This window comes from Benincasa hispida, chromosome 9, assembly GCF_027475165.1.
Source record: "Benincasa hispida cultivar pf3 chromosome 9, pf3_genome.v1.1, whole genome shotgun sequence".
Taxonomy (NCBI): domain Eukaryota; kingdom Viridiplantae; phylum Streptophyta; class Magnoliopsida; order Cucurbitales; family Cucurbitaceae; genus Benincasa; species Benincasa hispida.
Genome location: NC_143486.1, coordinates 14,144,992 through 14,217,080, shown reverse-complemented (window position 1 = coordinate 14,217,080; position 72,089 = coordinate 14,144,992). Strand labels below are relative to the sequence as shown.

At 32.2% G+C, this 72,089-nt stretch overlaps 3 protein-coding genes, 1 non-coding gene and 1 pseudogene across 5 annotated transcripts; 4 read left to right on the top strand and 1 right to left on the bottom strand.

Moving 5' to 3' along the window:
• The first annotated feature begins 21,684 nt into the window (after nucleotides 1-21,684).
• On the top strand, nucleotides 21,685-21,883 carry LOC120087400 (U2 spliceosomal RNA). Its single transcript, XR_005484538.1, has one exon. It is a non-coding gene; the product is annotated as a U2 spliceosomal RNA (small nuclear RNA).
• A 2,738-nt stretch (nucleotides 21,884-24,621) lies between these two features.
• LOC120084553 (uncharacterized) lies at nucleotides 24,622-25,302 on the top strand. Its single transcript, XM_039040352.1, has one exon. The coding sequence runs from the start codon at nucleotides 24,622-24,624 to the stop codon at nucleotides 25,300-25,302; it is 681 nt and encodes a 226-aa protein (XP_038896280.1).
• An 8,147-nt stretch (nucleotides 25,303-33,449) lies between these two features.
• LOC150033649 (disease resistance protein RGA2-like) lies at nucleotides 33,450-36,321 on the top strand (annotated as a pseudogene). Its single transcript, XR_016531983.1, has 2 exons — nucleotides 33,450-35,301; nucleotides 35,571-36,321. The product of XR_016531983.1 is annotated as a disease resistance protein RGA2-like (transcript).
• A 6,670-nt stretch (nucleotides 36,322-42,991) lies between these two features.
• Nucleotides 42,992-46,607, top strand: LOC120085585 (putative disease resistance protein RGA4). The gene has a single exon (XM_039041638.2). The coding sequence runs from the start codon at nucleotides 43,212-43,214 to the stop codon at nucleotides 46,320-46,322; it is 3,111 nt and encodes a 1,036-aa protein (XP_038897566.1). The 5' UTR covers nucleotides 42,992-43,211; the 3' UTR covers nucleotides 46,323-46,607.
• Nucleotides 46,608-48,212: 1,605 nt separating this feature from the next.
• Nucleotides 48,213-53,471, bottom strand: TTA2 (fibronectin type III domain protein (DUF1423)). The gene is made up of 2 exons (XM_039041636.2): nucleotides 49,756-53,471; nucleotides 48,213-49,031 (listed from the first exon to the last, which is right to left on the bottom strand). The coding sequence occupies exons 1-2, from the start codon at nucleotides 52,841-52,843 to the stop codon at nucleotides 48,472-48,474; spliced, it is 3,648 nt and encodes a 1,215-aa protein (XP_038897564.1). The 5' UTR covers nucleotides 52,844-53,471; the 3' UTR covers nucleotides 48,213-48,471.
• Between the last annotated feature and the right edge of the window lie 18,618 nt (nucleotides 53,472-72,089).

The following is a 72,089-nucleotide window of genomic DNA, read 5'->3' as shown; positions in this document are numbered from 1 at the left end:
GAATCTAGTTTCGAGGTTGTCTTACTGGAGGAAGATTGCCCAAGGAGAAGAATAAGAAGTGAAGAAAGGTTAGAGGAGGCAGAATCTTGGGTTAATCAGAGCTCAAGGTGAAGATTGAAAGTTCCAAGCCAAACTGTGAGGAACTTTTGGCTGAAATTTTAAGGTAAGAAATTTAACTCAATTCTAAACAAGTTTGTAGAAAGAAGTTTCTTGAAAATAGCTCTGAATTTTGAGTTATGAATTTTTTGAAGTTATAACAGAGAATCGGTGCATAAGCAGACAGCTGCTTGGGAAGAACAAACAAATAGTTCACCGTGAGAGTTATAGCGAGATATGAGGATGAGGATCTCGTTTATAAAGGAAATCTCACTGATCTTGCTCTAGAAGGGAATCTCGCTAGGAATTGAGCTAAGTATCGCTGGTAAGGTGAGTATCGTTAAGATGAAAGTTTGCCAGGAAAAGCTTGATCTCGCTCTAGAGGATCTCGCTGACCTCGCTCATGGGGATCTCGCCAGTAAAGCTGTCTTTGTTGATGAAAGTTCCTTTAATAAATGAATTAATTGAGGTATTTTACTAAGAATTCCAAGTAGTTTAACCGGGAATTATATCCTTTCAGGCTAAGAAGAGCTAGGAGGGGCGTATAAACCATTAAGAGCTTGATGAGCAGTGAGTGACTAAGTGAATTAATGTCTCCTGTACTTATGCATATAAGATTAAGTCAGTTACAGTGACATGAATGATGAATTTATACTCCTTCAAACAACAAATGGTTGGAGAATAACTTAACACATGTTTTCCGGCTTGTATATGTGTAGCATAGGCCAAGGTATGTAATGTAGTCATTACAAAAGTTAAGTTCTAATGTTGAAATATGCTTCCTAGAGGAAGGCTATAAGAAAATGAGTTCTTGTGTAGATAGTAGGCAATGAAACTTAACTTGATGTTATAAAATACCCCGGTACCGAAGGACATTTGATAAGTACCTGACCAATTTGATTCCGAAGAACATTTGAGAAGGTATCTTAGTAGCTCGATACTGAAGGACAGGTTTGAAAAGGTATCTAAGTGGAAGTACCTAAGGTATGACGATATTTAGTATGGCCACGTGCACGTAAGCAGTTCTAAATGAGTGGCCAAAGTATGGGTCTCTTGGTCGGTAATAAACGTTGGGAGCTAGAGCATTTAGGCTCATTCTCAACTAGGAAATAATGATGTTTGATGATATCTAAGAATGGTTTAAAGCTACATTTAGAGACAATTTCTTGTGATGCTCATTAGTATATTTACATCAAGACTTCATAAACTTTCATCACCTTGTTATTATCTGATATCGAATATTTACTTCTTTAGCTGTTCAAAAAAAAAAAAAAAGCGATCATGTTGAACGATTGTGGTGAAAGATTTTGTTAACTCTATTTTTTTAATATTATTTGACCCTCTCAATGATTTTCTTGCAACGATCAAGGTACACGATTGCAGAAGCGCTACATGAAGATGCAACTACTTTATTTCGTCACTGCAATCCAAAGGAAGTAGATCGCCGCAAAGCAGGATGCGTCAACAAATAATGCGGGCGACAACGCAAATTTGGGGGTTGTATTTTTCTTTCACTTTATTCCAAATTATGCACTATCGCATCGCATTTTAATTTTGAAATTTTATCACCGCATCCTCTTTGATTACCGTAATTATTTAACATTGATAAATTTAGTAAGTCACCGCATGCTTTCTCTTTGTCAATTATGATTTCAATGATGAAACGTATGCTTCTATTTTTTTCGTATATATTAGAGTCAACTTAATTTTAGGACAGTCACCTCATGAAATATTTCTAGAAGTTAGTGGTCTGCTAGCTTTCTTTCAAACTGACTCTTTACATTGCTTCCTAAGAACATCGCATGACTTCTTTCAATCTATTGGCAATGAGGACATTGGCGCATTTTAAATTTGGGGCTGAGGTATTTATTTTCGACCTTGCTATTTTTAGCTCTATAAAAATAAAATAAAAATAAAAAAGAGGGAAAATTTTGAGAATAACAACTCCACTATCAACGCAATGGGGAAACCCATGTTGATAAGAGTTAAGTTGTGAAGGGCACTTACCCATAGTTGAATGTCCGCATGACACACGTGGAGGTAAGCCAAAACGAAAGTAAGTCGCTAGGATCAACGTATAAATAAATGACCGCAAATCCACTGCCAAGTAGGTATGAGTTTAGTCTGAGAAAGAGCGTCTTGCTCGTTGTTGGATGTCCGCATGACACACGTGGGGGCAAGCCAAAACGAAGGCGAGGCACTTGGATCAGTGCAAGGTTAGAAAAAAAAATAACAATGTCAAAAATATGCAAGGATAAAAACAGTTAACTTTGGTATTTTTATGCAGAATATGCGTTAACGCAAGGCTAGAAAGTGCGATCACAAGAAATCAACGATCGAGCGCAGTGTTATCGCAAGGCTTTACGGTGATTTGTGCTCGCAAACATCTGCTCAAGAAGGATTGCCGCATAGAGCCGACGCAACTTGGTGGGTGCATTTGGGTGAAAAGCATAATTAATCACGATGGGACAGAAAGCTGACGACGGTCGAGTCCGAATTAAGTTGACAAGCCACTAACGATAACAAGTACACTCAGCTTTTCGATGACAAATTTTTGACGCATCAGTCAGAGAATTAAAGCCATCCCATCTGTGTAATCATAAGAGAGAAGCCGTCTTTCACCCCGAAGCTCTATAAATACCAAAGGCAACCTTCAGCAAAGGAGTTTGGATACTTAGATAATTTTCTCCATAGTTAGAATAGCCTTGTTCTTAGATTTTCTTTAATTTTAAGGCGAAAGCGAGAGAAGAAAGATTGTATCGATAGATCGTTCCGGTGAACTTGGGAGAGTGTCAGAAGTGTCGAGATCAGAGAGAGGGCCAGCTCCTGCGGAAGCAGGAATATCTTTTGAACAGAATAGAGTTGACAATGTAAAAGACTTGGTAAGCAAAGGATTGTTGCCAGGCTCTCTATCCTTATCTTCCATTGTCATTTTGTACTTAACTTCATCTATAGAAATGGAATTTACTTCTTTATATCTGTTCACTCTCTGTTTATTACGCATAAGTAGCTAAATCTGTCGAATGGGTTGAAAAGCACTTAGCTAGCATAATTGGGGATCTTCACTCTATGCGATTATCTTGTATTATGTATGCATCATTCGTCCACTAGAGATACTCGGAAGGGTAGTCTAAGGACAGGATCTAGGTTTGAAAAAGTCAGGTTAGAATCTAGGCTCGGGAGAGTCAGATTAGAACGCATAATCAAGAGATAGGAGCTTAGGAATAAGCAATGTTTGCTATTAACGCGTCGCATGCATCCTAGAGATAGGATATGATTGTGTGCGGTCACCTTTTCTTTGTGTGCATCTTGCATCATCGCATAGTAAAAGAGTAGAGACTTAGGAATAAGCTCTATGAAGATTATTTCATTCAACACATGTGTCCTAGGACTAGGAGCACTGCATTTGCATTGGAAAATGACTTTCTATCGCATGAGTATAGCATGATCGCATAGTTTAACACATTCCTGGGAAATGCTAGCTAAGGACCTTCTCAACCCATTCCTCCGCATACTCAGTGTATCTATCGCATAATCGATCTTTTCTCAAACTCGCCGCATACATTTATTTTTATATCGCAAACAACAACCCAAACAACTATTTGATTTATTTGGTCACCGCAAAGTCTTCTTAGAAATTATCATCGTATACTGTTTTCCCTAGTCCTTGAGTTTGACCATGGACTTACCAAGAAACTTGTTGCTCAACACATTTCCATCACCGCATCTCATTCCATTATTTCATCATATAAAATAACGCATCAGGATCATCTCTATTTGATCGAATGGGGGAGTTGTAAGCCTTTCCAGTCTCCTCCCCCACTTCCCCTCATGACGATCAAAATGTGCAAGGGTAGTCTTTCTGGGGTCATCCCTAGTTGATCAAATAAGGGAGTTGTAAGCCCTTCCAGGTTTCTCCCATGACGATCAAAAGATACAATTGGTAGACCTTTTCGGGGTCGTCCATAGATGATCGAATGGGAGAGTTGTAAACCTTTCTAGGGCCCTTCCCATGAGGATCAGGAAGCACGAGCACGAGCGACGATACTATGGGTAGAACTTTTTCGGGGTCGTCCCTAGGTGATCAAACAGGAGAGTTGTAAGCCTTTCCAGGGCCCCTCCCATGATGATCAAGAAGCACGAGCATGAGTAACAATACAATGGGTAGACCTTTCTGGGGTCATCCCTAGGTAATTGAATGGGAAAATTGTAAGCCTTTTCGGGACCCTTCCCATGACGATCAGGAAGCACGAGCACGATCGACGATACAATAGGTAGACCTTTTCGGGGTCGTCCTTAGGTGATCGAATGGGAGAGCTGTGATTTTCGGGGGCCCTCCCATGACGATTAGGAAGCAGGAGCAAGAGCGGCGATACAATAGGTAGACCTTTCCGGGGTCATCCCTAGATAACCGAATGGGAGAGTTACAAGGGTTGTTCCAGTAGTAAGATTACTTACCTCAAAATTGAGTCCAAAATTAACCGAAGTTTAACTCCTTTCTAACTTTCCAAAAAACCTTTGAATTAGAATCTACAACATGGATAAAAAATCAATCTTAACCTTTAAGCCCAATTTTAGACATTAAATCATCCCAAGATTACCATCACGAACTTGCCCAATAGTTATCAAACTTTAACAATTTTTTCTCGAATATTGGTTTCTTCCTTGGTGAGCACTGCCCCAAAGTTCCACATCTTGAACCCAAAATCTAGGATTCTAGCAAAATAACACTGACTAAGCAACAGAACTACAACAACAGCCTGATAGATCAAAGGTGAAACGGACGACGACAACCGTTTACCCTTCACGAAGAAGAAGATGAAATTCTTCTTTTTCTCTTTTTTTAGCACCCTTTTCGAGGGAAAGTTCTTCTATTAAATAATCATTTTCCTCTTTCTTTCTTTCTTTATATATATACATATATATATATATATATATTTGTCTTCTTTTTCTTTTCTTAAATTCTAAAACCCATATATATTCTTTCCTTTTCTTCTCTTAAATTCCAAAACCCATATATATTCAAACTTAAATCTTTCTTCTCTTCTCCAATTAATTAAATTAACCTTAAAATAAATTCACCAACTTTAAATCACTTCTTTCCAAAAATTCTAAATTCCAAAATTAAATTTAAAATTTTCAAATTAACTTGAATCCAAATTTTCAAATCTTTTTAGATACTTGATTTAAATAAATTCTAAATAAACTATTTATCTTTGTTGAGCGAGAAATTTTGGACCAATCATAAACGGTCATATCATTCACTAAATTAATGACGAAATTCCAAATCATTAAATTTGGGACAAACTAGAAGGTGACATGTGCCCCAAAGTGAAGTTGAAGATAAATTTCGATGATACCACGTGGTTTTATCATAATTGTTGAATTGGATAAAATTTAACTTGGTTCAATTTAAAATTATTATTATTCGAGTTAAAGTCTCTAAGCCCAAAAATAGACTGAATTGGATCCAAATGTCAAATAAGCCCAAATCTAACTAATTGGGCCTAAAAGCAAGGCCCATGAATCAATCAACCCAAAGTCTAACTAATTGGGCCCAAGGGTCAGGCCCATGGACCAACCAAGCCTAAGTCCACGAGGCATATTTTAGAACTCTAAATAGAGAAGTCCTCTTTATTTGTAGGGATTAGCAATTCTACATTTAGAGAACCTGTAGAGAATTCATCAGCAAACAAAGGACTCCTAAGACTCCTGAAGTCTACTTCAAGAACATTCGGTGCTTTTCTTTTTCAAGATAAGCATATCCTTTCAACAGAGGGAGAATCAGAGAATCAAGTACTAGAGATCGAACCACATCGCATCAAATCAATATGAACACCAACACCAACCCAAGTTCAACTCCACGAAATTCGTTTCTCAGGAAACCTCGTGTGATTTTCTTCTAATTCTTTAATTAAATTTTGGATCCAAACTCCAAAATTAAAGAGGGTAAAATTTTAAAACCACAGTTTCCCCTTTTCCCTCTTAAATTTCAATCCCTTAAAAAAAACTCCAAATTCCACAAAATCAAAATTTGTTAACCAAATAATTCAATTATCCCTTCAAATTAATTTAAATCTCTACTCAAAAGAATCCACCTTAACCAATGAAACTTCTTCAACTATAACACTCTTATTTCAAATTCCAAAGATTAGGGAAATTAAAACTCAATAATTTGCGATACTTAATTTAAAACTTCCTACAACTCAGAATGTTACAATTAAATTGTCCAATCATCATTTGTCACGCAACAAAATTTTCTTATTTGTTTTTAAAATATGTTAATTTTTTTTAGTGTGAGTGATAAAATGGAATGCATAAAGATGGGTGTATTCTTATACATACATACATATATACATACATACATACATACATACATACATACATACATACATACATACACACACACTTAATTGGAATAAGTTGAAAATATTATAATGAGATTTGAAACATATATATACTTCTTCTAATTTGAGTTGATTAATGAAGTCTTAGAACTTTTCTTCAACATAATAAGTTGCAACAATTTCGCTATTAAAAGATGCAAGAATTTTGCAAACAAATGAAAATAGAGGTTTTTGTGTGCATGACACTTTCCTAAGGGTATTTATGATTGATGATCCACCCCACAAATGTATGAATTCTAACCTTCTGCTTATGTCAGATCTTAGGTCATATCTATGGTAGCCCTAACATTTTGGTTATCCCTATCGTAATCTTTAGCTTTTTTATCCAAACACAATAAACTGGGAGAAAAATAAGGAAAACACAACAAACTTATTGTACACATTCTAATGTATCGCATTAAGGATGACCAAGAGTAGCCCTAACGTGATTTATCTCTATGATGATCTTATTTTTATCACCCAAAAACACAACAAACTTTGAGAAAAATGAGGAAAAAATGGAGATCGCGATAGAGATGATCACAGTGTTAGTGTTAGATAGATTTGGTCATCCCTAATGCAATTATAAAAAAAAATAGTAGTGGGATGTGACATAAGTAGAAGGTTAAAATTCATACATTTGTGAGGGGAGGGTCATTAATCATAAAAGCACTTTGAAAAGGGTCACTTGTACAACAACAAAAAAAAAAAAAAAAAAAGCCTTAATGGAAATATGATAACAATTAGGGGCATCTTCTATTTGAAATTCACATTGTGATTCTCTTTTCAATTCAAACACACTTTTTGTTTTTGTTTTTTATCTACTAGAAATTATACAACAAATCTTCTAAATAAAAATTGAAAATGAAGGGATCAAATTCGTGCAGAAGCGATTGATCGCCTATGCTTTTAATTATTGTTTTGAAAAATACAGAAAATAGAGAGAAGATTAAACATCAAACTAAGCATGTTTTTACTGTGAAGAACTTCAAGGAAAAAGAAAATTTTTTTGAAGACAACTTCTCAATCTTCTCCAATTCTTCACTATGTCCATTACCTTTTCAATCATGAACTTAGACACCACTGCTAAGTCTTTTCTGCTATTCTCCGGCAAGACTTGGTTTGTGGGAACCTTTTTTGGAATACAAAATGAAGAATTTTTCAGAGAAACTTTTTCTCTGTGATTTGAGAATGATGAGAGATTGAGAGAGAAGTGAGAAAGTGATTATGTGAATGAGAATTCTACCAACTCCCAGCAAAATGCAGAAGTTAATATGTGCAAAATGAGTGAGGGGAATTAACTCCTTTCAACCCACTCCCTCTAACTCCCTTGTAACTACAGGGAAGTTATTATTTAATTTATTAAATAAAATAAAATTTAATTAGATATTACATTCGAATCATATTCAAATGTATCTTTTCTTATAACCTATACTTTTAATGCGTATCCCATTTACATTAAATTTAACCTATAATTTTAATATGAATCTCAATCATATTATTTAATATTTCAATTTTATTCAAATACATTATTCTAAAAAATTATATAATTGAATTTTAAATTTCATTCAAAATTAACTTTATAATATAATGTATCTATATACACTATATTAACTGTATCACGTACGGTTTAAAAATATTCCCTTATAATTTGAACAATTCAAATTCTTCAAAAACTAAATTATCCTTGTGTTTATCCTTAGTGAGCTAGTAGGGGACCTAATGGACCTACAGATTAGAAGCTCTAATAATTCGAGATTAATTAATTAAATTCTTTAATTAAATTAATCAAAATTTATTAATTATGGATCACTCCATTAAAGACTCACAGTTACACTCTTCGCATTTTAGAATATTTATATGTCCATGGATATAACCATTGCCAATAAGTTGATCCTTCACGAGTCGTTCATAATTACAGTTGGGTCAAATTATCGTTTTATCCCTATTATTACTACTTACTCCTTAAGTCCCATTGATCCTCTAATGAACAACTTGTTTATGGTTCAACTATAAACAAAATCCCTTTTAGGCCAATAAAAGGGAGGAGCCCATTGTTCAAGACTCGAAATCAGCACATAAGGGAACAACTCATCTACTTACCCTAAAGTCAAGAAGGAGTGAATTGCATCTTATATAGCTATGTTCTTAGCTCCCCACTCGATCCTATCCCCAAAATGGTAGGCTTATTGAGTCGGCGATTCGGGCCACTCTTACCATACAAATCAAAGGACAAGCCCTCACAAACAGGAGTCCATAACTCACTCAGGATTTAGATCGAGTTACATAGAAATACTAATCTCTTTAGTAAATGGTGTTATAAAGAGAGATTAATTATTTTGCGGTCCAGTCTTATACAAACTCTTTGAACAAGATACCTCCACTCGTATGTCTATATATGTGAAAGAATTGGTTCAAATTGTTTCTAATACTTACAACATTTATAACATTTACAAAGTGGGTCCTATCCATAGTATTATCAGGATAAGACACCAAACTTTATCCATATATTATAGACCTTTTAAGTTACTATTTGAATAGAACTACCTATATGTCAACCATATACTATTTAAGCTACATTAAATAACCTTGGATCTTAATTTATCAAATTAAATTACACAAGTTTAATTGTCAAATAAAATAATTCCATATTTTTATTAAATAAATTAATTTTGTTTATACATTACAAATCACGAGAGTTAGGACATAAACCCCAATAGAAAAAGTAAGCAAAATTGGGGATTTCAAACAACTAAGAGAAAAGACACTTTTTTTTTTTTTTTTTTTTTTTTTTTTTTTTTTTTTTCATAGGGATATTTCAGTAATATCATTATATGGGACCATCCAAAAAAATTAAAAAAGTAAGAAAGCCATTAAAAAAACTATCTGTTGTGTTTTATGCCCTAAAACTCGTAGATAGTAAATATTATTAATTGACTGTCGTCAATAAAGAGTTATAGATGTTAATTTAATAAATGTTATTATTTGTGTTTATTTTGTCTTAATAACCCTAAATCTAATAAACTAACATCCAATGTTGCCTTATGAGTCTTGAACTGTATCTGGAGACATACAAGGATCAATGTTCAAGATACAGTCTAAAGAGTATATGGTATAGGGATAAGGCTGGATACCTTATTCTGGTAACACTATGGATACGACACACTTTGTTTTTTATACAAACGTCATGATCAAATGCGTTCGTGTAGTTGACATGCAAGTGGGGGTGCAATGAGTTTGCATAAGACTAACCACGAAATAGTAACCATTAGATATAACACCGTTAACTAGTAAGGTTCCCATTTCAATAGGATGACCTAGGAAACACTACAAGAATTTTGGGTTTTAATGTAGGTTGAAAAAAGTGAAATCAAATGTATAATGTCAGTTTTGTCTTTTTTTTTTTAAAAAAAAAAAAAGCGAATCTTTAATGTCGGTTTTAAACCGACATTGTGTGGGTACATTTAATGTCGGTTTTAAACCGACATTAAAGACCCACTTCACTTTTTCCTCTAACTTTCTATTTTCCCTCCATTTTTTTCATTTCCCTCTATTTTCTTTTTCCTCTCATTCTCACACTTCCCTCTCGAGACCTTATTCTTTCTCACTCCTCTCTCATTTCGTCGCCGTTCTTCGCCGGTCTCCACCAGATCTGTCGTTCTCCGCCGGTTTCCACCAGATCTGCCATTCTCCACCGGCCTCCACCAGATTTGTCGTTCTCCGCCGGTCTCCACCAGATCTGCACATTTCGTCGTTCGTTTCGTCATCGTGCAGGTCTCCACCAGATCTGTCGTTCTCCACCAGATCTGCACATTTCGTCGTTCGTTTCATCGTTGTGCAGGTCTCCGCCGGATCTGCTATTCATCGTTCATCGTTGTTCGTTCCGAAGTTAGGGACGTCGTCGTTCCGAAGTTAGGGACGTCGTCGTTCCGAAGTTAGGGACGTCGTCGTTCGTTCGTCATCCTATTACAGTCTTATTGAAATTGCTAGCCTTGAGAAACCAGTTTTAATTGACATCATTGTGATCAATTGTTGTTGTTATTATCAACTTCTTATATTTTTCAACCCTTTGTGGTCACTGGTTTTATTTGTTAGCATTAAAGCTTCATTGGAAAAGTGAATGAGTTGCTTTAATTGACTAGGAAGAACAAAAATCAATTCCCGAGTCATCAGATTCTCTTAATGGCTTACGAAGTGGTGAAAAGGACAGTAATCATCCACATTTTTCTACAGACTATCATAAGCAGGTAAACTTTTGATTATTTTGGTGTTGTGAACTTTTATATTGACCTCAATATATATAAATCTGATCTTGGATTAACTGAACAACCAAAGTATTGAAAACAATGTTTAGTTTCATTAAGCTTTTCTTCTCTTTAACATATCTTGGAATTTTCATTGTTCCTTTGGTTGTATTCATTGGACAAATAGATTTATTAGGCAATGAACTTATGAATCAATTTTCAGTGACTTAAAATTGCAATAGTATTTAGTCATGGCCAAACAATTTACATCTAAAAATTTCATTATTCTTTAGTTTGGCTCAATTAGAAAATAACTACATTTGAATTATTTGCTTTAAACATTCATGTAATTTTATTTCGTGAAATAGGTTGTACGGCCACTACGGACATCAAAATCTGAATCATCAGATTCTCTAGATACTTATTTGATGACAAGGATGCAACCAATGAAATCTCTTCAGTTGTTATACCAAAGGAGGTAACCTACATACTGATGCTTTTTATCTTTAATATGGAGCATATACAGTTTTCTTGAGTCAAAATTGTTGAAAATGTGATATATGTAATTCCTGCTCCCACGTGGAATTCAATGGATTAAATTTGACCAACATGATCACGGCTACATTGAATTTACCTTCTTCGCTCATAGTTTATCAATATAGAAGAATGCAAATATCTTGAAGTTTTTCAAGTATTTTCTTTTTATTGCTCAACTGGTTGTATCGCTTGCAGGAGGCTAATGATTATTATGAAATTTACGATACCAATAAAGCATCCTTATTAATGATGAACTTTACTGTTGGTGAAGTTAATTTTACGATCGATAAGCTTGGTTAGTACACTTCTGGAATAATCAACTTGGTTGAAGTTATCGCCAAATATTTATGCAGCCATAAGGATTTCTTATAATGCATTTTAGGTGGAGATGCTCCCATTAATGAATTGGGTGGATTTTATCATTGCTACATAGATCGCTGCAAATTTGTTGAGAGGGAGAATGCTTTGGTATTATAAGGATTTAAGAGAATTGTGCCTGTTTCAAGAAAACTCTTGCTTCCTGAGTTATACTCCTACGAGTTTAGCTTTAGTTCATATTGATTGAAGTTGCCTCACATTTGTGTTATCTCAATCTCTTCCTCTACCATATACTTTTAATGGTGTTGTGTGTTTTTTAGTTGTTTGGAAGAGAGGAGATGGATTTCTTGCAACAGCAAGGGATTCACGTAAAAATTGTTCTTGGTAAGTGCATTTTTGAATGCTTGCAGTTTTAAGCACAGTTTCTAAGTGTTTTCAAGTGGCTCTAATGATATGAAAATTCCTGTTTGAGAAGTTATAGTGTGCTTATTTCTCTTTGGACTATATTGGATTAGAATGTAACACCCGTTTATGACTCATGAGTACTATTATTTGTAGTTTAGATTTGATTCAAGGTGCTTGAGTTTTTGGGTTGCACTATGGTAGTTTGTGGGTTATTCATGCACTATGGTAGTTTTTGTGACAACTTTTGAGATTTGAAGTACATTGTAAGCTAAATTTGCTTATTGATGTATGTGTTCTTGAATATTCATTTTTTTTGGGAATTCTGATAGTTTTGTTGAGAACAAGTGGTTGTGAAATATTTTTGGGAGTGTGTTTCTTTGAACAGGTTCAAGGTAAATTTTTGGTTTTGTTGTGGTAGCATCGTTATGCTGCTGAAAATTTTTCTTCGTCTTCGTATCTTATATCTAAGTAACCAAGTTTCTCTTCTTCGTATCTCATATCTAGGAGTAAAGATTTGGTATCGCAACCTCTTTATGCTTTTTATTGAGGAACTTTAGATCCAACACATTCACTACAAGAATTTTCCTTGAATGTACCATTTATGCACATTCCCAATATACACGGTTAGTTCAATATGAATTTTGATCACATTTTTACTTTCAATCCTTTGTCTCACCTTTTTTATTTGTGATACTTTGAACAATAGTGGTCAGACAAAGATGTCTATAACCAGACACTGCTGAAGTTGGAGGGTCTGTTCAAGAAGAATTATAAAGGGATCCATACTTACCAAGTGGAGAGGGATAGTAAACTCATAATGTTTGTAAAATCATAATGTTTGTATTACTTGTAATTTGTGTTTTTAATGCCTAAATTATAATACGGCCTCTTAAATTATAATTTTATAGTAGAATTTGTGGATTAAATGTAATAGATTTACAATCCATACATGAATAATATGTCATAGCCACAACGTTCGATGATGATGTGTCATGTTATACTTTTTGACTAAAAAAATGGATTCGGCAACGAAATTTTTTTAAAAAAGGACAATAATTGATAAAACAGAAAGATTCTGGGCTTCAATGTCGGTTTAAAGGGCTTCATTTGATTCTTGGGCTTCAGTTGCAACCGACATTAAAGCCCTTTAATGAAATTTGCAACCGACATTAAAGCCCTTTAATATCGGTTGCAACTGAAGCCCAAGAATCAAATGAAACCCTTTAAACCGACATGAAAGCCCAGAACCTTTCCGTGGGAGTAGGAATTACATATATCACATTTTCAACAATTTCAACAATTTTGACTCAAGAAAACTTTATATGCTCCACATTAAAGATAAAAAGCATTAGTATGTAGGTTACCTCCTTTGGTATAACAGCTGAAGAGATTTCATTGGGCGCATCCTTGTCATCAAATAAGCTATCTAGAGAATCTGATGATTCAGATTTTGATGTCCGTAGTGGCCATACAACCTATTTCACGAAATAAAATTACACGAATGTTTAAAGCAAATACTTCAAATGTAGTTATTTTCTAATTGAGTCAAAACTAAAGAATAATGAAATTTTCAGATGTAAATTGTTTGGCCATGACTAAATACTACTGCAATTTTAAGTCATTGAAAATTGATTCATCTAACAAATCTATTTGTCCGATGAATACAAGCAAAGGAACAATGAAAAATCCAAGATATGTCAATGAGAAGAAAAGCTTAATGAAACTAAACATTGTTTTTAATACTTTGGTTGTCTAGTTAATCCAAGATCAGATTTATATATATTGAGGTCAATATAAAAGTTCACAACACCAAAATAATCAAAAGTTTACCTGCTTATGACAGACTGTAGAAAAATGTTGATGATTATTGCCCCTTTCACCACTTCGTAAGCCATCAAGAGAATCTGATGACTCGGGAATTGATTTTTGTTCTGCCTAGTCAATTAAAGCAACTCATTCACTTTTCCAATGAAGCTTTAATGCTAACAAATAAAACCAGTAACCACAAAGAGTTGAAAAATATAAGAAGTTGATAATAACAGCAACAATTGATCACAATGATGTCAACTAAAACTGGTTTCTCAAGGCTAGCAATTTCAATAAGACTGTAATAGGACGACGAACGAGCAACAACGTCCCTAACTTCGGAACGAAAAACGATGAACGATGAACAGAAGATCCGGCGGAGACCTGAACGACGACGAAACGAACGACGAAATTTGCACATCTGGTGGAGACCGGCGGAAAACGGCAAATTTGGTGGAGACCTGCACGACAACGAAACGAATGACGAAATGTGCAGATCTAGTGGAAACCGGTGGCGAACGGCGACGAAATGAGAGAGGAGTGAGAAAGAATAGGGTCTCAAGAGGGAAGTGTGAGAATGAGAGGAAAAAGAAAATAGAGGGAGAGTGAAGAGAGAAATGAAAAAAAAATGGGGGAAAAATATAAAGTTAGAAGAAAAAGTGAAGTGGGTCTTTAATGTCGGTTTAAAACCGACAATAAATGTACCCCTACAATGTTGGTTTAAAACCGACATTAAAGATCCACTTTTTTTAAAAATAAATAAAACCGACATTATACATCCGATTTCACTTTTTCCGACTGACATTAAAGCCCAAAATTCTTGTAATGCATTTTGGGGACAAGACCTAGTGGGGAGCTGGGAACATAATAATACAATATGGAATTCACTCCTTCGTGCCTTAAAGGTAAGTATATGAGTTTTCCCTTAAGTGGTGTCTCCGGGACTTGAACAAAGGGCCCTATCCCCTCATTAGCCCGAAAGGGATTTCTGCTTATTAGTTGGACCATAAACAAGTTGTTCATTAAAGGAGCACTGATACCTAAGGAATCAGAGGTAACCTAAGAGTAAAACGATAATTTGACCCAACTGGAGTTACGGACACTCGTGAAGGACTAACTTGCTATTATTGGTCTATATCTGTGAACACAGAAATATATCTGTAGTGAGAAGAGTGCAATTGTAGGTCTTTAGTGGAGTGTACCCATAGTTAACGAATATTGATTAACTTGGTTAATGAGTTTAGCCAGTTAATCTCATATCGTTAGAGCTTCTAATCTATAGGTCTACTAGGTCCACTCGTTAGCTCACTAGAGGGTATTTAAAATGGATGATTTGAATTGTTCAAAATAATTTGAGGAAACCATATATTAATGTGATTAATATATAATTAATTATGGATATGATCTATAATTTAAATTAAATTGGAAAGTAGTATTTGAATAAGATTCAATAAATTAGATTCACAAAGAATTAATTAATAGAGAAGTATTGCACATATACGAACAATATTTATGATAACTAAATATATATACATTAAATTAAATTTTATGTATAAATAGTTATTTAATTATGTGCAAATTAAATTAAATAAGTGTTATTTAATTAATTATAGAAAAGGAAAATAGGAAAAGGATTAAGAAAAGGGTCTGGCTCTTCTCTATATAAAGACCTCTCTATGGTCCCTTTGAGAGATACTAATACAGACACTGACAATATACAACACATGAGTATTATTGTGCAAAATTTTTCCTAAGCCACAAAGAGAATCCTCTTTATTCACCAAAACTCTTTTCTCTCTCCCTCTCCCAATAGTTAGATACCACCTATCTCTTTATTGGAATCTTAGAGAATAACAAGGTTACTCTCCTGGTAGTATTCGAGATTGTTCAAGATATCGTTCGTGATTAAGATCGTTGGAGGAGCCATTAGTTGGAACTTAAAGAGGATTGTTTGTGAAGCTTGAGAATCTACAAAGGTAAGAGTGGTTCTAGTCTTTTTCCCTAAAGCATGTTATATTACATATTTATATTCTGTTTTAATATATTTAATTTGTTTATGTAAAAATCAAATTGCGGGATGCAAGGCATTCACAACGCTACCACTACGAGATTCGATCCCTTCATTATCATTATCATTATTTAAATGTTAGTTTTGGAAGACATAACTTTTTAGATTTGATATTGCAATTTTCCAAACTTGTTCTTCCTTGAGAATGAGATTGTCTTTGAAGGACAGTGAAGTTCTGCAGTGGAAGGGGATCGTCCCAATTTTCATTTTTTTCACATAATCCCAAATTTATAGAACAATCAAATTATGCATTATAATAAAATTACAACATGGTTTTAATTTTAAAATTTCAAAATAACTTAAAATAAATTTAATTTAATTAATAATATATATATATATATATATATATATATGTATATATGTAATAACTAACTTGTTATATATATACACTCTATGTCATATCAAATATAACACGTAACCTATAGTTATTATATTGTATCAAATACAATATAACCTATAGTTTTATTTATCTCAATAATACATGACATTTAATATAAATCATATTTATACTAAATTTAATTATATGAATCTCATCCATATAATTAATATTTGAATCACATCCAAATATTTATTTCCTCCAAAATAAACTTTATATTATAATGTATCGAATACATTATATTAATTATATCACATATAATTAACTTAATTAATTGTATCATATATAGTTAATTCCATAAATTAATTTAAACAATTCAAATTAATCTAAATTTAATTCTCAATAATCTATGTTGAGCTACAGATAAGACCTTATGGACCTATAGATTGAAGCTCCAATGGTACTTCGATAATTAATTAAGTTCTTTAATTAAATTACCCAACATCCATTAGCTGTCGGCCGCTCCACTAAAGACCGACAATTACAGTCTTCACACTACAGATATATTTCTGTGTCCATTAGATATAACTAGTCAACAATGTGACTTTAGTGGTAGCCTCAAAAGTCATCCATCAGTGTTTTTCCCTTATTTGGTGAGTTTTGACACTTACGCATAGTATTTTAGCGTTGGATTTCAGTTACCCACTACCTAATGGTTCCAATTATGTAGGATTTATCTTATTTGAACACCAACCAACAAGGTTTCCAATCATTTGGTTAAATTTCAGTGGGTAAGAATGTCTTAATTTTCTTTTTGAACTGGTTTAAGTTGTGTTAGATTGGTCTTTAATTCTTGAAAGCCTTTATTTATAGGTTTGAGATAGTTTCGAAACCATTCTGGATATCTTACAACAAGGACTCAAGTCTTTCTTAGTGAATTGTGGTTGTTAGAACCCCGTCTAGAGTGTTTCAAATTGAATATATATATTGTACATTGCTTTTTGACTTATGGGTATACCTTAATTCTTGTTTAGACTTAGTTCGAGGTGTTCCATTGAGGCTTAAATTTGTTTTGGGAACCCTTAGATCCTTTTGTAAGCATTTTATAAGCATTTAGGTAAGTAGAATTATGTCTTTCTGATTGTTTGTTTGTGTACGAGCATGTTGTATGATTTATTTGTATTATATTTAATCATGACTTACATTATTATGAATCTATGAAGTGTTCTAACTTGATTGAATATGTGTGGATGCTCCTTATGTTGATTTTAATATGTGAAACACGCTAAAATGCCATTCTATGACTTGGGTGATATGAGCAAGTCGTGGAGTTATTGGAACATAGTGCGAGCATGTTGTATGATTTATTTGTATTATGTTTAATCGTGACTTATATTATTATGAATTTTTAAAGTGCTCTGACTTGATTGGATATGCAAGGATGCTCCTTTGTGTTGATTTTAATACATGAAACATGCTAAAATGCCATTATATGACTTGGGTGATATGAGCATAACATGGAGTTGTTTGAACATATGCATGGTTATTATTGAAGGGCATGTTGTCATCTATGTGGTTTTCTATAAAGCATGTCAGAGAAACATCGATGGCCTTAGTTTTAGAAAGTATGAGATGTTATCTTGTGAGCTTGTGTGAGTGTTACAAAGGAAGTTAGGTCGGTATCGGGTGCCTTAGGTGAAATGGTTGAGGGGCGATATTCCACTAAAGGATTAAGAGAAGTATTGAGGCCTTGAGTACAAATGGTCAAGGGTAAGTATGATGAGTTTTGGGATAAGCATTGAGGCCTTGGGTAAAAATGGTCAAGGGTCAATGCGTTGTCGAGTCATCGAGGCCTTTGGTACAAATAGTCAAGGGGCGATGCATAGTCCGGGGCCCTAGGTAAAAATGGTCAAGGACTGAATGTTGAGCACCATAGAGAATATTTAGGTCCTAGGTAGAAATGGTCAGAGTCAATGGTTCTCGAAGGGGTCAATCTCAGACACTTATGGAGAAAGATCGGTTATGTGAATAGGTGAACTAATGTCAACTGTGTTTAATGCATTAAAGCTTAGGATGTGAAATTGAGAAATTTGTTTAGAAAGGTTGGTGAGAGTAAAGATGGAAGATTAATGAATTTAAGGAGTTCGAATTAAGATTATTTATGCCTTCTCTTTGATGATTTAACTCATGAGCATAACATGTCGTGTTGACATTGAATGTTGTATGTCTTGCTATATGTATATGTATATTTTTAGTGGCCTTCAGGTGTGGGCTACTTACCAGTACAGGTGTGTACTGACCCTTCAGGTGTGGGCCACAAGAGTATGACTAGTTTTGTGTTCTACATGGGATACACTGCCTTCACGCGGATGTCAAAGAAGTAACCAATTCTTATGCTCTCAACATGTGAAACAGAATATGTGGTTGCTACCTATGTATTTGCCATGCAATTTTCCTGAGAAATCTATTATAGAAGTTGAGACTGTCACAAGAGAAGGCAACCAAAATTTTCGTAGACAACAAGTCAACAATTGCTTTGACCAAGAATCCAGTTTTCCACAACAGGATAAGCACATCGATAAGTAGTATCATTATATTAAAGAGTACATTGGAAGAAAGGATGTGCAACTAGAATATGTGAAGACTCATGATCAGGCAGCTAGCATTTTCACTAAGCCTCTTAAGCAAGAATACTTCACAAGATTGAGAGATTTACTGGGAGTAACAAAATCAAGTTTAAGAGAGGGTGTTGAAATATAAACTTGATTTTAGGCCTAGTCCAAAACAAAAGCTCAATTTCTAGAAACTATCAAGTATTAGAATATTCTAGAGATATTACATTGTAGGAGATGCTTAGGGTAGATTGAAGAATTATCTAGAAAATATGAGAAAAAGTATAAATATAAAGAAAATTCTAAAGAGACATTTGTAACCATTAGATCATAATGTGTTGGTAAAATCTTAGGCATGGATTTAGGGGTGTCAACTAGTATAAATAGGAGGGATGTCCTACTATTTGTATTAAGCCAAAAAATTACAAGTGCTCAATAACACAAATAGCCTCTTTCTTCAATTCTCTCTTCCAAATTTTCTCCAACCTCCAAAAGTTTCTTTCCAAAAAAGCATACAGTTGGTTATTTACCTAAGTGAGCAAACGTGTTGAAAGGTTGTTCAACTTTATGGTGAAAAGAATGGCGAAGATACTTGGAGCAGAAGTCTCAAGTTTAGGGGAGCCTAAATGCAATAATCAAATATCGATAATCAAAGAACAATAATCAAATACCAGAAACAGTAGCAGTGCAAAAAGAGAGTCATCGCAATAGGGGAAAAATAATGAAAGACCAATAATCAAATACCAAAAACAGTAACAATGCAAAAAGAGTCATTGAAATAGTAGCAAAATAGTCAAAGACCAATAATCAAAGACAGAACAGACAAAACACTGAAATCAAGCATAGAGACCGATAATCAGACAAAAAACAGTTATTGAACAGAATAAATACATTGATCATCAGAAACTGATAATCAAAGACCAAGAATAGAATATTGAAATCAAACATAGAGCAAAATAATCAGAGTGAGCTGAAAAGATTTGTAAAAAATAAGCTTACATTTGTCCAAAAAAAAAAAAGAAGGAAAAAAATATATAGTGGCTCATCATTGGCTAGTGAAGAGAAAGAATACTTACCATTGGATCTGGTAACCCTACCAAGATCCAAATACCATCCTCCATCCTCTACCATGCTCCAAATGAGGATCTTCATCCCCTACCAAGCAAGATCTAAGCTCCAACATGGTTGTACGATTTTGGACTTAGATAGACATGAGGGACAACCAAAAAGATTGGGAACAATGACCCACCAGGAACGAGGCCGATAGAGAACAATGACGTAACCCTAAGGAGAAGAGATGAAAGGAATCAGAGCAAAATAATCGATGTCAATACCAAAGTTTGAAATATGGATGTCAATGGAAATAATGAGGTCTCGATTTTATGAAAATATTGATGAAAATTTTGAAAAATTTTATGAAAATTGATGGAAATTGTTATAATTAGTTAACAAAACTTTGATTATGAGTGAATTAGACTATATTTAATCATTTTTATAAAGTAAGACAACATTTAGACGTATATTGTAAAATATTTGTGTAAATGTTGTAGAAATTTAAAAAAATAAATAAATAAAATAATGAAAAATTATTTCAAATGGATAAACAGTTGAAAATATTTACAAGATATAACAAAATTTTAGAACTATCAATGATAGATGCTGATAGACTTCTATCAGTCGTCTATCAAGCCACTGATAGAAATCTATCAGTGTCTATCAGCATCTATATATCATTGATAGTTCTAAAATTTTATTATATCTTGTAAATATTTTGGTTAATTTTTCTATATTTAAAAATAACCCTAAAATAATTACAAAATAATATCGAATATTGAAAATTAGCTACAAAATTAAAGAATATGAAATATTTGCATATAAAATAATTGAAAATTGTTTATTATAAAATGATGTGGATAAAAAAATGAAAAATCATAGTATTAAGTTAACATAATAAGGATAGGATAATCATAACATTAAATATAAGAGGGATGTAAAAGCATAACATTAAACATAACACAACGTAATGAAAAGGAAAGAAGAAAAAGAAAACTCTAGAAGTAAATAAAACTTGAGAGAAAAATGAGAGGAATATTAGAGAACTTATATCAATTCAAGTTTTAAGCGAAATGATGTTAAAATTCAATGGAACAAATTTGAATGAAAAATTGTGGTTCATTAAAAATTTTAAAAAAATTATGATAAAAGAGAAAAAACTTCCATTGAGCTAGCATATCTAATTGTTAATTAAAAAGACTCGAACTGGAAATATCGAAATATCGATGGGAACTTCGAGAAATTGAGGAAAGTCAAAATTTCTTGCTACTGAAATTTCAAGCCTAAATTTCGACCAAAATTTTAAACTAAAGCAAATATCAATTTATATCGAGGAATTTTAGGCATTGCATCAATTTAAAATCTAAATTAATATTGGATCAATTTAAACTATGATCACTACAGCCCACTTAATTGTAACATTTTTTTGTTTAATATCAAATAGTCTTAGACATATGTATTAATGATTTTGAACATGAAAGACTAATAAAATGTCTAAAATTATTCAATTTTAAAATTCCAAGACTTTAATAAGATTTGGCGTGCAATATTTAGGAGAATAAATTAATTTCCTTATAATTTTCTTTAATGATATTCAAAACCACAATCGATTAAATTCGAGTCATCATTTATTTTTTAATCGAAGTTATATATCCGGATCAAATAGAACTATGAATAAAAATTGACCCCAAATCCATCGCTTAATAATTACCGAAGAAAAGAAGAAAAGAGAGAGAGGCAAAACAATACAGATGTAAGTGCGGATTTATCCCACATCGAATAATTACAGGAAATTGAAGGGAGAAGGTGAGTATAAAAACAGTGGTGTAAGGCTTCTTAAAGCATACCTTTCTCGGCCTTTTGGCTAAGATCAAGTGTAGTATCTGTTCTTATCAGTTTAATATCTGATACGTGGGTCATCGGCCCACATGATATTAAATTTATTTTTCTAGGGGGAAGGCTCACCATATAATAGCTTGCTATTGGGGCCTTCGAGCGTCGCCCATGCGTTGCACTATTGCTTGGGTTATGGCGTACCCCTCCAATCTTTAAAGCCCAAAATTTCTTTCTCACGTTACGATATTAGAGGAAATAGAGAAAACTGGGATTGTTTCTTGCCTAATGTCCTCTTTTTTATAAAAAGGATATTCGTCTTTAATGTTTTTTGTTTTCTTAAATTTAAGATTAAGATTAAAATTACTTTCGAATTATCTTCGTATCCGTGTAGTCATATGGTTCATAGTGTAGAACACCAAAAAAAAATTCTGCATGAACACCTGAATGAAATCTTAGGAAACTTGTTACAACAAAGATGTGAGGGTTGTATACTATGGAGCACAAATATGGTTAATACGACGATTTGTGCATTTCTAAAAAATAAAGAATGTGCATTTCTAAAAAATAAAGATACGGATACTGATACATTAAAGATACATTTTTTTTCTTAGCATACAAGTTAATAACAATAGCACAAAATAGAATACAAACATTGAAATACAATACAAAAAAAAATCATCTAAGATGTTGAAGTACAATAGTTAATAAAAACAGAAAAAATTAAAGGGAAAAGTAAAGTACAATAGTTAATAGAAACAGGGAAGATTAAAGGGAAAAGTATGAAGATAAACGAAGAACTTCTTCGTCGAACTGTTGAAGATATCCAAATAGTTTATATTTTGGTGGACTTTGTGGGGACTCAAATGTGAAGATGAAGATTAGATGATTCTAGGATTTAGTCTTTTATTTATTTTTTTTCTTTTAGTTTTGGACTCGAGTAGTTAGCTTTTTAAATAGGTTGCCTAGTTTTAGATTGTGAAATATTAGATGAGTTGCTTGTCTTTTTTCTTTAAAAAAAAGGTATGCGTAGAAATAGATATGTCAAATCGCGTGTCAGATACGTATCTAGAAAGTATTTAGAAGTATCGGTATCCGATACGTGTCTGATACGAATTCTTTGCCTCACATGAAGTATCTATGCTTCATAGATTGTATACATTATCTAGTCAAGCTTTATGTCCACCAAAGATTCTATGTGACCAACAACCCCACAATAGCACATCTCCACAAATAGTGTGATTAAAAGGATAGTAAAAAATAAATGGTTAAGGATACTCAACTCCACCTCGACAAAGAACACAATCACTAAAAATATATGAACACCGATGACACAATTTCACATTTGTAACCTACTCCTCAAAGCAAGTCAAGCTGTGAAAGAATGTGTTAGAATATTACTTTCAGACCAAAAGCAGTTATACCAAATCATCAAGTATCTAAGATGCAAAGGCTCCCTTCACAAACAATAGAAAAAGACTCAAAATATAAGAATCTTTAAACATAATAATTAAGGGCTGTTTGGTAACCATTTGATTTTTTGTTTTTGTTTTTGAAAATTAAGCTTATTTCATCCACATTTATTACAATAATTTGTATATTTCTTAAGTATAAATGGTTGAATTCCTAACAAAACTCCAAAAACAAACCAACTTTTTGAAAGTTACTTTTTTTAGTTCTCAAAATTTGATTTAGTTTTTTAAACAATTGGTGAAAAGTAGATAACAAAGAAAGAAATTTGGAGGTGAGAGTAGTGTCCATAGACTCAATTTTCAAGAACAAAAACAAAAAACAAATTAGTAGACCTAAATAAATACCATTCTTAATTTAGATATCAGACATCAAATTTCCAACAAGCTATGATTTTTTTTTTTAAAAAAAAATTAAAGTAACCATATGGAAAAAGAAAAACAAAAACTTGAAAAAGATCAAAACTAGTGAAGAACACGTATTCCTTTTGTTGGAAAAATTCACAAAATGACCCAAAATCCAAAAACTTTTCTACTACTGACTTTTTGCCCATGCGAAATTCCAAAATTACCCCCAGTTTTAAAAAAACCTTCAAACTGTTTGGTGAATGCGCGTCTCTATGAATACTTTACAACGATAGGGTCTCCCTCCATTTCGTTCATTTCCTGCTCAAAGCATTTCTCTTCGAAGCATTTTCTCTCGATTTTGCTCCCATTTTCTCTCCAAAGCTGAGCACTCCTTGCAGGTTTCTCGTCGATCGTCTCTACGCACTTGCCATCGTCGTCGTGATCTAAAAGGTGTGAGACTCTTTTCTTTAAAGAATGCATGTTGATATTTGAGGTTTGACTATCTTTTAGGGTTTAATTGTGTGTTCATTCGTAATCGATCGTTGAGAGAATACTAACCGATCGGATAGAGAATGCTAAGTGAGCATTTAGAGAATATTAAATGAGCATTTAGATATTACTAAGCGATCGGATAGAGATTACTAGACGATCGTATAAAGAATACTAGGTGATCGAATCGTTTAGGTTTATATCGTGCGATTGTTTAGACATCTGTTATGCGATCGATCGTTTAGGCTTATATCGTGCGATCTTTAGCTAACTGTTATGCGATCATTTAGACATCTGTTATGTGATCGATCGTTTAGGTTTATATCGTGCGGTCTTTAGCTAACTGTTATACGATCGTTTAGACATCTGTTATGCGATCATTTAACTAACTGTTACGCGATCGTTTAGATATCTGTTATGCGATTGTTGACTAACTGTTACGCGATCGTTTAGACATCTGTTATGCAATCGTTTAGCTAACTGTTACACGATAGTTTTTGTTATGCGATCGTTTAGTTTTTATTATACGATCGGTTAGGTTTTGTTATGTGATTGTTCAGCTTTTGTTATGCGATTACTTAGTTTTTGTTATATGATTGCTTACTAATTCTTGTAATGTACACAATTGTCAGATTAGTAAGATGATTGTCCTTGCTGAGAAATATTTTCCTGCTACAGTCGCTTGCCAAGTCCACAAAATTGCTCCTGTCATTAAGAAAAAGTTGACAGAAGAACAGATGAGACTGTATAAGGAAACGACCTTTGATCCTCTGTTAGATATATATCTTGTTTTCAATGGACAACTTTTGCACCACTTTCTATCAAGGGAGGTAGTAGATGCGAACCCAGACATTATTTCATTCAACATTATAAGGAAGAAGGTAACATTCTCCTATGAGGATTTTAACTTGATTACTGGGTTATGGCCGACCAAGGAAACAGTGGAAAGAGAAACAAGTGGTGAAAGGGTGCGAGAACTCATTCTTGGACCCAAGAACCCAAATAGAAAGGATAGTTCTTGCAAGGATGTGGAAATCGCCTTTGAGAACTTCAATTTTACCAATGACCAAGATGCTGTCAAGGTTGCATTGACACTGTTCATTGAAACGATGATGATTGGAAAAGATAAGAAAACCCAGTTCGTTAGCAATATATTTGGGATTTTCGATGACCATGATGTCTTCGTACATTATGACTGGTCTTCCCTCTTCTATGGACGTACATTGAATAGCATGAAGACTATCATGCGTGGGAAGAATGAGGCATATGATTCAAAGAAAGCAAAAGGTGATCACTATGCCTCACATTACTGTACAAAGTGATTCATACTTGCTTTCCAGGTATGTACTTTTGTTTCTGATTCACTTTAATATACATTTAACTTGTGTGTTATGTATGTGTAACAAAGTTTCCATATCGTAGGTTTGGGCTTACAAAATTTTATCCACATCAAGTAAGTTCATAGCCACCAAAGTCAACAACAATGAAATTCCTATAATTCTTAGATAGACTTATTCTCGTGCTTCATCTTAGTAACCAATCACTTCTGACTTGCTCATTTGTTTATAGTTTCATGCATTTTGACTTGTTCATTTTTTTATGTACAAACTATTGTTGTGTTGAGACTTGTACCTAATACAGAGAAGTTAAGGTAACATGAGGACTGACTTGAAGGAATTAATGTGGTTCCTATTGTTGGAGAAAGGAGGATTGAAGGGGTTGAACACTCCGTCAACATTCGTGAGTCCTTTGGGGGGCACGAAGAGCATGAACCCCATGTAGAAAGCTCTGTAAATGTGCAACGTATAGAGCCAGAACCACGTATGCTAGTTTAGACTAACCAAACAGAGTCGGAACCACATAAGCAACAAAAGTCCTCCAAACATCGTCATTCCAAATCGTACAAGATTCTTAGGGAGGAAATAGAAGTTCGAAAAGATTTGGCGAACTTGACTATCGTGGTCCGTCAGATGGGAGATACATTTACTGTCCAACATCATCTGATGGGCCAACAACTGAACAAGATAAAGATGATGGTCCATCGTCTGTGTGAGGTATGTATTTCTGTATAGTCGTTTAGATATTCTCAAATGGACGATCGTTTAGAATATCTATACGATCGTTTAGATTGTCTAGACCATTGTTTAGATTGTCTAGACCATCGTATATATTGTCTAAACGATCGTTTATATTTTTTAAACGATCGTTCATATTGTCTAGACGATCGTTTACATTTTCTAGATGATCATTTATATTATCTAGACGATCATTTAGATTTCATAGACAATCATATATAGTTTCTAAACGATCGTTTACATATTCTTAGACGATTGATTACCTCCCTTGACGGAATAATTCGTTTGATTTGTTCAGGATAGTAATAATACAAGGACTCATCATGATGATGGACTTCATGATGGTAACAATAATCAGGAACCTCATAATGGTGATGATCCCTCATAGATTAATGCATAAGATCCCCTTCAAACCCACCAAGAAACCCATAGTAAACAGCCAGTTGGGATGATCAGTGAGCAGTTCGAAACTGTCAACGATCAGGATCCAATATCTGAATTGATGGACACCTCTGTCAATGAACTAACAGTCAATGAACAGCCAGTTCCTCAAACTGCTAATGAAATATTGGAGTCGGTTGTGGGGACGTCAATTGAAGCGTTCAGTGTTAGGGTCTATTTCAATTCGGGGGCATCAACTGAAAAAAATGCCACTAAAGTCGAGGTACGACTATTGCATGAATTCTTAAAATTGTACTGCCGCTGATTTATAATTTAAATATAGGAAATAGGCCAAGAGCGCCGGAAAAGGAAAAAACCAGTCAAGTTCAAACCTGAGTGTTTCAAAAGGGGGAAGAAGTTTAAAACTCAACCTCAATCTTCTTAGCCCCAATATTCTCAACCCCAATCTTCTTAGCCCCATTCTCAACCACATTCAGAAACAATTCAACCTCATTTACCTCCAAGATCTCCTCAGCCCCAATCTAAAAAAGTTGAACCACCTATATTGGCATTGAAATCGGCCACTGGTGTTATCAATCTCAACCCCTTGGTCTCTGTACCTGAGTTCCCCGTAAGGACTGTTCGTTCCTATGACCCATGCTTCCCAATCCCTAATGTTCTGTGGAATGCATACAATAAATAGAAAAGCCATCATAAAACAAAAAACGAGAAGCGGACAGTAGTATAGACATTCAGGACCAAGGATTTCTTCAAAACGCTTGAACAGAACACGTGGGTGCTTGGAGACCGAGTATTTTTGTTAATATATTAACGAAGATCGATCGTTAAAAAATTTCTATGAGATCGTTCAGAAAATTCTATCGATCGTTTAGAATTAGAATTCTAATAACCGACCTATTAGAAACAATCTTTAGAAAATTCTAAGCGATCGATTAGAAAATTCTGAGCGATCAATTAGAAGTTTCTAAATGATCGATTAGAATTAGAATTCTAATAAACGATTGATTAGAATTTTCTAAACGATCGCTTATAAACTTCTAAACGATCGTTTAGAAAATTCTAAGCGATCGACCAGAAGTTTCTAAACGATCGTTTATAATTTTCTTTTAGTAACTTTTAAGCTCAACTTATACTTTTCTTTGTTGTACCAGACTATGGATCTCCTTTTGATGCACGTGCATCAGAAGTTGCACTCGAAACCTGATCTTTGTACGATTCGAGCTTCACGGTATGGAAATTTCACATATCTGTTAAAACTACTGTTAACTCAAGCATGTATTTACATCTTGCCTTTCCGAGGATGCTTTGATGGAGCTAGAAGGTGTTTCTCCTAAGATCCGGCCAGACGGTATTGACATAGAGGATGGCAAAGTGGTAGGCTGGTTGGATCAAGAAGCACACATGAGGTTTTGGGCGGACTCTCACTTCTTTCTTGACTACATCCTTGGACAGTACAAAGAATACAAACCAGCATAGACGAACGTTGACTTTGTATTTGGGCCAATGAACATCAAACAACAATGTCTTATGCATGCCATCGATCTACAGGGGTGCACAATCTTTGTATTCAACTCCATACTGAACTACATCGATGGCGACATAGTTGAGGGTCATCTGATGCTCGTGGCCAGAGCAATACTGTCCATGTTTATTTCTATCACATTCGACAAACAACATAAAAAGTTTAAGTACGGGCAACGGAAAGTTAGGAGATCGAATGCGACTCTCTAAGAGGGCAAGTATCTGGATTGTGGAATATTTTGTGCTAAACTTATAAAATATTGTGTAACTGGGGCTGATAGGGCTGACTTAACATGGGTGAATATGGGATTGTATAAGAAATATGTTGCCCAGTTGTGGGAAAATAAATATTTATGGTAATATTTTTTGTGATAAATTTTTGCTAAATTTGTAAACTATAATTGGTGTTGTACATTTAACTAAGCAAATACATAACTAAGCAATCGCCCAAAACTAAGTAAAAGATCATTTAAGATTATGTGCAAGATCGTTTAAGAATATGTTAGCGATCGTTTAGAAAATTCTAACCGATCTTTTAGAAAATCTATATGATCGTCTAATACTATCTAAACAATCACGCATAGTTAGCTAAGCGATCGTACATAATCAATTGAGCGGTCGCACACAAATAATTAAGCGATCGCGTACAAATAACTAAGCGATCGTACATAAATAACTAAGCGATCATCCAAAAAAATTACATATCGTTCAGTTTAGATGGGTCAGTGCCAGGTGTTATCAATGTTTGTCTATACGTTTTCTTGTTATATCCTCTCTAACCACATCGTGTACACCTATGTATTTGTCGTGGCTCCTCTCCAATTGAAGGTATCCTGACGGTTTGACGTCAACCTACACTTGCTACCTTTCGCGATTGTAGAATTGGTTCAAAATCTGGTCTTCGACGCCATTCTTGTCTATGTCCAACTGGGAAGATTGGTTCGGCGTAAACAGCAAGCACACACTCAACTGTAAACCATTTTGCACATAATGTTTGAACATTAATGTTTCTCAGGGTCGCTGCAGATATTGCATAGAAGCATGGGATCTCGATGCAATTAAACTCTATACAAATACATGTCCATGAACGAAGATCAACAACCCCCCAAATACCCATCGTCTACATTAATTATATGCATATCCACTGGGAAAACACAATATGTTCTAGACATCAATTCCGATTCCTTAAGAATACTCATTGCATATCAGTTACAATGTTTGTGCATGCCATGCATGTGTACGTCGGATATAGAACCAACCTTGTAGCCACTCGCAGATATGCTCTAATAGCTTTGTAATTGGTAGTTCTCGTGCATTTTTCAATACTCCATTGAGGCATTCTACTATATTTGTTGTCATCTTGTCATACCTACAATGGACTTGATAAACCCTTGCCCACCGTTGTAATCTAACCTCCTCAAGATAGGCCATCACACTAGGATATTGATGGAGCTTATAGACCAATACATCTGAAACTCAGACATTCTATAAGCTTTCGCCGCTAGGTAGAAGTGTGGGATTATGTCCTTATTCTTGATTTTTCAACCAAATTGTTTCAAATATGGTATATACATAGGGCATGAAATGCATCAGGCAATATATTTACAACAACCTTTGCAATTGAGATGTGATGATCTAATATAATCACTAAATTGGGAACATCTCCTATCGAAGCCTTCAAATGAGTCATGATCTAAGTCCGTGATGCATCATTCTCACCATCCACCATACTGAAGGTGATAGGATACATGTTGTTATTGCCCTCGATATACGTTGCTATTAACAACACACCTTTATATTTCTCGTGCAAATGGGTCCCATCAACAACGATTACTAGGCGAATGCAGTTTAGAAAACCCCTGATACATGGACCAAGCACCATGAAGACATACTTAAAATATTGTCCGTCCTCTACTTCAATCTCAAATGTCGTACCTGGATTTTCAAGCTTAAGTGCCTTGTCACATGCTTTAACAATATCATATGATCTTTCTGGTGACCCTCGTGTGAACACCAATCCGTACTCTCTAGTGCGATAAGCCCTCTCGTAACTTATGTTCACTCTATAATCTCGTCAGACGTCCTCAATTATATCCCTTGGACGGTATGTTCGATCAACTTGTTTGTATTTGGACTTGATTAAGTGTCCAATAACCCAAGTTTTTGCTTGTCGATGATTACCAATTCTCATTTCAAGAGAACATGTATGTTCGCTTGGATATTTCGTTACTTTGAAGGAATCACTTTCTTTCTTTCTTTTTTTTTTTTTTTTTTTTTTGCACGGACCCTCCACTTGCATTCCTCCACCGAACACCGGATAGTTAGCAAGCTCTTTGTTGACTTTTTTACACGGTAGTCAAAGTTCTTTCTTATTGCAAACATCGATAATTTAACTGACAAATCCTATTTCAAAAGAAAATTTTAAAGAGACATTTGTAACCATTAGATCATAATGTGTTGGTAAAATCTTAGCCATAGATTTAGGGGTGCCAACTAGTATAAATAGGAGGGATGTCCTACTATTTGTATCAAGCCAAAAAATTAAAAGGGCTCAATAATACAAGTAGCCTATTTCTTCAATTCTCTCTTCCAAAATTTCTCCCATCTCCAAAAGTTTCTTTCCAACAAGCATACGGTTGGTTATTTACCTAAGTGAACAAACGTGTTGAAAGGTTGTTCAACTTTATGGTGAAAAGAATGACGAAGATACTTGGAGCAAAAGTCTCAAGTTTAGGGGAAGCCTAAACTTTTCATTCGCAATAAGCTTGTGGTGAATCAAGATAGTGGAACTATCAAATAAGTATTCTTTTGTAATTGTTTGACTCTTCTAGTGTAACTCTTTTCATTTAGGCACTCTGCCTCCCACACGTAGGTATAGTTACACCAAACTATGCTACCAACTTTGTGTGTTGGCTCTCTCTTATTCGTCTCGTGTTACTATATTGTTTGACTTATGAGAACTATTATGGTAAAATTCGATGTACCTGTCATGTCAAATTAATTTTTTCTCAAAATTTTAACTCCCACAACTGGAAGTGAGAATATATATAAATGTAAAAAATTTTAAGATATTTTTTAAATTAACAAGAAGCTTTGCTTGAAGAGTTGCGTTATATATAGGGGTTGTTTGGGATGTAGAGTTGATATAGGATGTCTGGATTTCATATGTCTGGAGAGTTTATATGTCTATGTCTGTGGAGTTCATATGTCTGTGTTTTGGATACAGAATTGTTTTGTCTAAGTTCATATATCTGTGTTTGGGGGTACAAAGTTGATATAGGATGTCAAGGGTATCTGGTGTAGTTTTTCTAACTCTAAAAGAATCTGTTCAAATGATCTACTTGTTTGTTTTGAAACTTTTTTATACCATAGTTCTACCCATGGATTGTTTGAATAAAATTTTGATTGAATTTTATTAAGTAGACATATTTTTTTATAATCATTAATTATGGTCTAGATTTTAGTTCTGGATCTTTCCTTTCAAAATTCCTTTTAAACAAAAGTAAGTATTTTACAAGTTTGATTGCTATTAGCTTTTTTAGGAGGTTTAGATAACTATTTGGAATCATTTGATAAAGAAAAAAAAATTCTTTTAAACAAAAGCAATTATTTTACAAGTTTGATTTCTATTAATTGAATTGGGAAGTTTAAAACACTATTTGGAATCATTTTGATAAGAAAAAAAATTACTTTTGAACAAAAATAATTATTTTACAAGTTTGATTTTCTATTAGTTGATTTTGGAAGTTTAAACAACTATTTTGAATCATTTAGTAAAGAAAAAAAAATTCTTTTAAACAAAAACAATTATTTTGCCGGTTTGATTTCTATTAGTTGATTTGGGAAGCTTAAACAACTATTAGGAATCATTTGATAAAGAGAAAAATCCTTTTAAACAAAAACAATTATTTTACAAGTTTGATTTCTATTAGTTACAGATATAATACGATGTCTCTACTGATGGCCATTATACTTATTGCACAAAAAGTAACTATTTTACAAGTTTGATTTCAATTTTACACTTATTATTATGGAAATGTTCATTTTCTTTTGTTTAGATTTAAATGAAAATATCATAACTTCTCTAAAAACAATTTAATTAATGTAAAGTTAATTAAATTTATGAATCTCCAAATTCCCAAACTTAGAAGATTTTATGAAGGTGAATTTATAAATCTCCAAATTCCCATTTTCAATTTTTTTTTTTAAGAAAAAAACATGTCTTCAGACCTACAGTCAAGTAGGATGCTGTTATGATTTAATTTTATTTTTAAAAATAGGAATAACTATTTATTTTTTAAAACAGAAACCAACAATTAATTTTATGAGCTTTCAAATCTACAATTATCTACAATTAATTATTGCCCAATTTAGAATATTGTATGGTAATTGTATGACAAAAATATAACTATTGAGCTTCACACAACAGAAATAAAACAGTATGCATACAAAATGCCCAACAAATTATTAAATTCCAAACATACAATTATCAACGATATATGATGTTTATCAACAAAAAAGAAAAAACAAATGTACTGAATAAACAACAACAAAAAGTTACAATAAATCAAATGTCGAAAATATGTGTAAATAATCCAAAAAAAGTACTACAAGGGGAGTGAACTATAAAAATTGGTATATAACATAACACAAACCTCAAACTAACGGAAGGTTGGATTAGTTTGGGCTGCACAACAAGGACAATGAAACAAGTCAGTATAAAAAAGGGAAGAATTACTTAATAAAGGAACTTCTTTAAGAAAGGAATGTGAGGTTTGTGTAAAAGAAACAAGATAGTATAAAAGTTTTATACCTTTGTTACTCGTATGTTATGTATGAGTGGAGCACCTAAGGGTTGCAAGATCAAATTTGAAATTAAAGTTGAAACAAAAAATGATGGACACATTAGTATAACAAACCATAATAATTAAGAGGATAGAACTTTCCATACCTTAACACCTTCAACAGGTGAAAAAACACAATGGCACCCTACCACTAATCAAATAAACAAAAGTTAGAAAATGGAAAAGAAGAAAATAAAAAGAAAAGCATGGTTGATGGAAACAACTCACCAAATTGGGAAAAAAAACATTGGACATGGAGGACTCTTGAATTATTGAAGGTGGATGAGGAGGAGATTATATAGAGAAGAGAAGGGGAGGTGGGTGGTTCAGTATTTAATAGAAGCCCAAAAAAATCAGAATAAATTAAATATAGATTTGACAGACCACATATTTTACTTTTATAAATCATAAATAAATAAACTCAATCCATTTCATGATGTGGAGGTATTCTTCTTGTAATAAGACACGTTGGATGCTTGTTATACTCTAAAATTTCAGAAGAAGAGTGGATGTCCTTCAAGGATAATGAACTCTTAAACGTCATTCAAGAGGACAATGATATGACATCAATATTAAAATTGAGCTATAACCATCTCCCACCAAATTTGAAGCGATGTTTTGCCTATTCATCCCTATTTCCCAAAGGATATAAAATAAAAATAAAAGAATTGATTAGATAATGGGTGGTTCAACGTTTTATTTGATGTCAAATAGAAGAAAATCCATGGAAGATATAGGGAAGGACTATTTTAACGAATTATGTTGGAGGTTCTTCTATGCAAATTCGATGATATTGTTTGTATGCATGATGTGATGTGTGAGCTTGCAAAGAAGGTAGCAGGAAATAAACTATATGTACGTGGAAATCCTAATAATGATTATGTTGACAATGAACAAACGCGTCATATTTCATTTCACTATAAAATACAATCATGGCGGGATGTTCTATCTAAACTATGCAAGGCTAAAGGATTAAGAACAATCCTTCAATTATATTGTCCCTATGTGGAGATGAATGAAGTTGATAAAGCTATTTTAGATGAATTATTTTCTAGTTTTCCACGTTTGCGAGTATTAGATCTTCATTTCTCGCAAATTTCTATGTTCCAGGTTCTATAAAAAAGCTTAGACACCTTCGATATCTAGATCTCTCTAGAAATGATATGGAATTACTTCCATATTCTATCATTGAATTGCAAAATTTGCAAACACTAAAACTAACAAAATGTTATGAACTAAAGGAATTGCCAAGGGACATCATCAATCTTGTAAATCTCAGGCATCTTGTTTTCTATCCTTCTATGGAAGTAGCTCATATATCGGAAGAGATAGAGAAGTTGACTTGTCTGCAAACAATAAGTTCATTTGTGTTTGATTGCAGAAAAACCAAAATGCTATCGGAATTGAACAGTCTCAACTATTTGACAAAAGAGTTAAAAATCATAGGTTTAGAGCAGTTGAGGTTGACTCTATTTGAAGTTAGCTTGGTAAACCTAAAAGACAAAGAAGGTTGGCGAGGTTTAAAACTGGAATGGGAATTGAGCAAGGATGAATACGAAGGTGAGGCTGATGAAACAATAATGGAAAGCTTAGAACCACATCCAAATGTTGAATCCCTGAGCATTAATGGGTACACTGGAGTAGGATTGCCTAAATGGGTGTTCAACTCGCTTATGAAGTTAACTAAAATTGAAATTGTAGATTGCCATGGATTGCAACATCTGCCCAAGTTCCACCAGCTACAGGCTCTTAGAGCTCTACATTTAGAGGGCTTACCATCTTTAAAGTTCATAGATAAGAATGATCCATACTCATCATCGGTGTTTTTTCCCTCCCTCAAGTTTCTATATTTAGGAAATATGCCTAATTTGGAAGGATGGTGGGACTTGAGGGAATCAAGAGTAGTAGCAGGAGACACGTCTGAGAAAAGTAAATGGTTGCCCCCAACTTTTCCTCAGATTAATTTTCTACGAATCTACCTATGTCCTAAGTTAAGTTCCATGCCGAAGCTAGCTTCCATTGGAGCAGATGTTATTTTATGTGATGTTGGGGTTCAGATGGTGAGTACCATAGGTCCACCGTCGTGCTTTATGTGTCTATCACTACATGGAATGAAGGATCTCAAATATCTATGGGAGGAATTTCAGCAAAACCTAGCTTCTTCGGGTACCTCAACAATGTCCTCACCTATTTGCCTTTGTTATATGAGAATAAGTGGATGCCCCAATCTCATGAGTTTGCCGGAATGGATTGGCGTTCTCACTTCTCTTGAAACGTTGTATATTGAGGAATGTCCGACATTAAAATCACTACCAGAAGGAACGCGGCAACTCAAATCTTTGAAAGAACTACACAGAGGATTGTCCTGAACTAGAAGAAAGATGCAAGCAGGGAGGAGAGGATTGGCCTAACATTTCACACGTTCCGAACTTTACTTACAAAAATACCACCGACAGTGAGAGGCCACAATCTTCTTCAGGTTTTTCACACAATCCCTTTTCATTCGTTATCTGTTCTATATTTTGGGTGCTTTTCATTTAGTCTATAAATAATAATAAAATAAAACTCTATCACTACCAAATAAATATTTACAGTTTAATTATGTAACCCATGTTCTTAGCTTCAAACAGTAAGCTTCATTGAAATTTAAATACAACATTTACAGAGATGGAAATGGTAATTTAACCTGCTTTGAATTACATAGTTACCAAAATATTTATATGTTTTATTGTTTAAATGATGAAGCAGGGGCAGCAATATGGAGAAAAATGGAAGATTTCATAAGATAACCGACGTGTTTTCCTTCTCTCCTACTGAGTATGATTTTATGAACATTCTGGACCCCCAGTCTACTCTGACCTGGATTTTGAATGCGGTTCTTTTTTTCTTTTATATTTAGTTTGTATGCTTCATATATATATCTGAATTGAATTTCTTTTTTAAGTTTGATCAAATTTTCAATTAGATTCTTAAATTAACTATCAATATCCAAAGAGAGATTAATGTATTGCCAGTAGGTGGGTTTGGCTTGTATAGATATAAACTGTTTGCAGCTAGTTGGTAATTGGCATGTTCGGGGGTTTAGCAAAGCTACTGAAAGATCTATTTTTATATCTAAATTATGAACTTCACAGAGTACCATCTCGCCATTTTCATTACGTCTGTAACAGCACTGAAATGGTAGTTACTATTTACTTGTAAAATATGATAATTAGTAGTTTAATATTATTGAATCGTCCATTTAATCCCCAAAATACTCGATATCATGCACGCATCCCAGATTCTCGTTAATTCCTCTCGTTTTGGACTCCTTTCTCTCGTACTTTCCTCTCGTTAAAATGCCCTTAGCACACACGCAATCCAGATTCTCGTGCATTCCTCTCATTTTGGACTCCTTCCTCTCATGCTTTCCTCTCGTTCTTTATCATACAAAAATCTAACGTTTTAATATTTAATTTTCAGTCTAACTCCCTCATTCCTCTCACTGCATCTTCTTTCTTCTTCCTCAGTACAAGATTTTTCTCTCTTCGCATCTTCCTCCACTAGTAACTTGCATGCGTCTAATTCAAATTTGTACCGTCGAACGCCAACAAATTGTGGATTGTCTTCGTCCACTAGTAAATTGCAACGTGCGTGAACTATCTTGTTTGCTCATTTCTACACCTCCAAAAGTTAAGGTACCACTGATATAAATTGTGGTTTAAGTTTTTCCTTTCATTTGATATCATAAATCATCCTTAGGTTTAGAGTTTAGGAAGAAATGAAAGGAACTGCGGAGAGAAAGAATGGAAAGGGAAAACGAGAGGAAGAAAGGAAAGGAAGAACGAGAGAAAGAAACAAGACGGCGAGAGGAAGGAGCGAGAGTTTGAAACAATATTTTTACAGAAGGCAAGATAATGTGATTTTTGTTCCTTTTTTTTTCTCTAATCCCATTTTTTTTTACCTGCAATTATAACGATTAATTTGAATATTTCTATAAACGATTGTTTTCCCTAGATAGGCTATAAGCCTTTTATTTCACACTGGGATCACAAATAAGATAATCAAAGGGAAATTTACAGAGTGGCAACTTCAAATACTTATGAGGACTCTATTTGGAAAACTCGTGGATATGGACATAGTCTTCAATAGCCCGCTAGTCCACCATATTTTATTGAGGGAGGTGGAAAGTAGTAGGCCTGATTCCATGAGCTTTGACTTGGATGTGACGATTGTTGAATTTTCGATGGAGGATTTTCTATTGGGACTGTGGCAGTCACCTATTAAACTGGTTCGTAGTATTGGAGTGATAGAATCACTACGATTGAAGTATTTTGAGAATTTAATGACGACGAAAGTGCATCTCACTAAGTTTGAAGAATGTTATAAGGCGTTAGAGTTCAAAAATGACTTGGACGCAGTGAAAGTTAGTCTTGTGTATTATTATGAATTGGGGTTGATAGGAAAAAACAAGACAAAAAGTAGCATTGATAAATCGTTGTTGGATGACGTGGAGGATACCTTGAATACTTCAGCAGCTTAAATTGAGGACATATTTTATGGGAGAGAACCTTCAATGATCTAAAAAAAAAAAGCAATAAAGGACAAGGTCAGCTCATACAAGGAGACGGTGAAAACAAATAAAAATTACGTATTGAAGTACAATCTACTCGGATTTCCTCATACGTTCCAGGTATCAATTCTTATATTTTCTTTATCATAAAATGTCTAATGAATTCTCATTATTTTCTAATAAACTAAAATGGTTTTATAGGTTTGGGCATATGAGATTATATCCACTATTGTTGGGGGAGTTGCAGTCCGACTTAACAATAATGCAGTGCCTCAATTTCTGAGGTGGTCATGCTCTCATTCATTGTCCAACAAACTATTGCAAAAAGATGTCTCAACTCCTTTGCAGTGAGTCACAAACACCTCTTCACATTATTTTAGTATTTAACATTGTTTACAATATGTTTGTCATGTAGTTGGTGATCACCGCGTTAACGATGTCTAATGCGAAAAGGAAATTTAGGGACACTCGAGTTGACGAACACCCAGTGTATTTGGAGCTTCAGGAAGAGGATCTAATGTTGTCAGTGTCAAGAAGCTTAGAAGGAGAACCGGTAGACATTAGCCAAGAGGAAGTATTTGAGACACATGAACCTCATGAGGGGGACCATATGCCTTTCCAATTCGAGCATGAGTCTTGCCATAAAGAGGAGTTCGAGACACATGAGTCAGATTATCATGTACCAGAGCCAAATGTCAACTCAAATAGGACGAGGGTTCGGAGTAAAGACTACTTACAAATCTTAGACGAGCGGGACTACACTGAGGGAGGTGAAGTCTAATTTGGGGGAGGGAAAGTTAAAACTGCGAGCAATCATTGAGATATTGCAAATATTATGTCGGGTATGTATATTTCACAATTTGTGGATATGTCACTTAGTCTATATGTTTTGTGCATTTCGTACTAATAAACTGGTGTAATTGCGTATAACAATGGGGAGGACAAGCCATGTGATGATGGGCACGATGGTGTGGACGAACATGTAGAGAGGAATCCTACTATTCAGTCTATTACCACCAACGCCACCCTCTCCAACACCACTCTTGTCGACTCTATCGCCAATTTCACCCTCACCGGGACCACTACCATCGAGCATACCTCTGAACCGATCACCACCACTGTCATCGTGCCTATAACCAGCACGATTCTTGTGAAATCCGAACCCTATTTTCCCTACTTAAGTGAGTAATTAGCATGTTAAACAAGTTTGGGTATAAGTTAAGGTTATGTTGTAGGGAAAAGTTTGAAGATAGGAAAAAAAGAAGTTCTAAGTGTTAAAATAAGGTTCTCGGGTAGTGTGTTAGGAGGAGTTGGAAAAGGAAAGTTTAGCTAAATGTTAAAGAATTCAAGAGTTGGAAACATAGTAGGTTGGAGGGCAGAATTTTGGCTAAGTGTTAAGACTATGCTTTGAACTTGGAATTAGCCTGGAAATGAAAGAAAACAAATTGGCTAAATCTTGGGACACATTTAATGAGACATGCGTTGGAGTAAGACTAAGTAGGGTTGATGTGTCTTCACTAAATGCAGCCTTTGGAGTCTCAGCAAGAGGTGGACGGCTTAGGTACAAGCTTGAAGCATGCAAAATGTGAGGAAGACACTTCAAGTAAGCACCAGAAGTTGGACATGGTTGGAGAAGGACATATCAAGTAGCATGCAAGTAGGAGGTGTAAAGATATTGGTGCTGGACTTTGTATAGTGCTGACATTTAGAATTTTCGTGAAATAGGAGGTTTGGAGCTTGAGAAGATGATGAGGATGGTTTTCTAAGGCCTACAAATACCCCAAGGGAGCCTTATTTCCTATCCCAACTAAAAATATCCCAAAGAGGACTCAAAAAGGGGAATGTTGGAAAGGATTGGTTCCGGGGTATAGCATGCGTTGGAATGGACCAACCATGCATCCATGAAGTAGTCCAGGCGTCCATCTGAGTCTGTGATGAGTTGGGAAGATAGCACATGCGTCCAAGATGGTGTACTATGCATCTAACTAGCTTAGTGGGTCAACCATGCATCCAACTAGTGCTAAGGAAGGCTATCATGCGTCCACAGTAGTCCTGAGTTGATCCAAAGCATGTTTTCATGTTCGTTGAAGTTGGTAAGCTAAGTTTAGGGCCAAGAAGGTAATATAAGATTTTTCTAGCCCTAAACATGAGATTCTAAGTTAAAATTGGGCTAGTGTAGGCCCAGGATTCCAAAAGCAGACAGGAAGCAAGAAGGCTTGGAAAGAGGGGAGGAAAACTGCTAGCAAACTATAAGTGACTGTGAGTGATTGTTTAGCAAAGCTTTATAAATTATGTTTTTGTGCTTTGAGTTACTTGAAACTCTTGTTTGAATGTTTAAGTTATGGTTTTTGGAAAGTAAATTTAAAAACCATTAGATCTAGTACCAAGTTGAGAGCTTTGCGTGCACGTATGACGAGTGTTATGTGTTGAGTTGGTTCCGCATTAGCACTAAGACTGAGTGTGTTGAGTTGGTTCCACCTCAATAAATGAAGGCGTGAGTATGGTTCCACCTCATTTCCTGGGAGTATGGAGTTGGTCTACCCCAGGGAAGCTTGAGTACAGATTTGATGTATGATTTATTATGCATTCAGTAAGTTTATTGAAAAGTTTTGCTATATAGTTTTGCATAGTTTTCTTTAAAAGTTTGTTTATAAAATGTTATTCACTGGGCTTCCCAGCTCATATTTTCCAAAATATTTTCCCAGGTAGCGAAAGAAGTGAGCTCCAGGATGCTGCTAAGGTCAAGATCTGCCACACTACAACCGCACTTCTGAGCTTAAGTTGTTGTTATGGGTTTGTAGTTAAGTGTCTATAATTACTTAGTTGAGTTATGGATTGTATAAACTTTGTATTGTTTTAAGCCAAAAGTTGTTGTTATATTTACTTGGCTCAGCTTTGAAGAAGAGTTGAGGTGAGATAAGCAGTAGGTATCACAAAAGGGTGGTATCTACCGTCCTCACGCCTCCTTTCGAGCTCGTGAGGGGATATGACAATCCTCACCCTCTCAAGCACCACTTCCATCAACCCTATCGATGATGCCACCCTCATCAAGACCACTCCCATCGAGTATACCTCTGAGCTTATCACCACCACTGTCATTGTGCCTATAACCACCACGACTTTCAACCTCACCACCACCACTCCCATTGACCCTATCGTTGATGTCACCCTCACCAGCACCACTCCCATCGAGCATACCATTGAGTCGATCACCATCACTGCCATCGTGCCTATAACCACCACGACTCTCACCTTCACTAAGTCGATTACCACAAATTCCATACTCACTACCACCACCCCCATCGAGCCACCAATATCAGATTTATCCTCTACCAATGATGATATCCAGCTACGCCCAATCCCTCCTCCAAAAAATAATTTAAAGATTAATTTGCAGAGAAAACCTGATAAAGTCATTGAGGTTCCAAGATGTACGGGTAGGAAAAGGAAAGAGGTTAAGCCCTATACCCCTCCGATTGAATTGAAACAACCAAAATTAAAGAGGAAGTTCTATGATCCAGGTGCTTGTCCTCCTGGTAAAGTTCATAGGGTTAGCTATGATCCAGCTCATCTAGTGCCAGATTGTTCAACACCTTCTTACAATGGCTAAGGAGCAATGTTGAGAAGCCTTACGTACGATATGGCGATACATTAATTTCTAAAAAAAACTAAAATATGGATACATTAAAGATACATTATATATATATAATATCTAATTAATTGTTATAATACTTATTTTAAGTTAGATTAAAGTAGATTCGAGAAGAGAGTGAAAACTTGAAAAAAAAATCCAGTAACATTGAGTGATTGTTGAGCTACTAGAGTAGACGGTAGGAAAGAAGTAGAAGATGAAGATTGAATGAAATTGAGGATGAAGTGAGAGAGAAGAGAAGAATGAAGATTTAGTTATGTTTCAGGTTTTTTTCAATTTTTTATGTTTTTCGTCATTTTAAATTTATTTTATTTTTGATTTCTCAATTTAAGTGGACTTTTATGTTTGGAAGTGATTTTAAAATGGTTGAAATCACTTTTGTTATTTTCAAAATCACCGTGAAACATGTTTAATCCTTCAAAACTAATTTTGACGATATGAAAATTGCATTTAAAAGTGTAAAATTGAAAACTAAATTAATTTTGAGTAATTAAAAATGTGTTTTCGAGTGATTTTAAAAATGAAAAAAATAATTTTTTGATGATTTTAAAAGCACTCCTAAACATGCACTGAAATAAAATGGATTGTGATTTGGACTTTTTAAGTGATTGAACTTAAATTTGAAAAAAAAAATGACTCATATATCTCCTTCACGTACCTAGAAGCAGATACGCGTATCTGAAAATTAAAAATAAAAAAATCAGATACTCCAAATCACGTATCAGATATGTATCTACCACGTATCTGTACATATTCGTATCCGTATCTGATACCGATTCTCTACACAATTAGAAATATCTGTGCTTTTTAGGTGGACAACAACAGTAAACAGAGCGTAATGTTTGCAGCTGAATAGGATTGGCCAGCTCAGCTTTCTTGGAGAACTTCACGTGGTCAAGCTGATTCATGTACCAGCCAAGGAAATGAATGACAGAATCTGTTAACCGTGGCAACAAAGTCGGGTGAGAGGTGAAAAAAACACAGTGAACATATATGAAGTTTGGAGTGGTGGGTGTAAACTGGACTGGAATTCTCCAGTGTTAAAGGGGAGAGGTTATTGAAATCCTTTGTATGAACTCTTCTTATCTAAAGAATGGCCGTTTGAATTGACTTGAGAAAAAAATGTCTTTCAAAAAATTTATTTTTATTTAAACATTTTTTACAAAAATTATTAAAAATACACTTCAAAAGTTATTTTGAATAATTGTCAAACATTCCAATTTTTTTCAAAATATTTTTAAAAAAAATAAACGTTTGAAAATGCATTCCAAACACATCCTGAATAAGGCAAGCTACTATTACTTGGTAGGATAGATTTTGTAATTTGTAAAGTGAGTCCAAAACGTAAATCTCAAAAACTTATGTTTGTGTAGTCAGATTTGCATGTATATGATAAATAAACATAGATATATCAAACACAAACTCAGTTGCACAACTTTAAGGCAGGACACCAATGGGAGCATAACCTAACTAGAAACACCAATTTGAACATAATTAATTGATCAAGATATATATCATCCATAAAAAAGTTAGAGTTTCGAATTCTCATCTTCATGTAGGATTGAACTTTGAAAAAAAAGAAGCTAAGCTAAACCGAGAGGCTTAATCATAGTTAAGTTCTTTGTAACTTTTCTTTAATAATAAATTATGTGAGGGAGTTAAACTCCTGACTTCGAGTTTGATAGTACGAAACTATGTCAATTGAGTTATGCTTTTTTTAGTCATTATAATTTTATTTAATATCAAAAATACTTTTCCATTTGGACATATGCGGAAATCAAAATACATTAAGAGCTTACTCTTAACACTTTCTATTGAATCGTCTTAAAAAGAAAAGGGAAAACTATAGAACAGTGTAGCTCATTATTTCATCAAAACGCGTGAGAAATTCAATAATCTGTAAGCCCTTCATTGGTTGTTATTTTTAAAGATTAAGCAATTATCCATCTTAGCAGATTTGGGCCACGGGGGAACCAAAAGGGGTCTTTTAGGTCGGGGCGGCAAGTCAACACGTGTGAGCTGGCAAAAATGAAAAAAAGAAATTGGTGATAGAAAAGAGGGAGCAGTTTGTAGTTGGTATGAATTTACTTTTAATCCGTCGATTAGAGAATCCAGGTGGAATAAACATTCCTAAGAAAAATCCCAGAAAGCATATCCCAATAATTTTCCCACCTGAAATCAAACCATGGCTGAAGCAATTCTCTTCGATATTGCTGGGGAGATCTTGATGAAGCTAAGCTCTCAAGCTTTCCAGCGGCTTGGGATGCTATTTGGGCTGAAGGATAACCTTAACAAACTCACAGCCACAGTTTCAACCATTAAGGATGTGCTTCTTGATGCAGAAGGGCGTCAAACTAAAGGTCACTTGCTGGAGAATTGGCTCCAAAAGCTGGAAGAAGCTCTTTATGATGCGGAGGATGTGCTTGATGAACTATCTACGGAGGCTCTTCATCGAGAAGTGATGACTAGAGATAAAAATGCAAAACAAGTAAGGATCTTCTTCTCCAAATCTAATCAGATTGCATTTAATTATAGTATGGCTCGTCAAATAAAGAAAATTTGGGAGAGGCTAGATGCAATTGATGCTGAAAAAAAGCAATTTCATTTGCATGAAAACTGTGAATCAAAGGCTCGATACGGTTCGTTTGATCAAATAATGACCGGAAGGGAATCTTGGTCTTTTTCAAATGGAGAGGAAGTGATTGGAAGGGATGATGATAAGAAAAAAATAAAGGACCTTTTATTGGATGTGAATATGAATGTCACGCACAATGTTTCAATCGTTGCAATAGTTGGGATGGGTGGAATAGGCAAGACAACCTTGGCTAAATCTCTCTACAATGATGAAAAGTTATCAAAATATTTTGAGTTAAAAATATGGATTTGGGTTTCTGATCAATTCGAGATAAAAGCAGTAGTGAAAAAAATAATAGAATCAGCCACCAAAAGCAATCCACATGTAATGGGAATGGAAGCTTTACAAGCAGAGCTTCAAAAAGTGATCGGGGGAAAGAAATATTTGCTAGTTATGGACGATGTATGGAATGAAAGTGAAGAAAAATGGCATGGATTGAAACCTCTGTTGATGAGTGGTGCGAAAGGGAGTAAGATTTTGATCACAAAGCGTGATAGAAAAGTAGCTGCAGAAATTGAAAGCATGACTTCTTTATTCTCTTTAGAAGGCTTACCAGAGAGTAAATCTTGGTCATTATTTAGTAAAGTGGCATTTAAAGAAGGGAAAGAGCTTGAAAATCCAAACTTGATACAGACAGGAAAAGAAATTTTAATGAAATGTGGGGGTGTTCCTCTCGTAATAAGACACATTGGCCGCTTGCTATACTCTAGAACTACAGAAGAAGAGTGGATGTCTTTCAAGGATAATGAACTTTTAGAAATCATTCAGCAAGACAATGACATGACATCAGTATTAAAATTAAGCTATAACCATCTCCCACCAAATTTGAAGCAATGTTTTGCCTATTTATCCTTGTTTCCCAAACGAAAGAGCTTAAAAATAAATGATTTGATTAGACAATGGATGGCTCTGGGATTTATAGAAACATCAAATGGAAGTAAATCCATGGAAGAAACAGGAAAGGGCTACTTCAAGGAATTATGTTGGAGGTTTTTTCTGGAAAATTCTATGAATGAGTGTAACTTTGACAATGATGTCCACATGCATGATGTGATGCGTGATCTTGCAACAAATGTAGCAGGAAAGAAATATGTACGTGAAAATATCAATTGTGATTATGCTTTCAGTGAAAAAACTCGTCATGTTTCATTTGACTGTAAAATAAAATCATGGTCAGATGTTCTATCCAAATTACACAAGGCAAAAGGATTAAGAACTTTCCAGCTATTCTCATCCAATTTTGAATATGAAAAGAAGAATGAGATCAATGAAGCTATTTTGGATGAAGTATTTTCCAGTTTTCCACGTTTGCGAGTGCTTGGTCTTAATAACTCAAATAGTCCCATGGTGCCAAATTCTATAAGAAGGCTTAGACATCTTCGATATCTAGACCTCTCCGAAAATAATATGGAATCACTTCCAAATTCTATCACTGAATTGCGAAACTTGCAAACACTAAATCTAATGTACTGTGGAGATCTAAAGGAATTGCCAAGGGACACCAGCAATCTTGTTAATCTTAGGCATCTAGATTTCAATACTTCTATCTTAACCCATATGCCAGAAGGGATGGGGAAGTTGAGTTGTCTACAGACACTAAGTTATTTTGTGTTGGACTGCAAAAGGTCTAATCAGCTGAGTGAACTGGATGTGCTGATCCATTTAAATGGATATTTAAGAATCATAGGTTTAGAGCAATTGAGGAGTGAATCAGAAGTCAGCTTAGTAAACCTAAAAGACATAAAAGGCTTGAAGAAACTGGAACTGGAATGGAAACTGAGTGGAGACGATCAAGAATATGAAGGTGAGAATGATGAAACTGCAATAATGGAAGGCCTAGAACCACATCCAAATATTGAATCCTTGCACATTGACGGGTACAGTGGAGTAGGATTACCCAATTGGGTGGTGTCCACCTCGCTCTCGAAGTTAACTAACATTGTAATACATAAATGCCATAGATTGCAACATCTATCTCAAATGGGCCATCTTCAGGCACTCACATTTCTATATTTGGATGACATGAGATCTCTCAAGTTCATAGACAAGAATGAACCATCCTTCTCATCCTCTTTCCCATCTCTCAAGCTTCTAATTATCGAAAACATGCCTAATTTGGAGGGATGGTGGGAATTAGGGAACACTCAAAAAAATTGGTTGCCTCTAACATTTCCTAAGCTTATTTCCCTGCATATCTCTGGATGTCCTATGTTTAGTTTCATGCCCAAGCCAGCTTCCACTGGAGCAGTTGTGTTTTTATGTGATGCGAGTGTTCAATTGATTACTATATTAGGTCCATTGTGCAGTTTGGAAAGCCTAACACTAGAAGAAATTAAGGATCTCAAATATCTAGAAATCATGGAATCTCAGCAAAACCTCGATTCTTTGCCTATACGACTTCGACATTTGAGAATAAGGAAATGCTTGAATTTGATGAGTTTACCTGAATGGATTGGCATCCTCACTTCGCTCGAGGAGCTGGAGATCATGGAATGTCCGAAATTGAAATCATTGCCGGAGGGAATGCAGAAACTGGAATCTTTGAGAAGCTTTTTGATCGGTGGGTGCCCTGAAGTAGAAGAAAGATGCAAGCAAGGAGGAGAGGATTGGGCTAAGATTGCGCACATTCCCCATTTCGAGCAATTTCTTCTCGACAACTAAGGAGATGAAGATCCCATCCATACGAATTCTGTACGCACTTTCCCACAGGTCTTGTTCATACAATCCCTTTCCTTCATATCTCTATTATATATGTTAATTCTTGATTACACTATAAAAATATTTTGGAATTTTTCAAAATGCCCCACAGGTCGGGAAAAAAAAGTTAAAATTAATAATTGGTTTGTGAATTTTAAATATTGCATCTATTCAAGTGTATAAAGTTCCAATTACCTTCTTAAACATTGATCGAGTACAAAGATGTTAACATAGCCAAATGTTGTTTAATTGGTTAGGCACGAATGTTGAAGCCACATCTTAGTTATACTAGTTGTACGAATATTGCATGTTTACTTGCATCATTCACTTCATACTTTGCAATGAACTCAATTCATGAGCCTGCAGGTTCACAAGTATTTGGGGTGTTTTGAGCTATCTTCTAACATCATGATTCAAGCCAAACAAAACAATAATAATAACAATTTGAAAACGAAACCAAAGCTTTTGAGTGGAATTTGGGATTCAGATTCAGCATCTTTAGGCTTGAAAAGTTTGAGTCGATCCTTCACCATGTATCACTTCAATTAGTGTTCAGTTCAGCAGAAAAAATGGCAGTTTGATACTTCCATGAGTTGAAAGCTAAACATAAATGACAACAAACCTAAAGTGAACCCCTTCGCTGCAAAAGAAGTGCTTCCCCAGATTTTTGGTTGCAGAATAAATTTTTGTGCACTTTTTTGAATAATTTTGAAATGGTTATACCCACTTTTTTCATATTTAAAATTACTAGGAAACACATTTAATCACAAGATTAATTATAATCACTCAAAATCAATGTTTAATCTTACACTTTTAATCACATTTTTCATACTACTAAAATTAATTTTTAATCATTATAAGCATCTTTCGAGTGATTTTTTAAATGACAAATGCGATTCTAACCATATTAGAATCATTTCCAAACATGTCCTAAAGGATTATGCAGAAAGACCTCCAGCTACAACTGTTTCTCATTGGCCATAATATCAGCACAATTTCAAGCATATTCATAGGCTTAGAATCATTGCTTGTTACAATCCATATCTATTCATGGGTCAATCCAGTAACAATTATATATTCAAAAGATCAAAAGAGGAAAAATAATTGAAGTTGGTTTTGTTTGACCAAAACAGGGTTCTCGCTCCCTATAAAGATAAAATTGACTTCTGAAGTTGGTTTTGATGCAATAATTGAAGCTGCATGGTGGGGAAAATCCACGCAAATAATCTATTAATATTTGTTCTTTTCCTGCGCCTGTTGTCATCAGCATGGACAAATTGTCGCCATATTTCTAGAAGTCAATAATGAAGGCTTAAAATTGAAAGACCAACTTGCAGACTATAACCCATAACTTTCCTAATGAAAACCACTTTGAAATTGTAACATTGAGCTTATACTTTGTAAATAAAGATGACAGCAGTATGATACAACTTCAGACCTCTTGATCTTCATCGTTGACAGCAGTGCAGTGAAATGTCGAAGCTTTGATACATATCTGCTTCAAATAAGAAAAGAGAATTATATGAAAAGTGTTTGTAAAAAATATAAGGGCACAGAACAGAACATAAAAATGAATACTAAGAGAGAAGTTTCAGGATCCCACATATTGATCCTTGCCAACATTACATGTCTTCAACCTGATATAGGTGGTCGTCCATCTCGTTTCTTTCTCATGTGACTGCTTGTTCAACTTCATTTTTGAGCAAAAGAGCTATTTTCATTTCCAAGTGGTGTTCGACACACGGGCAAGGAGATAAAAACGATTTCTTCGACATTAATAAGTCTCCAAAGTTCATCTGCATCTTTGGACAGACAGCTCCAGAAAGATGCTTTGAGATATAGTTTGGTTACAAGTGATGAAAATCCGATTAAAAATTCTCTCGGATTGCTTTCATAGATGGAACTGTTTATACATGAACAAATGCTGTTGAAGTCGCTGTACAGACTTTAGTTAGCAGTACAAAAATAAAGGGAAGGGAAAGAACTTAGAAGGTAATACCTAAAAGAACTAATACGATAGATTGAAAATATATAAGCCTATAAATTTAAAATACTTCCTACTACGGAGAGCAGAAGAGAAAACAAGGCAGAAAGAATCCTGGTTGATACTAATTCACACTGGGAGGTTACGTTTTGTAGCTTCCATTTTCAAAAGAAGATCTTTAATATCTGCTTCCATCCGTACCTTCAAGCTAGAATATTCTCGATGAGCTCTTTCTAGAGCCTGTAGTTCCTCAAATTTCTGTTTGCGCATATCCTCAGCTTCTGTCAAACGCAACTTGGCAATTCTACTTGTGTACTCTTCATCTATTTTTTTGTTTTTTGCAATAGCAATGCGCTTTAAACCTTCTGCTTCTCTTCTAGCATCATCAGCTCGTGCTTGAAACATTTTGGCCTCTGCAAGCTTTATTCTAACAATACTGTCCAATTCATCAAAAAGAGGTTCCCTGTGAGAACTTATCTGCAATTCTGGCTCCATTACACGTTTGTCACTCCGTTCATAGTTCAAACTAGGTAGGGCACTCACTGCTCTTTCCATTTGGGAGACCTTTTCAGAATATACAGATTTCAACCATGGAGCTTCCTGACATGACCCTGAAACTCCGTTGCTGCTTTTTGATGGATCCTTTCCAGACGGAAGCCGTGTCTTCTCTAGCTTGGAAAAATCAGCATCTGAAATCACACATGAAACAAAGAAAACAAAAACAAAAAAAGGGTAGAAATTAGCAACATTCCGATTCACACCAACCAGAACAGGACCAAAAACATGAGAATGTAAATATGCAAATTTCCCAAATTGCTACGAGGCACTAGTACAAGCACATATAGTTTCAAATTTCCAATACTAAGCAACGACACTAGTGAAGTTGTAGGCACTAATTCAAATCTCGAAAAGTCATAGCTAAAATGAACTTGTCAACTATCACAGAGCATTCCTACGATGAAAACCATAGGCCAAGCTGCTAAAAAAAAAAAAAACTGAATGCACAGAAGGTCATAAATCAATCAAATCAAGAGGACGTGTCGCAGAGAAAATAAATAGTATTTCCACGACGGCATATCCCAATATCTCTCCCACAGAATCACATTAGATTCATATTGACGGCTCAGGCATATTGTCTCTAAGAAATTTTGGCAAACAAAATAAAGGAAGAATTTGAAGGAAGCGATCTCACAAAATTCCTTATGGAACAATGGCAAGATAAATTCTCCTAACCATACAAACCAAGCATTATACAGATTATCAATGAAATTGCTTCTCTAAAAAAAAAAAAAAACAAGACAACAAAAAAACAAAACATTACACGGAATAAGACTATTTCAATGTGTTCATGGATATTAGCGCAATTGCAAGGTAATTAAAGAAGACAACATGAAAAACATGAATTCAACCTACCAGAAATGAAACCCATAATATGAGTATACACCTCAGGAAGATTTGACTTATTGGCTAATCTTGCCAGCATATGGTCAGCAAGCTCGTGAAGTTGTTTCCCTCTCACGTCCTTGCTGGCAGAGAAAATTCTTTTAACATATTCAAGTTCCCTGGATAGAGTTTCAGCCGTCCAATCCTTGGCAAAATTCTGAAAAACCTCCTTCACAAACCCAAACATCTCTGAAGGGTGATCACAGGCAACACAAAGAAACTGCATTTCAGTTGCTCCTTGGTCCCCCGTCGCACTAGGACCATTTCTAATAAAAGTTTCACGTAAGGCACAATCCACATGACACCAGTGAAGACAAACATCGCAACCAACCCAACTACATGTGTTAGATGCCATATCAAATTTTGAACAAACAAGGCACATACAAGCACTGCAAAATCCAGTTTTTGGTGCACAAACTTTACAGTCACACTCATCCACGGGCAAAAGATTCCTGCACGTCATATTTCTGCATCTTAAGTTTAAAAATATCTCAGCTAAATCTGCCGATCCAACAGCACTTATATCCTTAAGGAAATCTGGTAGACCAGTTTTTAGGCCAACCATGATTTCCAACTGTGCTCTGTGGCATTTAAGTAGCACATCCATGGTTATGTCCGACCTAGTTTGCAGTGCTTTCTGGACAGCGAATAATAGACCAGGTTTGTCTGCACTACACATGATCTCACACATACAAGCTTTCAGATGTCTTACGAACTGACCTGTCATCTCACTAAATTTCTTAGACATTTCATTCACTGGATCAGTAATTAATCTGGAAAGTACAGTATCTACCAAATCTGGACCTCCCATCAGAAGCTTATCCTGTTCCTTCAAGCTACTAGTTCTATATAAACTACCACTGTTCTCTTTCACTATTCTCTTCTTTTCCAAATTAATAGACAATCCACCATCATGAGATCCTACTCTCAACGAAGACGATCTAACATCATCATTGGACTTAGAGTTTCCCACCAACTGTTTATGAAAGCTTAATTGCCTATCCAATCCACTGACAATTTTTGAGCTTTCTTCCTCACACGGATGACGACCAAGAATGGTTTGAATGTTTGAAATACCATGTGATGATTGAGTCGGTTGAATGCATCCATTGCCATTCATCAAAATTCTTTGATATAAGGGAAGTTCCTTCGACTTAGACTCATTCTGTGACTGTCCCACCCAAGCTCCTTGAGAAGCCTGATCAATTCCCTGAAAAATGGGGCGACTTCCAACTGATTGTTCAAAGTTGTCCATTGAATTTTGATTCAAAGAACAGCTTGGGTTGTGAAAGAAAGAGTGAGACCCTGAGAAAGACATTGATGGAGCAAATCCATCTGAATTAGTGCAAAAAGTGTTACTCAGGGACTGAACACTTCTTCCTCGACTTGGGGAACTGGGTGCCACAATTGAATCACCAGTGGCACCGATAGGTAACAAAACATTTGGTAAGCTTAGAGAAAGATCAAGAGGCTCTAAAGTAAGCTTTTGATCCCTATGCCTGCTATCACCAGATTCATCCACTCTCTCGAGTTTTCTCACAGGAGATCTTGTGAACAACTCAAACCCCCTGGTACTTGGCCCTTCCATATCACTGTCCCTACAAATTTCAGTAGCTCCATGTTCTCTGTCTGTCCATGCTCCATCTTCTGTAGAATATGCAGCATGGGAGGTTGAAGGACTAACTGCCACACTTTTTCCTTTATCTCTAAAATTTTGAGTCATTGCTTCAGTAATTTTTATTGTCTCTCCGTCTGACAATTCTTTTTCTACCTCTTTATCTGGTACATCAAAATCCCTAGTCTTCATTTCTAGATCAATGCCCTTGCTTTCCTTGCATTTCTCATCCAACTGAGCTGAAGTCTCTAAAGAGTTCTTGTCATCTGCCTCATTACGTTGTTCTCTTTCACTGGCTGAACTGTCTTCCAACTTGTCGCCTTCATCAGTCACAACATCCAGTTCATCCTTGGTACAACTCCTAAAATTATTCGATACATTCCGACTTTCTGAGAAATCAGCATCATCACTGCAAGCTTCTTTTGCTTTAATCACATCCGTGCCCCTATCCAACAATTCAGCCTCTGCTACAACACTATCTTTCTGATCTTGAACTTGATTCTCACTTTCAACCTCCCGTTGATCAGCCTCCAAATGTTTTTCTGCTGGTAATTTATCTTCATTCTCAGGAAATGATTCAGCTTCACATCCAATTTCAGATTTGGGCTCAGGCTCAGGTTCAGGTTCAGGTCCAAGAGCAGGTTCAGCCTCAGGATCAGGCTCTAATTCTCCTTCCTCCATTTCACTGTTATTCCCACTTTCAACCTGCAGGTCCTCCCCATTCTTCACCTCCACACTCTTCGATTGTTCACTCTCTGAGTCCTTCGACCATGTCGGTGACTTAGACTTCGATTCATGGGCTCTCACACCCCTTGAAACTAAACTCGGTGAGGCTCTTAACTTCGACTGCTCACTACTTGAATCTTTAGACAGAGACGGGGATTTCACATCCCTCAATCCCTTGGGAGAATTCCTCGCACTCCCTCTCTCTTCCAATCCTCCAACAGCCCCACCTCTGCTTCTTGCTCCCTCGTCAACATCTTTATTCCAACTCCCAAATCTCCGCCAAGAAGATACACTGCCTTCTCTCCTTGACCTGTCCCGCTCTGATCGAAAGCCTTTAGGGTACTCTCTGCGAGACCCAGAGTAGCTTTCCGACCTATGAAGCGCAATACGATCCCCTCCACCAACGCCACCTCCACTACTACCAGCATAACCCCTACTCTCTCCGCTTTCCCGAAAGCGATCAAACCCTTTTCGCCTATCAAACACCTCAAAATCATGATCTGGTCGCTTACGCACCAACCTCAAACCTTCTCGATCCTCGTCCACCGATCGATCCCGATAATATCTACCAGACGAAGACGACATATTCTTCCGTACAGCCTCAGATTTATGATAAAATACACGATGTGAAGACGACGTCCGACTCAACACAGGATCCTTACCCGGATTTTTCTCCGCATACGAATCGAGATCGTCGCAAGACTTCAGCCTCTTCATTACGAAATCAAACAAATGGCAACAGCAACAAACAGGAAAAAGTAAACAAATCCCACGAACAGGAGATAAGGCTACAAAGTTCTAAACCTCCGCCGATAGCCCATATCGAATTTCAAAAAAAAAAAAAAAAATGTCCCGAGAGCCAGGGGTTTGAGGAACCCTAGCTTTGAAACCGAAGAGGTAGAAGAGGCAAGCAGAAGGAAAATAAAATCATAGGACCAGTTAGTTAAAGCGGAAAAGGGAGGAGGAAGCGAAGGCGGAAGTGGGTTGGGGAGATTGACCGGCGACAACGACGGCGGCGGCGAAAAAGAGGGATTTGAGAAGGGACAAAATGGGAAAATGGGAAAAAGGAGAATTCATCATCGGGTTTAAAAGCTCAGTCCAAAGTAGTCAACGCAGGATAATAGCTTTTAAGCAGCAAAGAGAAAGAGAGGGAGAGTTTGATACGCAAAGTGCTCAGAAGAATTTGCAATATTTTAGTGTGTGAAAATGGGACTGTTCTTCGTTTCTTGGCTTCGCCAATAGAAAAATCTCAAAACTCGAGACACATACAGTACCGCTCTCGACTCAGTTTCTATATATATAGGGAAACCCATGAAACAACCCTGGCCGAAGGGTTTTTTTTTCCTTTTCTTTTCTTTTGATACCTGAACTATATATTTATAAATACTTTACATAATATTTTTTTTTTTTTTAAGTTAAAAATCACTTTGTAATCCCAGTCTCAATTTTCTAACAATTTAATATTTTTATTTTGAAATTTATACTAATTTTAATCTCTATTATAGAAATTAGTGTTAGAATTTAATAACATTTCTTGCATAAATAAATCAATAAGCAAATTAGATACTCAATATTTTTACAAAATAGTTACAAACCAAAGTTTAGGAACTAAATTATTAGTTTCATGAAAGTATAGGGGCTAAAAATATTTTTTTACAAATATAGAAAAATGTCATTAATAATCAATGACAGATTGCGATAGAGATGGATATGTGTCCGTGTCTGATAGATGTTATCTCGCCCTCTGATAGATTTATATTATAGTCTATGTCTATCATTGATAGATAGTGACATTTTGTTACATTTAAAAATATTTTTAGCAGTTTTACTATTTAAAATAATTATCTTTTCAAATTTGTAATTTAATTTTTTTATTTTAATAAGTAACAATTTTGTCTCTATACTTTAAAATTTCTAACGATTCAATTATTTTTGTGAAAAATATTATAATGAAATTTATGATACGTGTAGATTAATAAATTGATCGAAATTAATTTATTTATAAAATATAAATTCTAAGTCGTTACGTTATAAAATTTAACACTTAACTTTAAGGACTTGTTTTGTGATAGAAATTAAAATATTATGAATTTGAAAGTATAAACTAAATTGTTACTTATTAAAATTTATGAACTAAATTGTAGACTAGATTGTTACTAAGTTGCCCAAAAAATATCATTATCAACTAGACTAAATTGTTACTTCTACTAAACCTAAGGAACAAAGAGTGTTTTTTATCTTTTTTTTTTTTTTTCCCTTAAGACTAAACTAAAAAAATGCATGTTAAATTACAACCTTAGTCACTAACTTTTAAGTTTGTGTTGATTTGATCATTGATTTAAGAAATTCTTGAACTTTTAATTTTGTGTCAAATATGTCCTTTTAACTTTAAGAAATACCTAGTAGATTCCTAAACTTTTAGTTTTATGTTTGTTTTTTAACTTTAAAAATGTATCTATTAGATTTTTGAACTTTCAAATTTGTTTCTAATGGTTATCATGTCACGTTTGGTAATCATTTCGTTTTTTGTTTTGGGTTCTGAAAATTAAGTATATTTCTTCCTCATTTCTTACATTGATTCACATATTTTTTAAGTATAATGGTTAAATTCTTAATTAAATTCCAAAAACAAAAACAACTTTTGAAAACTTATTTTTCTTAGTTTTCAAATTTTGGCCTTTTTTAAAAACTATTGGTAAAATGTAGATAATAAAGTAAGAAATTTGGAGGTGAAAGTAGTGTCCATAGGCTTAATTTTAAAAAAACAAAATGGTTACGAAATGAGGCCTAAATTTCTCAATTTTGTATCTAATAGATGTCATTGATCTATTCAACATATTTAAAATTCGTCTATCTAGTAAACGTAAAATTGAAATTTTAGTTTTTCTATTAAAAAAATTTCAAATTGTTTAGGATTCTATTAAACGTAATATTCACTTTTATATCTAATAGACCAATTATTAAGTAATCTTTTTAAAAAAATTAATATATCAAGAAACTAGTAGATACAAATTGAAAATTTAGAGACTTATAAGATACAAAATTTCAAGCTCAAAGAACTATCAGATACTTTTGGAAGTTTATGAATCAAATAGGCAAAAATCATTAAGTCCGTCAACTAAATTTGGAATTTATTAAAAAAAATACTATGTATTGTGTTCTTTGTTTAAAAACTTTTTCATTACTTTCAAGAATTGCAATATCATTCTCAAGTTTCATTAACATTTCAAAATTATCTTTGGAATAAAAATTATTAAGAATTTCGAATAAAAATAGACTAAAAATGGTATGGTAATGACCTCAAACTACGTGGCAATCCAATTTTTGTTTATAGACTACCATAACACTATTTTAGGTCACATTTTAGTTAGAAATGCTAATCCAAAAGTAGTCTTGAAACATGTATGAAAATTCAAGGATAGCATTTAAAAACACCAGAAGAATTACCTTTTTAAGGAACGAATAAACTCATTTGACGTGTAACACATTCATTCAATTAGTTACATCCGGTCAACACAATTGCTTCTCTATATTATCATAACATCTCTCAACAAACTTCTAAACTTAAAAGAGTCATGCCGAAAGATCGGAGGACAAAATAGGTATTTTCTATAAACATAGAGGTAAAAGAGGAAAGCAAATATTCTCCTCCAAAATCTTATTTATATAACATATGTGTTGCAAGTGAAAAGATACTTTTATTTTAGTACATTATAAAAAATATTAAAATATTATAATTAATTAAATAGTATTTTACATTTCCCAAATGGTTGTATATATATATATATATATATATATATTTGAAAAGAAAGACAAGAAATTTATAAAAATTTAAGGAGCAAAGAAATTTATTAAACATTTATCTCCATTATTAGATCGTGATTTTTCATATATATGTATATATCATACTCGTACACAAAAAAGATATAACATTTCAACCTGAATAGTTGTAAAGGAGAATGATGTGATTGTCCGTTCAATATATCACCACCATTAGATCATAATATTTCATATCTATGGTCTAGATCACGCTCATACACAAAAGATATACAACTTCATTGTTTAACCACTTTACTTGAATCGTTGTATACTAATAAAATGATATGATTATCCATTCAATATATCTTCATGTTAGATCATGAATGAAAATAATTTTATTTATAATTAAGCAAAGAGGAGAAGAACATTTCACCATAACACTCGTGGGATGGAATATTCGAATTTCCGACCACAATATTCAAATTTTCAACTTCAATATTTATATGAAAAAACTCTAGAAATTATATTATTGTAATGATAGATTTACAAATATCCATCAACAATAAAAAAGAAAAAAACTTTAGAATATTATTATGAAATTTAAGATACATGTAGATTGAACAATTTCTAATGATTGTGAAAAATATTATAATGAAATTTATGATATGTGTAGATTGATAAATTGATCGAAGTTAATTTATTTATAAAATATAAATACTAAGTCGTTACGTTATAAAATTTGAAACTTAACCTTAAGGACTTTTTTTGAGATAGAAATTACAATATTATAACTTTTAAAAGTATAAGACTAAATTGTTACTTAATTGTAAACTAAATTGTAACTAAGTTGCCCAAAAAATATCATTATCAACTAGACTAAATTGTTACTTCTACCCTTAGGAACAAAGAGTGTTTTTCATCTTTTTTTTTTTTTCCTAAGATTAAACTAAAAAATGCATGTTAAATTAAAACCTTAGTCACTAACTTTAAAGTTTGTGTTGATTTGATCATCGATTTAAGAAATTCTTGAACTTTCAATTTTGTATCAAATATATCCTTTTAACTTTAAGAAATACCTAGTAGATTCCTAAACTTTTAGTTTTATGTTTTTTTTTTTAACTTTAAAAATGTATCATCAGATTTTTAAACATTCAAATTTGTTTCTAATGATTATTAGGTCATGTTTGTTAACAATTTCGTTTTTTGTTTTTGGTTTTGAAAAATAAGCATATTTCTTCCTCCTTTCTTACATTGATTCGCATATTTTTTAAGTATAATTGTTGAATTCTTAACTAAATTCCAAAAACAAAAACAACCTTTTGAAAACCTATTTCTTTAAGTTTTCAACTTTTGGCTTTTTTAAAAAACTATTGGTAAAATGTAGATAATAAAGTAAGATATTTGGAGGCAAAATTAGTGTCCATAAGCTTAATTTTAAAAAACAAAATGGTTACTAGCCTAAATTTATCGATTTTGTATCTAACAGGTGTCATTGATCTATTCGACATACTTAAAATTCGTGTATCTAGTATTAAAAAAAATGAAATTGTTTAGGATTCCATTGAGCATAATATTCACTTTTATATCTAATAGATCAATTATTAAGTAATCTTTTTAAAAAAATTAATATATCATGAAACTATTAGATACAAATTGAAAACTTAGGGACTTATAAGATACAAAATTTAAAGCTCAAAGGACTATCAGATACTTTTGGAAGTTTATGTACTAAATAGACAAAAATCATTAAGTCCATGAACTAAATTTGGAATTTATTAAAAAAAATACAATGCATTATGTTCTTTATTTAAAAACTTTTTCATTACTTTCAAGAATTGCAATATCATTCTCAAACTTTCATAAACATTTCAAAACTACCTTTGAAATAAAAAATTATTTAGAATTTCGAATAAAAATAGACAAAATGGTATGGTAATGAGATCAAGCTGCGTGGCGGTCCAATTTTTCTTTATAGAATACCATATCACTATTTTAGGTGACATTTTAGTTAGAAATGCTAATCCAAAAATAGTCTTGAAACATGTATGAAAATTCAAGGATAGCATTTAAAAATACCATAAGAGTTACCTTTTTAAGGAACGAATAAATTCATTTGACGTGTAACACATGCATTCAATTAGTTACATCCGGTCACCACAATTGCTTCTATATATTATCATAATATCTCTCAACAAACTTCTAAACTTAAAAGAGTCATGCCGAAAGATCGAAGGATAAAATAGGTATTTTCTAAAAACATAGAGGTAAAAGAGGAAAGCAAATATTCTCCTCCAAAATCTTATTTATATAACACATGTATTGCACGTGAAATGATACTTTTATTTTAGTACATTATAAAAAAATAAATTAAAATGTTATAATTAATGAAATAGTATTTTACAATTTCCAAATTGTTGTATATATATATATATATATATTTGAAAAGAAAGATAAGAAATTTATGAAAATTTAATCGGCAAAGAAATTTATCAAACATATCTTCGTTATTAGATCATGATTTTTCATATATATGTATATATCATACTCGTACACAAAAAGGATATAACATTTCGATCGGGATAGTTGTAAAGGATAAAATGATGTGATTGTCTGTTCAATATATCACCACCATTAGATCATAATATTTCATATCGATGGTCTAAATCACACTCATACACAAAAAAATATACAACTTCATTGGTTAACCACTTCACCTAAATCGTTGTAAACGAATAAAATGATATGATTATCCATTCAATATATCTTCATGTTTAGATCATGAATGAAAATAATTTTATTTATAATTTAAGCAAAGAGGAAAAGAACATTTCACCATACCACTTGTGAGATGGAATATTCAAATTTCTGACCACAATATTCAAATTTTCAACCTCAATATTTGAATGAAAAAACTCTAGAAATTATATTATTATAATGATAGATTTATAAATATCCATCAACAATAAAGAAGAAAAAAACTTTACAATATTATAATGAAATTTATCAAACGTGTAGATTGAACAATTTCTAATTATTCGATTCTTATTGTGAAAAATATTATAATGAAATTTATGATACGTGTAGATTGATAAAGTGATCGCCATAAATTTATTTATAAAATATAAAGACTAAGTCGTTACGTTATAAAATTTGACATAAGGACTTTTTTTTTTTATAGAAACTAAAATATTATAAATTTAAAAATATGAGACTAAATTGTTACTTATTAAAATTTATGAACTAAATTGTAGACTAAATTGTTACTAAGTTACCCAAAAAAATATCATTATCAACTAGACTAAATGGTTATTTCTACTAAATCCCAGGAACAAAGAGTTTTTTTTTTTTTTTAATCTTTTTTTCCCTTAAGACTAAACTAAAAAATGCATGTTAAATTACAACCTTAGTCCTAACTTTTAAGCTTGTGTTGATTTGATCATCGATTTAAGAAAATCTTGAACTTTCAATTTTGTGTCAAATATGTCCTTTTGACTTTAAGAAATACCTAGTAGATTCCTAAACTTTTAGTTTTATGTTTGTTTTTAACTTTAGAAATGTATTATTAGATTTTTAAACTTTCAAATTTGTTTCTAATAGTTATAAGGTCATGTTTGGTAACAATTTCGTTTTTTATTTTTGGTTTTGAAAATTAAGCATATTTCTTCCTCTTTTCTTACATTGATTCACATATTTTTTAAGTATAATGGTAGAATTCTTAACTAAATTCCAAAAACAAAAACAACCTTTGAAAACCTATTTCTTTAAGTTTTCAATTTTTGGCTTTTTCTAAAAAACTATTGGTAAAATGTAGATAATAAAGTAAGATATTTGGAGGTGGAAGTAGTGTCCATTAGGCTTAATTTTCAAAAGCAAAATGGTTACGAAATGTGACCTAAATTTCTCAATTTTGTATCTAATAGGTGTCATTTATCTATTCGACAGACTTAAAATTCGTGTATCTAGTAAACATAAAATTGAAATTTTAGTTTTTTATTAAAAAAATGAAATTGATTAGGATTCCATTGAACATAATATTCACTTTTATATCTAATAGATCAATTATTAAATAATCTTTTTAAAAAAAAATTAATATATCAGGAAACTATTAGATACAAATTGAAAATTTAGAGATTTATAAGATACAAAATTTCAAGCTCAAAGGACTATCAGATACTTTTGGAAGTTTATGAATTACAAAAAAATCATTAAGTCCATGAACTAAATTTGAAATTTATTAAAAAAATACTATGTATTGTGTTCTTTGTTTAAAAACTTTTTCATTACTTTCAAGAATTGCAATATCATTCTCGAACTTTCATAAACAATTCAAAACTATCTTTGGAATATGAATTATTTAGAATTTCGAGTTAAAATAGACTCAAAATGGTATGGTAATGACCTCAAACTGCGTGGCGATCCAATTTTTGTTTATAGACTACCATATCACTATTTTAGGTCACATTTTAGTTAGAAATGCTAATCCAAAAGTAGTCTTGAAACATGTATGAAAATTCAAGGATAGCATTTAAAAACACCAGAAGAGTTACCTTTTTAAGGAACGAATAAACTCATTTGACGTGTAACACATGCATTCAATTAGTTACATCCGGTCAGCACAATTGCTTCTCTATATTATCATAACATCTCTCAACAAACTTCTAAACTTAAAAGAGTCATGCCGAAAGATTGAAGGACAAAATAGGTATTTTCTAAAAACATAGAGGTAAAAGGGGAAAGCAAATATTCTCCTCCAAAATCTTATTTATATAACACATATGTGTTGCACGTGAAATGATACTTTTAATTTAGTACATTATAAAAAAAAATGTTATAATTAATTAAATAGTATTTTACATTTTCCAAATTGTTGTGTATATATATATATATATATTTGAAAAGAAAGACAAGAAATTTATGAAAATTTAAAGGACAAAGAAATTTATCAAACATATCTCCATTATTAGATCGTGATTTTTCATATATATGTATATATCATACTCGTATATAAAAAAATATAACATTTCGACCTGGATAGTTATAAAGGAGAAAATGATGTGATTTTTTGTTCAATATATTACCACCATTAGGTCATAATATTTCATATCTAGACCATATTTATGGTCTAGATCATGCTCAGACACAAAAAGATATACAACTTCATTGTTTAACCACTTCACCTGTATCGTTGTAAACGAATAAAACGATATGATTATCCATTCAATATATCTTCATGTTTAGATCATGAATGAAAATAATTTTATTTATAATTTCAGCAAAGAGGACAAGAACCTTTCACTATACCACTTATGGGATGGAATATTCAAATTTCCGACCATAATATTCAAATTTTTAACCATTGAATGAAAAAACTCTAGAAATTATATTATTGAAATAATAGATTTATAAATATCCATCAACAATAAAGAAGAAATTTTTTTTATAATATTATAATGAAATTTATGATACATGTAGATTGAACAATTTCTAATGATTCACTTCTTATTGTTAAAAATATTATAATAAATTTTATGATACGTATAGATTGATCAAGTGATCGAAATTATTTTTTTTATAAAATAAAAAGACTAAATTGTCACGTTATAAAATTTGAAATTTGTAATAGAAACTAAGATATTATAAATTTAAAAGTATAAGAGTAAATTGTTACTTATTAAAATTTATGAACTAAATTGTAACTAAGTTGCCAAAAAAATATAATTATCAACAGACTAAATTGTTACTTCTATTGAACCTCAGAAACAAAGAGTGTTTTTTATCTTTTTATTTTCCTAAGACTAAACTAAAAAATGCATGTTAAATTAAAACCTTGTCACTAATTTTTAAGTTTGTGTTGATTTGATCATCGATTTAAGAAATTCTTGAACTTTCAATTTTGTGTCAAATATGTCATTTTAACTTTAAGAAATACCTAGTAGATTCCTAAACTTTTAGTTTTATGTTTGTTTTTTAACTTTAAAAATGTATCTATTAGATTTTTAAACTTTCAAATTTGTTTCTAATGGTTATCAGGTCACGTTTGGTAACCATTTCGTTTTTTATTTTTGGTTTTGAAAATTAAGCATATTTCTTCCTTCTTTCTTACCTTGATTCGCATATTTTTTAAATATAATTGTTGAATTCTTAACTAAATTCCAAAAACAAAAACAACTTTTGAAAACTTATTTTTTTAAGTTTTCAAATTATGGCTTTCTTAAAAAACTATTGGTAAAATGTAGATAATAAAGTAAGATATTTGGAGGTGGAATAGTGTTCGTAGGCTTAATTTTCAAAAACAAAATGGTTACGAAACGTGGCCTAAATTTCTCAATTTTGTATCTAATAGGTGTTATTGATCTATTCAACATACTTAAAATTCGTGTATCTAGTAAACATAAAATTAAAATTTTAGTTTTTTTTATTAAAAAAAATGAAATTGTTTAGGATTCCATTGAACATAATATTCACTTTTATATCTAATAGACCAATTATTAAGTAATCTTTTAAAAAAATAATAATATATCATGAAACTATTAGATACAAATTGAAAACTTAGAGACTTATAAGATACAAAATTTAAAGTTCAAAGGACTATCAGATACTTTTGGAAGTTTATGAATCAAATCGACAAAAATCATTAAGTTCATGAACTAAATTTGGAATTTATTAAAAAAAATACTTTGTATTGTGTTCTTTGTTTAAAAACTTTTTCATTACTTTCAAGAATTACAATATTATTCTCGAACTATTTTAAACATTTCAAAACTATCTTTTGGAATAAAAATTATTTAGAATTTTGAATAAAAATAGACTCAAAATGGTATGGTAATGACCTCAAACTCCATGGCGATCAAATTTTTGTTTATAGACTACCATATCACTATTTTAGGTCACATTTTAGTTAGAAATGCTAATCCAAAAGTATCTTGAAACATGTATAAAAATTCAAGGATAACATTTAAAAACACCAGAAGAGTTACCTTTTTAAGGAACGAATAAACTCATTTGACGTGTAACACATGCCTTCAATTAGTTACATCTGGTCACCACAATTGCTTCTCTATATTATCATATCATCTCTCAACAAACTTCTAAACTTAAAAGAGTCATGCCGAAAGATCGAAGGATAAAATAGGTATTTTCTAAAAACATAGAGGTAAAAGAGGAAAGCAAATATTCTCCTCCAAAATCTTATTTATATAACACATGTGTTGCATGTGAAATGATACTTTTATTTTAGTACATTATAAAAAAAAAATTAAACTCTTATAACTAATTAAATAGTATTTTACATTTCCCAAAGTGTTGTATATATATATATATTTGAAAATAAAAATAAGAAATTTATGAAAATTTAAAGGCAAAGAAATTTACCAAACATATCTCCGTTATTAGATCGTGATTTTTCATATATATGTATATATCATACTCGTACATAAAAAAAGGATATAACATTTCGACCTGGATAGTTGTAAAGGAGAAAATAATTTGATTGTTTATTCAATATATCACCACCATTAGATCATAATATTTCATATCTATGGTCTAGATCACGCTCATACACAAAAAGATATACAACTTCATTGTTTAACCACTTCACTTGAATTGTTGTAAACGAATAAAATGATATGATTATCCATCAATATATCTTCATGTTTAGATCATGAATGAAAATAATTTTATTTATAATTTAAGCAAAGAGGAGAAGAACATTTCACCATACCACCCGTGGGATGGAATGTTCGAATTTTCGACCACAATAGTCAAATTTTCAACCTCAATATTTGAATGAAAAAACTCTAGAAATTATATTATTGTAATGATAGATTTATAAATATCCATCAACAATAAAGAAAGAAAAAACTTTAGAATATTATAATGAAATTTATGATACGTATAGATTGAAAAATTTCTAATGATGCAATTCTTATGTGAAAAATGTTATAATGAAATTTATTATACGTGTAGATTGATAAATTAATCAAAATTAATTTATTTATAAAATATAAAGACTAAGTCGTTACTTTATAAAATTTGACACTTAACTTTAAGGACTTTTTTTTTGTGATAGAAACTAAAATATTATAAATTTAAAAGTATAAGACTAAATTGTTGCTTATTAAAATTTATGAACTAAATTGTAGACTAAATTGTTACTAAGTTGCCCAAAAAATATCATTATCAACTAGACTAAATTGTTACTTCTATTGAACCTCGGGAACAAAAAGTGTTTTTTTATTTATTTTTTTCCTAAGACTAAACTAAAAAATGCATGTTAAATTTAAACCTTAGTCACTAACTTTAAAGTTTGTATTGATTTGATCATTGATTTAAGAAAATCTTGAACTTTCAATTTTGTGTCAAATATGTCCTTTTAACTTTAAGAAATACCTAGTAGATTCCTAAACTTTTAGTTTTATGTTTTTTTTTTTTTTTAAACTTTAAAAATGTATCATCAGATTTTTAAACATTCAAATTTGTTTCTAATGATTATTAGGTCATGTTTGTTAACAATTTAGTTTTTCGTTTTTTGTTTTGAAAATTAAGCATATTTCTTCCTCCTTTCTTACGTTGATTCGCATATTTTTTAAATATAATTGTTGAATTCTTAACTAAATTCTAAAAACAAAAACAACTTTTGAAAACCTATTTTTTTTTTTTATGTTTTCAAATTTTGGCTTTTTTTAAAAAAAAAAAACTATTGGTAAAATGTAGATAATAAAGTAAGATATTTGGAGGTGGAAGTAGTGTCCATAAGGTTAATTTTCAAAAACAAAATGGTTACAAAATTAGCCTAAATTTCTCAATTTTGTATCTAATAGGTGTCATTGATCCATTCGACATACTTAAATTCGTGAATCTAGTAAACATAAAATTGAAATTTTAGTTTTTTTATTAAAAAAATGAAATTCTATAAGATTCCATTGAACATAATATTCACTTTTATATCTAATAGATCAATTATTAAGTAATCTTTTAATATATATATATATATCACGAAACTATTAGATACAAATTGAAAATTTAGAGACTTATAAATTTAAAGCTCAAAGGACTATCAAATACTTTTGGAAATTTATGAATCAAATAGACAAAAATCATTAAGTCCATGAACTAAATTTGGAATTTATTAAAAAGAAAAAAATACTATGTATTGTGTTCTTTGTTTAAAAACTTTTTCATTACTTTCAAGAATTGCAATATCATTCTCGAACTTTCATAAACATTTCAAAACTATCTTTGGAATAAAAATTATTTAGAATTTCGAATAAAAATAGACTCAAAATGGTATGGTAATGACTTCAAATTGGGTAGCGATCTAATTCTTCTTTATAGACTACCATATCACTATTTTAGGTCATATTTTAGTTAGAAATGCTAATTCAAAAGTAGTCTTGAAACATGTATGAAAATTCAAAGATAGCATTTAAAAACACCAGAAGAGTTACCTTTTTAAGGAACGAATAAACTCATTTGACATGTAAGACATGCATTCAATTAGTTACATCCGGTCAGCACATTTGCTTCTCTATATTATCATAACATCTCTCAACAAACTTCTAAACTTAAAAGAGTCATACCGAAAGATTGAATGACAAAATAGGTATTTTCTAAAAATATAGTGGTAAAAGAGGAAAGCAAGTATTCTCCTCCAAAATCTTATTTATATAACACATGTGTTGCACGTGAAATGATACTTTTATTTTATTACATTATAAAAAAAATAAAATGTTATAATTAATTAAATAGTATTTTACATTTCCCAAATGGTTGTATATATATATATATATATATTTGAAAAGAAAGATAAGAAATTTATGAAAATTTAAAGGGCAAAGAAATTTATCAAATATATCTCTGTTATTAGATCGTGATTTTTCATATATATGTATATATCATACTCGTACACAAAAAGGATATAAGGTTTCGACTTGGAGAAAATGATGTGATTGTCTGTTTAATATATCACTACCATCAGATCATAATATTTCATATCTATGGTCTAGATCACACTCATACACAAAAGGCTACACAACTTTATTGTTTAACCACTTCACTTGAATGGTTGTAAATAAATAAAATGATATGATTATCCATTAAATATATCTTCATGTTTAGATTATGATTGAAAATAATTTTATTATAATTTAAGCAAAGAGGAGAAGAACATTTCACTATACCACTCGTGAGACGGAATATTCGAATTTCCGACCTCAATAATTAAATTTTCAATTTCAATATTTGAATGAAAAAACTCTAGAAATTATATTATTGTAATGATAGATTTATAAATATCCATCAACAATAAAGAAGAAAAAATCTTTATAATAAACGCAACCAAAGTTAAAAACATTGATGTCAACAAAAATATTAATGTCTTAATTTTACAAAAATGTTGATGGACATATCAATAAAATGTCAATATCGAAAGATATTTCTAAAAAAAAATAAAAACAAAATATTAAAAAAATGATAAATAAATATTATACATTTTCTAAACAATTTAAAATATTTATTATTTAGTACATGTAGTTTATTTTTTATGTTTGGTTGATTTTTTTACGATATAATGGAAATGTTGGTTGTTCTTACATGTCTTGAATGCTTGTGAGGAACATGAGTCATTTTAGGATACGTTGTCCTTACTCACATGCATCTTAGGAAAAGTAAGTCACGCAACATAGGATTTTTTCAAGTTAAGCAAGCTTAACTTCGGAGTTCTTATGATTGGGTCAACGAAAAGGAAAGTACACATTGTTGGTATAGGTAGTAACTTTCAATTCTTTTAAGCTTTTCTTAACAACATACTTTCATGTTTTCAAGATCCATCTCATTCGGATATGATATCGGTTCGTTCATATACCCCTCCTAAACTCATGTTGTTACATTTCTGGTCCTTAAATGTTGGGTATAGTTTTTATTTTTGTCCCTAAATTCTAAAATGCTACATATTTTGTTATTAAGTTTTGAGTTCACTCTCAATTTAATCTCGAATTTTCAAAATGTTACAATTTTACATTGTGTTTTGTTTCAATTTAATCCCTAGATTTCAAGATTTATACTTCTAATAGATTTTTCACTAAATATTCAATTTCATTCTTTGGTGTTAATATCTATTAATTAATTTAAAATAATCATGAAATAAAATTTGAATGATGATGAAAAATAGTGAATCTTAATTGATTATAATTATTTTATTTTAAAAAAATAATTAATATACATTAGCAATAAAGACATAAAATTAGTATTTAGGGAAATCCATCAAACAACCCTGGCCGAAGGGTTTTTTTTTTTTTTTTTTTTTTTTTTTTTCATTTTTTTTCTTTCTTTTCTTTTGATACCTGAACTATATATTTCTATGTAATTTACATAATATTATATTTTTGGTTAAAATCCCTAAATTTTAATTTAGTCTCAAAACTTGGAGTTGTATTTTCTGTATTTTTAATTGGAGTTGTATTTTCTGTATTTTTAATTTTGTGATAATTTAGTATTTATATTTTAAAATTTATAATGATTTAATTCCTATTATAAAAATTAGAATTAAAATTTAATGGCATTTTTTTGCATAAATAAATCGATAAACTAACTAGATACTCAATATTTTTACAAAATACAAAGTGTTCATAATAAAATAATAAAATTTGGCTTTAGATTTATATGATTTTTTTACATTAGGTTTTAATTGTTACATAATAAAGTATGGATCAAATCGTTACAAACCAAAGTTTTGAAACTAAAATTGTTAGTTTCATGAAAGTGTAGGGGCTAAAAATATTTTTTTAATATTGTTTTTTTTCTTTACAGATAGTTGCTTTACATTGTTTGATAATAACTTAGTCTAGGTATTTTTAAAGTGGATTATTCTCAAATAAAGAAACATTAACCAACTTATTTACAAATATAACAAAATGTCACTAATAATCAGTGACAAACTGTGATAGAGATATAGATGTCTATCACAATATGCCACCCATTGATAGATGTATATTACAGTCTATTATGGTCTATCATTGATAGACAGTGACATTTTGTTATATTTAAAAATACTTTCAGCAGTTTTACTATTTAAAATAATTATCCTTTTAAATTGGTAATAATTTATTTCTTGAATTTTGATAAGCTATAGTTTAGAATTTCTAATGATTCAATGCTTATTGTGAAAAATATTATTAAGATATAATGAAATCTATGACAAGTGTAGATTGATAAATTGATCGAAATTTATTTATTTATAAAATATAAAGACTAAGTCGTTACTTATAAAATTTGACACTTAACTTTAAAGACTTTTTTGTGATAGAAACTAAAATATTATAAATTTGAAAGTATAAGACTAAATTATTACTTATTAAAGTTTATAAATTAAATTGTTACAAATTAAAAGTACATAGACTAAATTATTACTAAGTTGCACAAAAAATATCATTATCAACTAGACTTAATTGTTACATCTACTAAACCATAGGAACAAAGAGTGTTTTTTATCCTTTTTTTTAAAGACTAAACCAATGCATGTTAAATTACAATCTTAGTCAGTATCTTTTAAGCATAATTGTTGAATTCTTAACTAAATTCCAAAAAAAAAAACAATTTTTGAAAAGTTACTTTTTTAGTTTTCAAATTTTGACTTTAAAAAAAAAAACTATTGGTAGAATGTAGTTAATAAAGTAAGAAATCTGGAGGTGGAAATAGTGTTCATAGGTTTAATTTTAAAAAACAAAATGGTTACAACACGGGGTCTAAATTTCTGAATTTTGTATCTAATAGGTGTCATTGATCTATTCGACATATTTAAAATTCGTCTATCAAGTAAACATAAAATTGAAATTTTAGTTTTTTTTATTAAAAAAATTGTTTAGGATTTCATTAAACATAGTATTCACTTTTATATCTAATAGATCAATTATTAAGTAATCTTTTAAATATATATATATATATATCACGAAACTATTAGATACAAATTGAAAATTTAGAGACTTATAAGATACAAAATTTAAAGCTCAAAGGACTATCAGATACTTTTGGAAGTTTATGAATTAAATAGACAAAAATTATTAAGTCCATGAATTAAATTTGGAATTTATTAAAAAAAAATACTATGTATTGTGTTCTTTGTTTAAAAACTTTTTCATTACGTTCAAGAATTGCAATATCATCCTCGAACTTTCATAAACATTTTAAAACTATCTTCAGAATAAAAATTATTTATAATTTCGAACAAAAATAGACTCAAAATGGTATAGTAATGACCTCAAACTGCGTGGCGATCCAATTTTTCGTTATAGACTACCATATCACTATTTAGGTCACATTTTAGTTAGAAATGCTAATCCAAGAGTAGTCTTGAAATATGTATGAAAATTCAAGGATAACATTTAAAAACACTAGAAAAGTTACCTTTTTAAGGAATGAATAAACTCATTTAACGTGTAACACATGCATTCAATTAGTTACATCCGTCCAGCACAAATTGCTTCTCTATATTGCCATAACATCTCTCAACAAACTTCTAAACTTAAAAGAGTCATGCCGAAAGATTGAAGGACAAAATAGGTATTTTCTAAAAATATAAAGGTAAAAGAGGAAAGCATATATTCTCCTCCAAAATCTTATTTATATAACACATGTATTGCACGTGAAATGTATAACTTTTATTTTAGTACATTATAAACAAAATAAAATAGGGATGAAATATGAATATTTTGTGAATTTGTTTTTTAGAACGACTACATGTTCGATCGTTTGATATAATTTTTGTGATGTTCATAACAATGTAACTGTCCTACATTATCACATTCTCACCATCATAATTAAATGGAAGTTGATTATTCTATGTGTCATTTCAGTTCTACATATTCTTTCCATATTATATAAACATAAACTGTTAAGTTATCCGGTTATTCAATGTTAATGTGTACAATATATTATATAATAATGTTAAGTTTGCAAGATTCAATATACATACAGACAATATAACAATTCATAAGTAATTGAGCAACAATATGACATGTATTTTGGTGGTATGTTTCGATGATCGAAGAGAATTAGAATATTTATAATTTTTTTAAAAGAATGCATTGAAAAGAATTTGCAATGTTTTACAAATAGAGAAAAATTTGGGATTTTCTAGTTTATGTCTTAAAAGAGTTGAGAAAATAGGTGTATAGTTGAAAATTAATCACCAATAGCAAAGGAAAAAAAAAAGTAAAAATAAATAAATAAATAACCAATCTCATTTACTGGAACTCGGGTCCTTTCAGAATACTTTGTTCTCACTCACATGCATCTTAAGCAGACTTAACTTTGGAGTTTTTATGATTGAATCAACAAGATACACCTTGTTGATATAGATAATAACTTTCAATTCTTTTAAGCATTTTCATATCCTCAAGATCCCTCTCATTCGGATATGATATCAGTTCATTCATGTACCCCTCCTAAACTCGGGTAGTTACATTTCTGATCCTTAAATTTTGGGTATAATTTCTATTTTTGTCCCTAAATTCCAAAATGCTACATATTTTGTTATTAAGTTTTGAGTTCACTTTTAATTTAATCTTGAAGTTTCAAGATGTTATAATTTTACCTTGTGTTTTGTTTCAATTTAATCTCCAGATTTTAAGATTTATACTTCTAATCAATTTTTCACTAAATATTCAATTTCAGTCTATGGTGTTAATATTTATTAATTAATTTAAAACAATTATGAAGTAAAATTTGAATGATGATGAAAAATAGTGAATCTTAATTTATTATAATTATTTTATTGTTTAAAAAATAAATAATTAATATACATTAACAATAAAGATATAAAATTAGCATTTAGGAAAAATCGATGTTAAAAGTATAAATCTTGAAATTTAAAGACCAATTTGAAACGAAACTTATACATCAAAAGTAAAATTATCATATTTTAAAATCTAAAAATAAATTGAAATCAAACTCAAAATTTAAAAATTAAGGCCTTGTTCGATAACCATTTGGTTTTTTAATTTTGTTTTTTAAAATTAAATCTATGACATACTTCCACATCGAAATTTTTTCCTTTTTATCTATCTTTTACCAATAGTTTAAAAAACTAAGCTAAAATTTGAAAAACTAAGAAAAGTAACTTTTAAAATTTGTTTATGTGAATTTGGCTCACAATTAAATAATGGTACTCAATAGATGCAAATCATTATAAAAAAAAATGAAAAAAAGATAGATTTAATTTTTAAGAAATAAAACTAAAAAATCAAATAATTATCCAACAAAACTTAAATATTAGAGTAATATTTTAAAACGTATAAACTAAACCAAACCTCAAATGTCAAAGGTTAAAGGTTTGTTTTAAGAGCTCTTCTAATTGAGTACTTGAGATCCACTCTTGAGGAATACAAAAAGGCCAAAAGAGACTCCACCATGACCGTCCACGTGGCAAATCAAACGTCAGATGTAAGATTGTCAGAGTTGGCTTTGACGATTGACGCTTTCTTGAATGTCGTCACGTCGCTGCTTTCTGACTGACATTTTAAAAAATAATGTCTTTTGACTTTTGAATTTGAAATTCTTGATTTTTAATTTTGGCCGTTGGATGGACTTGGGCCCGACTTTTGTACCTGATTTGCATATATCTTATGCCACGTGTAGGGCAAAAGTGAGACCCACGGTCAAATGTCAATTTTATTTGTTTTTGGGGAAAAAAATGTCAAATTAATTGATTATGGGAAAAAGAATTCGGAAATTCTCTCTCTTTTATTTTGAATAGCTTGGCCAATTTTTCAAAAGGTCAATGGACCCTTTTTTTTCAGTGCAAATAGGAGTAGAAAAATTTGAACCAAATATCTCTGAGTTATTAACAGATTTTTGTGGCAGTTCAGTTAAATTCACTTTAATTTGTGTCTCAATTATAAAAGGAAACTTAGATTATGATCAAATTAGTGTAGAATTTACAAATTTTGCCATTAAAAATTAAGGTTCTATTTGAAATTACTTCCGCAGAAATAATAAGAGATTGTGATAGCCAATAATTTTTTTTTTTTTTTTTGGTAAAGATATTGTAATTAAGGTGTGGGGTGAGAGAATCGAACATCTGACTTCAAAGTCGATATTACGATCACTATGTCAGTCGAGCTACACTCATGTTGGTCCCACACCAACTTTTGAATTCAGCTTCTCTAAAAAGTTGAATCTCTCTAACTATTTTTTAAAAAAATTACAAATG

Bases quoted from the DNA above. Each gene is read 5' to 3' on its own strand.
- LOC120085585 (XM_039041638.2), top strand. From the start codon at position 43,212: ATGGCTGAAGCAATTCTCTTCGATATTGCTGGGGAGATCTTGATGAAG.
- LOC120084553 (XM_039040352.1), top strand. From the start codon at position 24,622: ATGATTGTCCTTGCTGAGAAATATTTTCCTGCTACAGTCGCTTGCCAA.
- TTA2 (XM_039041636.2), bottom strand. From the start codon at position 52,843: ATGAAGAGGCTGAAGTCTTGCGACGATCTCGATTCGTATGCGGAGAAA. The intron at 49,032-49,755 runs GTAGGTTGAATT...GTGTGATTTCAG, and splicing joins TATTATGGGTTTCATTTCTG to ATGCTGATTTTTCCAAGCTA.